At 43.4% G+C, this 72,089-nt stretch overlaps 2 protein-coding genes across 5 annotated transcripts; both read left to right on the plus strand.

The window, feature by feature from the left end:
* The first annotated feature begins 5,790 nt into the window (after positions 1-5,790).
* LOC142209460 (transcription factor HES-5-like) lies at positions 5,791-7,679 on the plus strand. Its single transcript, XM_075278450.1, has 3 exons — positions 5,791-5,863; positions 5,970-6,150; positions 6,618-7,679. Exons 1-3 carry the CDS (start codon positions 5,804-5,806, stop codon positions 6,860-6,862), a joined length of 486 nt encoding a protein of 161 aa, XP_075134551.1. The 5' UTR covers positions 5,791-5,803; the 3' UTR covers positions 6,863-7,679.
* Positions 7,680-20,054: 12,375 nt separating this feature from the next.
* Positions 20,055-53,986, plus strand: TNFRSF14 (TNF receptor superfamily member 14). 4 transcript variants are annotated; one of them, XM_075279643.1, is made up of 8 exons: positions 20,055-20,180; positions 25,337-25,421; positions 30,005-30,133; positions 30,814-30,960; positions 34,158-34,248; positions 38,162-38,319; positions 40,380-40,466; positions 53,820-53,986. In XM_075279643.1, exons 1-7 carry the CDS (start codon positions 20,148-20,150, stop codon positions 40,454-40,456), a joined length of 720 nt encoding a protein of 239 aa, XP_075135744.1. In that variant the 5' UTR covers positions 20,055-20,147; the 3' UTR covers positions 40,457-40,466; positions 53,820-53,986. The 4 variants fall into 4 exon arrangements, with proteins under 4 accessions (XP_075135744.1, XP_075135746.1, XP_075135743.1 ...); XM_075279645.1 differs by lacking the exon at positions 38,162-38,319; XM_075279642.1 differs by lacking the exon at positions 53,820-53,986 and having other exon boundaries at positions 40,380-42,298.
* Positions 53,987-72,089: the final 18,103 nt, after the last annotated feature.

Genomic DNA, 72,089 nt, shown 5'->3' on the forward strand with positions numbered 1-72,089 from the left:
CAGGGCCATCATCTTGAAAAGATCCTAAGAAAAATTGGTGAATGGTGACCCTTTATAAATTTCATGCTTGGAATCAACACTATTTTATAGCATTTTTTCCATCAATCTGGTATAATGGCGTAAGTACCACTGTCCTAAAAAACAGCGCCCTATGAATACTTTTCAGTCTCTTTTTAATGTATCAGGTTTATCCCCGCAGCTAGCGACAATGTGAATTTTAGGCCAATAATTACATATACATGACTGTAGTCAAACAAAGCAAACAAAGACTTAACAGACTGCTATGTGTGAATAGAGATTATCAATATAGATTTGGAAGGAGCTCTGTCTAGGCATTAAGAGAATCAATGACCACCATCCGAGGTGCACAAGACGCGCTCCTCAGAAGAGAAAGCGGGATGGTTGTTCTTTGGACCATATTGCCATCACACACAGAATGAGCTAATCTTCGGTTTCTAAGAGGCCGTCTGAGAAGTAGTGACAGACACTTTCCCACAAGTTTACAATGAGGACTGAAAGCCCCACAGCTGCTTCACCAGACAAAAGACCTGATCTTATAACAAATGTGAGGAGAGGAGAATAGGCTTGTGTGCTTAAGTCCTACCTGGCTTTGGTTACATGTAGGTAAAAGACAATAAGTGTGTGTAGTGTGCTGCGCGGCTACACAAAGGGGTTATGGTCATATGGTATTCTCTACAGTAACAATCCTGCAAATCCCAAAACCTGGATCCTAGGATTGAAAGGGGATCTGTCACCAGGTAGAACTCTTCACATGAGGACATTCCCTCATATCACTAAGATAGCAGAAGCAATGGCACCCAAAAAATTGTCCCTCAAGTTTCCAACAGTCCTGCAGATAGGACACTGATCCCAAATGTCAGACAGTATAGTGTTTTTGTTGATTCACAGACCTACATGTCTAGCTCAATATTGGTAACTAGTCTTGTGGATGGTCAATAGTGTCAGATTCATGTCTGAGTTAAATATGCAAAACACTGACTATTTTTCATATGAGTGATGAGTCTGTATGTCCATGGAGGAGACGGGCTTGGAGACCATTGTCCCCCACAGTTTTCCAGCCTGTCTACTACTCAGTGCGGACTGAAATAGTGCATGGTGCAATAGGTGCATGGACTGTAGCATGGACTACTGTGGGTCCATGTGCACCCTGACTAAAAATATGAAAAAGCTCTAAAATGGGAACAATTATTTTTCAATAGACTCAGTATTGACAGATCAGGGGGCCATTCACTGAGGAGCCATCTCTGAGTGTCTGATATCTGTCCTAATACTTTTCTATTTGTCTGGTAAATGTGAGGCCCCCACACACAGATCAATCTTAGTGCTAACTTTGAGATTTACATGAAAAGATAACAGTGTAGTATACAAAAGATATTAGTCTTGATCTACAGTCAGTATATTTTATCTGCATATAGCAATAACTGGTTTATCATATAGAAGGTGGTTTAGATTTTCTTTCTTTCTTTCTTTCTTTCTTTCTTTCTTTCTTTCTTTCTTTCTTTCTTTCTTTCTTTCTTTCTTTCTTTCTTTCTTTCCCCCTTCATCTAACTTATATCTATTATCTGTTATTTTCTTTATTCTATTTTATTTCTTCCTCCTTTTCATTCTTTCTCTTTGTACTTCTTCCTTTCTTTCCCTGTCCAGCCCCACCATCACCTAACGTATATCTATTCTTTCTTCACTTTATTTACTTATTTGTTCTTTCTTTCATCTTACCTTCTGTCATTTATTTACCTACTATCTTTTTCTTTGCTTTTACCTAATATCTTCCCATGTATAATCTATCTATCTATCTATCTATCTATCTATCTATCTATCTATCTATCTATCTATCTATCTATCTCCTATCTATCTATTTATCTATCTATCTCCTATTTATCTATCTATCTATCTATCTATCTATCATCTATATATCTATCTATTATCTATCTATCTATCTATCTCCTATCTATCTATCTATTTATCTATCTATCTATCTATCTATTTATCTATCTATCTCCTATCTATCTATCTATCTATCTATCATCTATATATCTATCTATCTATTATCTATCTATCTATCTATCTATCTTTCTAGCTATCTTCTTTATAATATTTTCTGTCTATCTTGCCTACTTATATCTATATTCTATTTATTGATCTATCGTTTTTTCTGATATTTTCTTCTCCTGTGTTGCCAACTGATATCTATCTTCTTGTTATCTATTCTCTATTATACTATCTATTTATCTATCTCTCTGCTCATCATGCTTTTATATTATCCTATCTATCTACTGTATCCAGGGTCGGACTGGCCCACTGGGGAACCGGTGAATCCCCGGTGGGCCCCGAGCCTTGACTATCAGTCTTCATTTCCCCAATGCAGAAGCATTGGCCAGGGGCCCGATCGGGATGTCAGGGGCCGGGTCGGGCCCCTGTCCAGTGCATATGCATTGACAAACTGAGCACTGATAGTGGCAGGGGCTGGATCGGTAAGCTCGGGGCGCTAGGCTGCTGGCAGCGCTGTAATGATTAAAGATGGCTGGCTGCCGGCAGTTTCCCAGGGCCCTGACACTTACACAGGGGCCTCCTGCCAGTCATATACTTTCCCTATACATCGGGAGGACAGCAGGGGCATCAGCTGCAGCACCTATCCCTGCCATCTTATGTATAAATTCAGTGGACTGTCGACTTTCTAGTGATGTATTAAACCGCATGGGCCCCAAATGGTGAAAGGTCCTCTTTAAGGATTAGGCACAACAACGAGACGCAGCTAAAAAACACTGTGGAAAAAAAATAGCAGTGAATCTCAATGTATTTTTTCCACAGTGTTTTTCATTAAATTTTTGTCCCCAGCACCCTGTTGTCCCCGCCTGTGTCTGTTTGGTCTCATAGCCTCATCTCTGGAGATTCTGTACCTAATTAGTCTCAGCGATCACATGAGGTGCAGGACTCCCAGCAAGGAGGCACCGGCACAAGACTAAATGGACACTGGTGGCAGACAATGGAGCAACGGGGACAGGTGAATGTGCTTTTTATTTATTTTTTATTTAACACCTCCCTCGCAGCACATGAATTGCTCCAATTCCTGGACAAATCTTTGAAGGGGCTCTATCAGCAAAATTATGCTGTATACATACAGAAGGTATGATCAAGGCAGGGAAGAGCCAGGACAGGAGGACGTTGCTGGAAGAAGAGGAAGGCGTGACAGCAAGATGACATCGGACCGTGCAGGACGATAAGTATAATTTACATATATGTTTTTATGGTTTTATTTTAAAACGGTGGTGGTGGGGGGGGGGGTTAAAATAACATTAGCGGAGCCTGAATAGCCTTTTTAAAGGCTATTCACGCATATGTGGGGCTCATACAGCAAAATTTTGCTGATAGAGCCCCTTTAAAGGATTTATCCATCTTTGTAATATTGATTGTCTGTCCTTAGGATAGGCCAGCAATATTACATCTGTGATGATACAACAGCCAGGACCTCTGCAGATCAGCTTTTCCAGGACAGCTGGGCTACAGGTAATAGTAACATTTCTAGGAGCTGCGCTGTTCACTTTCCATACACTGTGTAAGCAGTATGTTTAGGTAGTGCGTTGTTGCACATCGTATGGCAGGTGAACTGCATGGCTCCCGACATGTTATTACCTTTAGCCGCCCTGTCTCGGTATCGCTGGTCTGCAGGGGTCCTGATGGTGGGCCCCTAGAAACAATTCCACTGGTGGGCCCTAGACACCCCAGTCCGACCCTGACTGTATCTATCTATTTATCTATCTTTCTATCTATCTTCCTATGTGTTATCCATTTTCTATTATACTATCTATTTAACTATCTTTCTGCCCATCTGTCACATATTTTGTATTACTCTATCTATCTACTATCTATCTATCTATCTATCTATCTATCTATCTCCTATCTATCTATCTATCTATCTATCTATCTATCCATCCATCCATCTATCTATCTATCTATCTATCTATCTCCTATCTATCATTCTATCTATCTATCTCCTATCTATCTATCTATCTATCTATCTATCTATCTATCTCCTATCTATCTATCTATCTATCTATCTATCTAATCTATCTATCTATATATCTATCTCCTATCTATCTATCTATCTATCTATCTATCTATCTATCTATCTATCTATCTATCTATCCATCCATCCATCCATCTATCTATCTCCTGTCCTATCTATCTATCTATCTATCTATCTATCTATCTATCCATCCATCTATCTATCTATCTATCTATCTATCTATCTATCTATCTATCTCCTATCTATCATTCTATCTATCTATCTCCTATCTATCTATCTATCCATCCATCTATCTATCTATCTATCTATCTATCTATCTATCTATCTATCTCCTATCTATCATTCTATCTATCTATCTCCTATCTATCTATCTATCTATCTATCTATCTATCTATCTATCTACCATTATATCTATCTATTATGTCTATCTATTATTCTATCTATCTTCCTATGCATTACCTATCTTCTATTATACTATCTATCTCCTATCTATCTATCTTTCTATCTATCTATCTATCTATCTATCTATCTATCTATCTATCTATCTATCCATCCATCTATCTCCTGTCCTATCTATCTATCTATCTATCTATCTATCTATCTATCTATCTATTTATCTCCTATCTATCATTCTATCTATCTATCTATCTCCTATCTATCTATCTATCTATCTATCTATCTACCATTATATCTATCTATTATGTCTATCTATTATTCTATCTATCTTCCTATGCATTACCTATCTTCTATTATACTATCTATCTCCTATCTATCTATCTATCTATCTATCTATCTGTCTGTCTGTCTGTCTGTCTGTCTGTCTGTCTGTCTGTCTATCTATCTATCTATCTATCTATCTATCTATCTATCTATCTATCTATCTATCTATCCATCCATCCATCTATCTATCTCCTGTCCTATCTATCTATCTATTTATCTATCTATCTATCTCCTATCTATCTATCTATCTATCTATCTATCTATCTATCTATCTCCTATCTATCTATCTATCTATCTATCTATCTATCTACCATTATATCTATCTATTATGTCTATCTATTATTCTATCTATCTTCCTATGCATTACCTATCTTCTATTATACTATCTATCTATCTCCTATCTATCTATCTATCTATCTATCTATCTCCATCTGTTATATATTTTCCATTGATTTCTACATCTTTGTTTCCATCTAATATCTTCTTATTGGAGCATATCTTCCATGAGTCTATCTCTCCTACCTATCTATCACTTCTGCTTACACGGTAGGTCTGGATGAGTGTGTGTGCACGTGTGTCACCGCAGATTAGAGAATTACCGCACTCATTGCTGTCTGTTGTGATTAGCAACTTCCCGCCAAAAGCAAAATGCAGAGAAATTCATGAATTGCTGCGAATTGTTAAGTGTGTGTTGTCAGAATGCTATTGATCTGGTGCATTAGTCAGTAGGCCAGCACTGGTAAAGGAAGCTTTTTCCCAGCACAGGTCACGTCATTCCCAGCACACTATATCCCCTCTCACACACTCCCCACCTGCTCCTCTGAGACTAGCTTATTATGCCCAAGCCATTCACTGTCAATGCAGCATGACATAATGGATGCCTCCTCTATTGTCCCTCCAGCTCCTCGGATTGGCTGCCGAGTGTGGGAAACTATAACAAACCTCAGACTCACATATCTTTAGCCAGGCCGAGGAGTATAAATAGGAGGCAACGCCACTATCAGCCACAAGACTTCATCCAAGGATCAGTCAAGACAGATGGCACCTAGCACTGTATTCATGGAGCAGCCTAAGGTCTCCTCGAAGGAAAAAAATAAGGTAAGATCCATAATATTATTATAAGAATGTATGACGTGATCTCTCCATAAGTGTTCCATAATCATAAGTGACATATGTAATAATAAGATGTCGCCTTCTTCTACAGCTGAGAAAGCCCATTGTGGAGAAGATGCGCAGAGATAGGATTAATAGCAGCATCGAACAACTCAAGACTCTTCTGGAAAAAGAGTTTCACAAGCAACAGCCCAATGTCAAGCTGGAGAAGGCGGACATACTGGAGATGGCTGTCACCTACCTCAAGCAGCAGACTATGCCCACGACCAGCAGTAAGTAGCTCTTTTTGCATTGGGCTTCTATGTACAAATAGCTTGACCTCTCCAAAAAAGTGACCTGTCATTCCTGTGCGGGTGGAGAGATATATATTGCAACCTGATGGGATCATGTATATTGTTGAGATGTCAGCTGGCCATATACAGAAAACCCTACTGTTTAATGGGGCTTCCTGATATTCCCAGTAGATATTGGAGGTGATAACAAATGCATACCAAGTCCTTTTGGAGGAGTCTAGTAGAGGTTCTCTGTCCTCTCCCCACTTGGGAAACATGCACACTCTCTGAAGCCCATCATGTCCAGGGGAGTGGGTGAGATAGCTGATAGCTACTATATTTAATGTATATGGTCGGCCATGATGGCTACTTCTGTAGTATTATAGTTCAACATCTATGGGAATGTTAGAAATTGTGTGTGGCAGGTCTTAGCCAAGTATCTAAGTATGTTCTTCTTCCTTTCTCAGATATAATGCACCAAAATAATGGTCTACACATGGAGTTCAGCGACGGCTACAACCGATGCTTCAATGAAGTCCTCAGCTTCCTCTCCCTCCACCAAAATCAGAGGACAACCGAACTCAGGCTTCTGAATCATTTCAAGCCGAATGAAGACGCCACCATGTCTTCTTCTCCATCTCCTGCCAGATACTGTGACGTCAAGCCATCAGATCTGAGTACCAACAACAACACCCTCTGGAGACCTTGGTAGATGGACTCTTTACTTATGGACCCAGAGGACTTAGAAGCGTATTCAGTCATTGTCCTCTTGCTCTGTAGGAAACATTTTCCTCAACCTCAATGGCTAGGAGGTTGATAGATCTTCTCTCAAGGAATAGAGAGTGGCTGAAGACTCGAAAATTGGGTCTACAGTCTCATCCCTCTGTTCATCTGTATTGTATATTGCAACTTTTGTAGTGCATCATGTGTTAAGATGTCGGCCACAAAGCTGTGGTAGAGTATAAGGTCATGAAATCTCTGTATCGATTGGTTATTACAATCTTTAGTATAATGGCGCTTGTCACTCCAGCACTTGCCACGCCACATGCTCCAGTATTGGCGATAGCTGGAATGGCCATAGTTGCCCAATGGCGGCCTAGTATATGCAAATATATTTCTATGTAAAAGTTTAGTCCTATCTATTTTTTAGATTGTTTGTATGGGAAAATTCTCAAGGTAAATGTAAAAGCTTGTAGCTTTATCTGTAATACACATAACCCTAGGATACAAAGCCCTATGTGCAAGTGAACTGTATAATCCAATGGATGGAGACAGGAGTAGACACAGTCCGTTGTAGGACACGACAGTCGTTTGCTCCATTCACCAGGCCGTGTCCTGACATGGGTTATGGATTATGTATGTGGAATATTTCTACTACTTGTTATTTTGATAAAATAGTTTATGCTTTATGATAAAGGTGAAGGGATGACAATGTATTTCATAGTGAAAGTCTGAATTGTCTCTTGTAATTGCAAAGTGTTTTGCTTCTAAAGTGGACTTTGGAATTATGTTCTTGTATGCATATTGTATATGCGCTCGCTCTATGAGAATTAAAGATATTTTATATAGAAAAAACCTCTCTTTCATTTTTTATTTAACAACAAGTTGCTTGATGCACAATGTAATAAGTGCATTATACGTATCAGGGATCAGTAGCCTTCAGCACTCCAACTGCTGTAAAACTACAACTCCCAGCATGCTCCAGACACTAGAGACACCTTCAGGTCCCCCTCACAGTGACTACTGCTCCCATAAAATGTCATCCAAAAGGCTTTCATACACTGTACACCACTACCAGGTTCTAATATATACTGAAGGCCAAAGATGTCAAATGCAAGGATAGCAACAAGATTCCATAGGCATAATAGATTATCCACTATAACTCAATGAGTAGGGGGTAGCATCTACTATCTGATGTTGCCCCCTGCTGGATGCATTAGTTATATCTCTTCCAAGACAGATTAGTCAACGAATCAAGATTACTGCTAATTTCGGATGTTACTCTAAGGCTGAGTATATTTTGCAGCTGCAAAATTACGGGCGCAAAATTACGCAGTGTATAAGCACGTAACTCCCATTGAAATTAATGGGATCTTTTTGAGCGCGCAAACTCTGACATGCCATATACGTGCCAAATCACGCTCCACTTTACTACGTGTGAACTCAGCCTAAGGGCCCCTTCACACGGCGTAAGCGCGCCGCTCATTTAGACACGTGTACACGTGTCTGAGCGCGGCGCTTCAAAACAGAGCCCATTGATTTCAATGGGAAGCATGCGTATATGCCGATAAAGGGCCCTTACTCCTTCGTTCAGTACAAGATTAGTAGAAGAGGCCTAATACAGTGCCTTAAATACTATTATAAAAAGAGAAGAGGCACCGAGCCGACCAATGTGTAGTAATACGTTTAAGGACAAGGTCAGCTGACAAAAATTAGGCCGCTCACCTGACAGGGTTGTATAGGATACAACAGCCCTGATAGCATGAAGACAATAAATGGGAGCAGGTTTAGGTAGCAGCTGGTCACACGCCAGACGACGTCAGGAAATACCAATTAAAGACCATCCTCTACTGATATAGAGAAAGAAGACCGCGCTCACCCAGGGACCAACACAATCTTTATTAGCACAACGCGTTTCGAGCTGAAAAGCTCTTTGTCAAGTGCACAGAATAAACCACTCCTGGTTGTAGGTTCCTGTTTGTGCACTTGACAAAGAGCTTTTCAGCTCGAAACGCATTGTGCTAATAAAGATTGTGTTGGTCCCTGGGTGAGCGCGGTCTTCTTTCTCTATATCAGTGGAGGATGGTCTTTAATTTAAATACTATTATAAGTGGGGACATATTGCTAGGCTGTGCTATCACTTCTTCACTGCCATCAATGCCCTTTCAGGGGTCCATCACATGATAAAGTACATAAAAAAAAAAAAAAAAAAAACACGCCTACTCACCTAGTATTCCAGCAGAGTTGTTTCCAGTTTGATGCTCATTGTGTCTCCCTAACCCACAGACAGTATTAGTTGCAGCCGCAATGGTGGATCATGGCTCCACCATTATTTTCAACTCTATCAGGGGAGGCAGATAGAGTTGTAATAGGGAACCACTGCCCAGGAAAGTGGAACAGCACCAGAAGTGGCAAACTGTTCTTCTGGATCTGGGACAGTTGAGAGGGGCCCCCACTGCTATATGGCCCTTGAGCCAAACACAGTCCCATTCACTTGAAAAACAGCAAGTACACAATGTACAGTGCTATGCTTGGTATTTAGTGAATAAGTTCTGCAAACTGCTGACCTATAGCAGGGGCACCCCTGAGGCAAAATGAGGGGGCTGACATAGGTGGCACTATTGGGATGGGCGGCATGGAGAAGTGCTGGTCAGTGTGCGCCCCATCAGGTCACATCGCTCTGCAAGTAACTTTACTTTTTTATGTAGATTGTGAGCCCCATTTTTCCTATCAGTATGTCTTTGTAGAATGGGAGGAAATCCATGCGAACACGGGGAGAACATACAAACTCCTTGCAGATGTTGTTCCTGGAAGGATTCAAACCCAGGACTCCAGCACTGCAAGGCTACAGTGCTAACCACTGAGCCACTGTGTTGCCCGAAGTGACTTTACTTGTCAGGACGCACACAACCTAGGCTGCCCTCCTACTCCTAGATTGCCCTGAGCCCACTGCCTCTGTGGGGCCCACCCCAGGACCGCCATTTATATATACTTTACCATTAGCTAGATCGGCATCTGCAAGACATCGATTTAGTTAAAACTCAAGCTGTCTTGTAAACCACAAGCCACTTCAAGTCTGCAATTTACAAGACAGATTATTAATAAGAGATCAGTAGACACCACTCTAACCAGGTGTATAAAGGGGCTATGGCGCCTGTTTATATCACACGCTATCTGTTGCTAACGACCGTGTGATGTAATTCCAGTCTTGTCACATAGACATGTATAGGACCAGGCTGTAATTACATGACATGGCCACTATGAGATAAATGACACTTTGTAAACAGAGAAGCAGTCACAGCACTTACACAGGTACCACTGTTCTTTCACACAGCTGATCAGTGGGGGTCCAGGGTTTTTTATAACCTGGAAAAACTTTTAATTAGGAAACACCTGTGGAAATATTAATTAGAAGCACTATATATATAGGGTATGCATGGACATTATTAATAAAAAGACGCATTTGAGAGTATTATTATGGGGTGTTATATCATAAATTTTATAATTGGGGATGGAGGCTTAGTGTAGGTGAGGACAATGTGGATCAGGTGCCTGGAGAAGTGAGGAGCCAAAGATGTCTATGCTGCAAACTTTACAGAGACAAGTCACAGCTGGTAGAAGTGGTCACGGTTGTCCTAAATGATGCAGAATAAATACTTGACTGAAGGGGGTCTGTCTGGGGGCGCCTTTCCATAGTCCACCCCAGGCAGTAAAGAAGCTAGATTCATTCCGGTCTGTGAGGGTCCTGGGTGTTTGAACCCCACCAGTTACATTGTGATGACCTGTCCCAATATCATCAATGTGTAATTTCAGAGAACCTCTTTAACTGCAGTAACACCATAATTATTAGGTTTTGGGAAGAGTTAAAGTGGCCATACACCTTATGTAGTTGTCATCTGACAATATTACTGATGATACCCCCATACATGATCACACATGACTTGGATGAGCATGCATATGTTCACAATAGAGACAAAAAAATTAAAGGGGGTATACATGTGCAGTTTTGCTTGGTTTTATTTTAGTTACTGCTCCTTGTGTTATTTACATCCAGTGAATCTACAAACTACATTTCCCATTATTCATTTGCCTGCTCTCACTCTCCGTGCCCACCTACCTTCTCCACTCTTCCCTAAAATGAATTCACAGGTAATAAATCACCTCCACATCTAAGGTCATGTGCTGCTGAGATATTTTGCTTGCAAGCTCAGCCCCACTCCACTAGCAGAAAAACACAGAGTGAGAGCAGGCAGGTGAATTATGGGAAATGTAGTTTGTCCACATTTTCACTGCATGTAAATAACAGCGATACAAGGAGCAGCAAGTAAAAGTATATTCAAGAAAAAGCTGCACAAGGGAACAATGAGGATTTAGCACTGCCAGTAATGGGCCCTATGTACTTACCGATCCTGGCTGGGCTGGGATCGGTAAGTGACACCGCGGGCCCCACAAAGACTATCATTGTCTTTGCAGACCCCTGAGTATAATGATCGGAGGCCGGAGAGGTAAGAAACATAAAAAACACTGTTACTTACTTCTCTACCATCCGGGAAGGCTTCAGGCCTAGTCTCTGACGTCACATGAACCCGGCCTGCGTCCCAGGTCATGTGACGTCCGACATCATTGAAGAAGGACGACAGCGGAGGACTACAGCAGACAGAGGGGACAGGTAAGTAACAGTGTTTTTTATGTTTTTATTCCCCCGGGTCTCCGATTATTATACTCTGGGGTCTGAAAAGACCCCAGAGTATAATAATTGTTTATGGGTGTCCACAGTGGGACATAATACTGTGTGCAGGGGCCACTAAGGGACATAATACTGTGTGCAGGGGCCAATAAGGGACATAATACTGTGTGCAGGGGCCACTAAGGGACATAATACTGTGTGCAGGGGCCACTAAGGGACATTATACTGTGTGCAGGGGCCACTATGGGGGATAATACTGTGTGCAGGGGCCACTAAGGGACATAATACTGTGTGCAGGGGCCACTATAGGGCATAATACTGTGTGCAGGGGCCACTATGGGGGATAATACTGTGTGCAGGGGCCACTATGGGGGATAATACTGTGGTCAGGGGCCACTAAGGGACATAATACTGTGTGCAGGGGCCACTATAGGGCATAATACTGTGTGCAGGGGCCACTATGGGACATAATACTGTGTGCAGGGGCCACTATGGGGGATAATACTGTGTGCAGGGGCCACTAAGGGACATAATACTGTGTGCAGGGGCCACTATAGGGCATAATACTGTGTGCAGGGGCCACTATGGGGGATAATACTGTGTGCAGGGGCCACTATGGGGGATAATACTGTGTGCAGGGGCCACTATGGGGGATAATACTGTGTGCAGGGGCCACTAAGGGACAAAATACTGTGTACAGGGGCCACTATGGGACATAATAGAGCGCGCAGGAATGCGGAGGAGGGGGTTGGCCGAGGTCTTCGGCATCGGTCGGGAAGGGGGGGGGGGTCGCCACGGGGCCCCGCCATTCCCTAGTTACGCCACTGCGTCCATGTCTATAGTGTGTTTTGTCTTCTAACTCTTTAATCCCACTTACTTATTAGTAAGTATGGCACCCCCTTGTGGTCAATATTACATATTGCCTCCTATGACTACTCTCCCTTTTTGGCAGCTTTCTCTGAAAACAGTATTTTGTGAAAATTCATATTGCTGAAAATGTTGTGAATGAGCACATATTACATTGTGCCTTCATGTTACAATGTGCCAAAGCAGCTCCTACCATAGGTCAAAAGAGCTGAGATAATGTGACAGCAATCTTTATGTGTTGCGTGTACAGAGACCAAGGTGGAAGAAATGGTGGAAGGATAGTCTATGCCCAGATGCACTGAATAGTTCAGATCCATTTACGTGAATGTGGTTGAGTTACACACACAGGCCACTTTTATTACTGAGGTAATTATTTAAGTTTTGTCGTATTTTGCAGAGGATTTGGTAGATTTTGGCACATTTGTGGCACAAAATGTCACATCTAGGTTTGAACCAATCTTTTCTTCAATCTCCTTCACCATGCCTCAAAATCAGACCACAGCAATAGATACTAGCTGTTTCCAAGATATGACATACAACATCACTACCGGAACAACTACACAGCAACCAATCCTGACCACATAGGTCCCCAGCCGCACACACTATCATGCCCCATAGTGGCCCCTGCACACACAATTATTCCCCATAGTGGCCCCTGCACACACTATCATGTCCCATAGTGGCCCCTGCACACACTATCATGCCCCATAGTGGCCCCTGCACACACAATTATGCCCCATAGTGGCCCCTGCACACACTATCATTTCCCATAGTGGCCCCTGCAAACACTATCATGTCCCATAGTGGCCACTGCACACACTATCATGCCCCATAGTGGCCCCTGCACACACAATTATTCCCCATAGTGGCCCCTGCACACACTATCATGTCCCATAGTGGCCCCTGCACACACTATCATGCCCCATAGTGGCCCCTGCACACACAATTATGCCCCATAGTGGCCCCTGCACACACTATCATTTCCCATAGTGGCCCCTGCAAACACTATCATGTCCCATAGTGGCCCCTGCACACACTATCATGCCCCATAGTGGCCCCTGCACACACAATTATGCCCCATAGTGGCCCCTGCACACACTATCATGCCCCATAGTGGCCCCTGCACACAGAATTATGCCCCATAGTGGCCCCTGCACACACTATCATGCCCCATAGTGGCCCCTGCGTACAGTATTATGCCCTCATAGTGGCCCCTGCACACACAATTATGCCTCATAGTGGCCCCTGCACACACTATCATGACCCATAGTGGCCCCTGCGCACAGTATTATGCCCTCATAGTGGCCCCTGCACACAGTATTATGCCCTCATAGTGGCCCCTGCACACACTATTATGCCCTCATAGTGGCCCCTGCACACAGTATTATGCCCTCATAGTGGCCCCTCCACACAGTATTATGCCCTCATAGTGGCCCCTGCACACAGTATTATGCCCCATTGTAGACCACCTATGAACAATTATTATACGCTGTGGTCTTTTCAGACACCAGGGTATAATAATTGGAGACCCAGGGGAAGATACAAATATACAAAACACTGTTACTTACCTCTCTCTGGCTCGGGCACACTCCCTGCTGATGTCAGCCATCTTCAATGATGGAAGAGACATCACTTGAGGCGGGGCTTGCGTTGCGAAACATATGGATGCAAGCCTTGGTCCATCTGATGTATGTGACGTCACAAAGTAGGCCTGAAGCCTTCTGAAGTCAGGAGGGGTAACAGTGTTTTTTATGTTCCCTCACCTCTCCTGGCCCTCTGACATTATACTCAAGGGTCTAAAAAAAAACCTTAGTATAATGATAGTGGTGTTTGTGGGGTTCGTGGGCCCGTGGCCTTCCTTATCAATCCCAGCTGCTCATCACAGTCTCGACAGAAGGGAAATTGTCAGCGGCCGTAAGCCAGAGTGACGATCATGAAGAAAATAGGGCTTGTTACCTTCTGAAGTTACACCTACTGTCCCAGGCCCTGTGGCAGCCGTTACCCCGGTAGTTACACCCTTGTCAATGGCAGTCCCTGTGGTGGGGCTCCCATGGATCAGACATTTGTCCCATATTCTGAGGATGTGATATATATGTCATTTGGCGGTCAGTAAAGAATGAAAAAATATATCACAATATATATCAATTCTGCAAACGATATACTGTAGTGGAATACAGTGATACTTTCATTTTTGCTATGAGCAGTTTGAAGACAAAGTGCACAAGATATCAAAATGTTGCTTTGAACCTCAATAGTCTGCAGGTGCGCCGTACGACAGCTCAAGGTTTCCTGTTGTTCCGATCTGCAGTCAGTTCAAAGCTTGGAGCACCTGCGAGTTCGCTTTACATGTCTGTTTTAGTAGAGGTATTGTTCTTAGAACTCTCGTGTGTTGTTACTCTGTTATTCCTCCTGGAAATACATGAATAAACTGACTATGAGAAGCTTCTATTCACCTTGTCCTCATGTTCCTACAGACTCTGCCTCTGCCAGTCACTGCGGTTTTTCATGTACTTTGGAACCACTCAGATTTCAAGCTGCTTGAAATGTTATAAACTATAGAATTTCATAACAATTTTCTTAATGAAGCCTGAATTGTGTGCTTTCACTGTTTCGCTGCTTTGTGGATAGCCTCATGACTCTGACTTTTACTCTACTTCTACTCTGTATCTACATTCATGACTTTTGCTATTACAGTACATGACTTTGATCTGGATAATAAAAACTAGAGATGAGCGAGTACTATTCGAAACAGACGTTTCGAATAGTACGCACCCATAGGAATGAATGGAAGCGGCCAGCACGCAGACTTTGCCGGCGGCCGGCTGCTTAACCACGTCCATTCATTCCTATAGGTGCGTGCTATTCGATACTGGAGTTTCGAATAGTACTCGCTCATCTCTAATAACATATCTTAAAGGGATTCTACCATTAAAATCAAATTTTTTGTAGATGTCTTCTCCTCGCCACCGTTCCATAGAAATACCGTTTTTCGCCAGTATGCAAATGAGTTCTCTCGGCGGGCTGGCGGGCCCCAGCGCTCAAACAGTACTGGAGGCATCCCCAATGCTGCAAGAGAACTCTCCAGCGCCACCTCCATCTTCTTCAGGAACAGGTTTCCTTCACGTCTTCTTCCGGCAGTGGCTTCAAACTTCTAGGCCTCGGGCAGCCAAATGTGCATGCCTGCCGGCCACAAGAAAATGGCCACTTACAATACTGTGTAAGCGGCCATTTTAGTATAGCCGGCAGGCATGCACAGTCGGCTTTGCCGTAGGCCCAAGGCCTAGAAGTTTGAAGCCAACCCCCGTGCTGTTTGAGCGCTGGGGCCCACTCCCAGTACTGTGAAAGAACTCGTTTGCATACCGGCAAAAACCGGGATTTCTACAGAACGGCGGCGTGGAGTAGACATCTAACGGTAGGAGACGAATAGCCTTTCTTAAGGCTATTTCTACATGTTAGGGACAAAAAATTTGATTTTAGTGGTAGAATCCCTTTAACCACAAGTTTTCCACCTTCACGCTCAGTCTATTCATACAGTGAAGGAAATAAGTATTCGATCTCTTGCCTTGTCTATAATCACACTGTATAAATTTTATATGAATTATAAAATAAGTACCGTATTTGAACCATCTGGCAAACAAGACTTAATACTTGGTGGCTAAACCCTTGTTGGCGCCCACAGAAGTCAGACGTTTTTGTAGTTGAGGATGAGGTTCAATCCTCTTTGCAGATCATCTCTAAATCATTAAGATTTTAAGGGTGTCGCTTGGCAACTCGGAGCTTTAGCTCCCTTCATAAAATTTCTATGGGATTAAGGTCTGGAGACTTGCTAGGAGGATGTCGCTCAGGATTTTATGGTACATGACTCCATCGATTCTCCCATTGATGCAGTGAAGTAGTCCTGTGCCCTTAGCAGAGAAACACCCCAAAACCAAATGTTTCCACCTCCATGCTTGACAGTAGGGACGGTGATCTTTGGGGCATAGGCAGCATTTCTCTTCCTCCAAACATGGCGAGTTGAGATAATACCAAAGAGCTCAATTTTTGTCTCATCTGACCAATCTGGATCATTCTGAGAGTGATTGGGAGAAGGTGCTGTGGTCAGATGAGACAAACATCAGTATCTGATCTGATGGACGGGGAGTCCTGGGTTCGAATCCTGCCAAAGACAACATCTGCACGGAGTTTGTATGTTCTCCCCGTGTTTGCGTGGGTTTCCTCCCACACAGCAAAAACATACTAATAAGGAATGTAGATAAATATAATACTGATGCCAATAAGAGGGACTGACCAGTTAACTGATGTGAGTTTCACTGTAATGACATAAATTTAAGTGTCTGGTTCCTGGACATGTTTGATACATACAAAATGTATTGCATAGGACTTTAACCGTTTCATAACCAGGCCATTTTCCTTGGTTTATTACTAGACACATTTTTGGATTTTTTTTTTGAATATGCAGTTTTGAGGGCTAGAACATTTATTTTTCATTCAGGTTATTTATATCATTTTTGCATCTTTATTTGGTGACCCACAGGGCTTTATTTCTGCTATCTTGATTTTTGCTAATTTTTTTTAGCATTTTTTTAAAGGTTTTTCCTATTAATTACAGTAGTTTTTATGTACGCAACACAGTTTTGGGGCCCTGGAGTGGTCCTTAGAACCTGTGATTATTTTTTAAAATTTTACTTTCCTGGACATCTCATCCATTGATCACATGGCCATGCTGCAGCTCAGTCCCATTCAAATGAATCGGGCTGTGCTGCAACACCAAGCACAACCACTACACAATGTAAAGCGCTGTGTTTAGTAAATTAAGAAGTAAGGGGGCGTTCACCTGGTGGTCAGCTTTAAAACCCATTCACTTGAATGGTGTTGTAAAGGTGACCGCCCTGTCTGCCTGCGGCCTGTTCGCAAGGAAACAGGTTTTTTTTTTAGCTGGACACAAAGTTGGACATGCACAGCTTTGTGTCTAGCTATAAAAAATTATTTCCCCACGGACGGGCCGCAGGCAGACAGGGGCAGTCACTTTACAACCCCATTCAAGTGAATGGGTTTTAAAGCAGACCGTTGGGTTTCCGTCCCCTGTCCAGTTTCTCTGGTGCTGAAAACGGAAACCCGGCAGAATGGACACATGTGTGAACAAAGCATAATATTGGAAAACTCATTGATGTTGAAGCCTCAATGTTTCAGCAAAAAACGCTGTGCAAACTGAATGGAATCCCATCCACACATTGCAGAAAAAAATCTGCAGTGGAAAAGCTGCATTTTCAAAAACACCCATGTGTGAATTATACCTGTAGAAACGATGGGGCTATCCCTATAGGTATAATAAGGGCAGGCAGTCAGCAGAGGAAAATTCAGCAAAAACTCAATGAAAAGCGCTGCAGAAAAAAACACGATGTGTTTCCGCCACAGTTTTTTGCTGCATTTTGCTACGTGAAGTCTCTAAAGGGATTTCCCAGGCTAAATAATTGATGTGAAGCTGTATGAAGAGGCTGCAGTGTTTGATTCAGTGCTGTGGCCTCTTCAATACTTATTAACCCCTTCCCGACTAGTACGGCAGATGCCGGGTGTTAATACAGGAGACACACAGCACTAATGTTAGCGATCAGTGCCGTACTGATCGCGGGGATTAACTCCTCTGGCGCCTCAGTTAAAGCTGAACGAGGTGCCATTTTACCGGCGGCGAATGGGTGCTGCCAACTTCCCGGGAATCGTTGGCACCCGGGCAAGCTCCGAGGCCTGTGTCCCATTTCTATGGCAGCCGGGAGCCTTGTGAAGACTCTCCGTAGCGGGGAAAAAAGTCAAAAGTGTCAAACTATTGTTTTTTCAGTTTCGTCCCTGATAAAAATTTGAATAAAAAGTGATCAAAGCAATAGCATTTCACCAAAACAGTATAACTAAAAAGTACACCCGGCCCTGCAAAAAAGACGCCCTATACATCCCCATACACGGAAGTATAAAAAAAAGTTACGGCTGTCAGAATATAGCAACTTTTAGAAAAAAATAATTTTGGCACAGTTTTAGATTTTTGCTAAAGGGTTAAAATGTAAATAAAACCATATGAATTTGGTATCCCCGGAATTGCACCGAAACACAGAATACAGGGGACATGTCATTTTGGCTGCACTGTGAACGCCATAAAAACAAAGCTTATAAGAAATTTGCACAAATGCACTTTTTCTTCAATTCCCCCATTCTGAATTTTTTTTTCCAGCTTCCCAGTACATTATACAGAATAATAATTGGTAGCAACAGGAAGAACAGTTTGTCCCGCAAACATTAAAGGGGTATTCCCACCTCACATACTCTCACTTTACTGCTGTAAAATCTTTTCTTCCTGGTTTCTTGCATCATTTGGTGGGCGGGGTTTCACATGCAACCTCCCGTTTAGCTCTGCCCCCAAATTAGCGTGTAGCTCCGCCCACCCATATTGGACTATGAAGTACAGGCAGCAGCAACTCCATTCTGTGTTACATACAGACACTGCCTGTCTCTGCCATAATGAACACAACTGAATTAGCTAGCCTGATAACTGGGAGAACAGAAGACATGAAAGCAGCTCCTCTCCTCTATCTGAGTGCAGGACCTAGGTCACATGGTGTAGACACAGGAATAGCTAGAAACACAGGCTGGCTCCCTGCACTTAGCCCCTCCTCCCTCCCCCCTCAGAGCAGCAGATACATCACTTGACTTTTGAGCAGCTAGGTCAGGGCTGTGGCCACAAAGAAATGAATAAAGTAAGATAGTGGCCAAACAAAGCAGTTTTGCTGAAGCAATGTATTTAGGAAAAGTCTTACATCCACATTAACAAGCAGTATAGATAGGATCCTTGTGATGGGACAACCCCTTTAAGATTTCATATGGCTCTGAGAGCGGAAAAATAAAAAAAGTTATGGGGTTCGGAAGGTGTGGGGTTGTAAAAAAACTAAAATAAAAAAAATGCCTGCAGCGGGAAGGGGTTAAACAGTGCTGATCGTTTCTATAGTGGCTGTGCATGATATCACAACACTGTCCATTCACTTGAATGGGACTCAGCAGGAATCAAGTCATGTGAACTGATGTGAAGTGACGTCACATGGCCTGTGAAGCAGACGTTTCGCGCAGGGAGCCCCAGTGCCTCATCCAAAAACTTAACAACAGGCCCTATTGAATAGGGGGTCACAGATGTCAGACCCTCATGGATGTTTAAGAATAGGTTATCACTAAAAGTCTCATAAAGCCAGCATGCATTTGGTGGTCTGCTCTTTTTGTCCCCTGTGAAGATCAACCACACAGCGAGCAGTCTACCATTCTATTCTAGCATCTATACCCTGTGGGTCCAGTAGGTGGCGCTGCCTACTAGGACTTCTTAGCTAATTCTGGAACAGTTGGGACATTCGGCAAAGCGGTGCAACTAGGATTTTTGGGGTTGGCAGAGATGGCAGCCTTGCTCATCTTACAAAGCGGCCCCATGATCAGCCGATACGCTCGGATATTCCCTCTGCGGACCCTGTTCTCCAGTCTGGGTTCTAGCCCCCCCCCCCCTCGCGTCTCACATTGCTGTGTCATTAGGAGGGGCGTGGTGCTTCTAGCCACGTGATCAATGTGTTGCGTTCGGTGGTTTTCCTTTCTATGATGGGGCCCCTGTCCGTTCGGAGACGGTGGTACAGGCCGCAGATGGCAGGGGGCGTACAATGAAGGACATCTTACCACCTATCTGTCATACATATACGGCGGTGACATGGGCGGACACTTCCGGAAGGCTCTGCACCTGGTGAGCGGCAGGGGTGGGTGGAGACAGCTCGGAGTCTCCTGAGCAGCCCGGAGCTATAAGCAATCTGCTTTGAAGTCTTTCTATATATTCTGTATATGTGCTTTTTCCTTCGTACACCGTGCATTTTATAGTCACTGTGCTCAGCTCTCCCCTCATGTGCCTTTCAGTTGTGGCTTCTTCCTTATCGTGCATGATTTTGTTATCACTTCCTGGCCGAGCCAGTTTTTTATGTTTCTGTTTACATAGTACACCAAGGACTAAAAATGCTGTCAGCTTAGGCTATTTGCAATGTGTAGCTAAAATCCAGCAGGTTTATTGCAGTTGCTTTGAAATTTGTCTCTGATTTATGTGCAGCTAGCAATACCCGCGACTTCGTCTGCTGATCTTGTTCCTCACACTGTGCCTGTGATTGTTCTGGCATCTCAGCAGCTTGCTGGGACGCCATATAATGAGCGTGTTGTTGGCGTTGATGATCCACCTATTTCGGCAGCTGTCAAGCTGGCCTGCCACTAAAGATAAGATAATCCTTTAATAGTCCCACACTGGGGAAATTTCAGAAACTCATTCCTCGAGCTGTGCCCGTGATTGTTCCAGCATCTCAGCACCTTGTTGGAACGTCATATAATGAGCGTGTTGTTGGCATAGATGATCCACCTGCTCCGGCAGCTGTTATAGTGGCCTGCTGCTAAACTCATTCCTCGCGCTGTGCCCGAGATAGTTCCGGCATCTCAGCAGCTCGCTGCGACGCCATATAATGAGCGTTTTGTTGGCATCGATGATCCCCCCCCCTCAGCTCCACTTGAGGAGAACTCTGTGACTTCTGGCTTCCTTCATAGCTTTCCTTGTTTGTGACAAATTAGATTTTGTTTTTCCAGGCAAGTTGAAAATTGGCAAACTGCCCATTTGGATCAAAGGCGTTTGCCCATGTCAGTTTGTCAGCAGTGCCTGGAGCAGATCAGTTAACATGCAAATGCATGTTTACACAGAGAGATAAGATTAGTGTAATATAGTATGTGAACATTAATTCATAACAGTCGTGAAGCCATGTCATTTACCGGGATAAAAAGTAGCCGATGTGTTAACTGAGGTCACAATCTATGTGCCGAATTTCATTCAAATCCGTTCAGCGGTTTTTGCATGATTGAGGAACAAACATCCAAACACAAAGGAAGTAGGATAGGATGCTGTAGAAGTGCTGTACTATTTCTAACACTCCCATCAAGAATGACAAGGCTAGGGCTACACTGTGTCCTATGTCATGCAACAAAAACTCCTACCGTTATGTGGTAAATCAACGTACTGTAATACCCAGATGGCCTCTTACCTTTTGGGGTTGTGAATCAGTCACAACACCTATGATTCCAGGTGAGAGTGGCAGCGGATCAGCCTGCGGACACCGGTGACCTGGACAACCGAAAAAACCAGAGGTCTATGTGCAGGGATTCCTCACTCTCTGGAGTATATACACAACACAATCCAGAAGATCTTACTGAAACCTTTTATTGTAAATGAAATAGCAGACCAGCATGACATGTTTCGGGCTTCAACAGAGCCCTTTATCAAGTGCAATCAACTTTGATTTCTTTTTGTAAGAATGCATTTGCCTAATCCATTTTTATTATGAAAACAACTTTTCCAAAAAGAATCTCACAGTCCGTACGCCTCAGATATCGCTGGCAGTGTAAGGGCTCGTTCACATCTGCGTTGTAGGGTCCTTATTGCAGGTTTCCGTTTCCTGCATAAAACAGATGCAGGAGACGGAAACCTGCAGGAGACTTTCTCACCCATTCATTTGAATGGGTGAGAAAGCTGTCCGGCCGTGCGCGGCAGTGAGCGTTTTGCGCTCTCCGCCGCGAAACCGGGTTTTATAATCCGGACACAGAGTCGGACATGCACTACTCTGTGTCCGGATAAAAAAATCCGGTTTCGCGGCGGAGAGCCTAAAACGCTCACCGCCGCGCACGGCCGGACCCAGTCTATGGCTTCCGTCTTCTGCCATGCAGAAGACGGAAACCATAGTACGGAGACCCTGAACGCAGGTGTGAACCCAGCGTAAGACTATGGAAGAATACTGTCAAGGGGGCTTCCTCACAGCCCGCGGCTTTGCCAGGCACTGCCGTTCTGACGGTGTTGGGATATCAGCACTGATATCTCTGGCAATGGAATACATACTGTCAAAGTGCAGTGTCCGCTTTCTAGCCGTATATAATACCGTCAATGTCAAAGGACATGAAAAGTCCACCGTAACAAAAATATCTTAATCAAAAATTGTCCATAACATTGAAAAAAAAATTGAGATTTTATTTTTGCCAAAATTGTCCAGATTCATAGAACAGACTGTTCAGAAAGATCCTTCACCTATTTCAACTTTTCATAAGGACTCTGATCCCTTTTAATTATTAACCCTGTTCTGCCTGTAGCGTATACTTGTTGCTTGTTGTACAATTCATTTGGCACAAGAAGTGCATGACTGTATAGCTGCTTGTATTCCATGACAGGACATGTGTGGGTGACTGAATTGCCTGTGCATGTTGTAGGGATTTTTCTTTTGTACCACACCTGGCTTAAGTTATAATGTGGTTGTGCATTTTGACTCTGCATTTTACTAGGGCTGTGAGTTTTGTATATAAGCACAGTGTCCAGGTCAGCAGAGATCTGTGATGGCCAGAGTGGCACCCACTTGAAGAGAGTGCTAGAGAATACCTTCCTGCTCCACAGTGAGGCGCTTTCGGGCTCCTCAGCTGGAGTAATAGTAAATTTTATACATTAGTACTATTTAAGGGGATTGCCTGACTTCTGTTCTGAGTCCGACTCCTTCATAAATGGATGACAGCCATGGTCAGACAGAAAAAGAAAAGATCCTCTAATTCATTAAGAATGTAACAACTAAATTTCTTTGTAAGTAAATATGTAACAAACTATACGTCTAATTATACAGTATTGATAATTTATACTACAATGATTCATTATTTTCAATTATATTTTGAAGCCGGAGTCTGTATCTTTTTACTTACTCCATCTCCACTCAAAATTGGTCCCGACTCCACCCTGGTTGTCCTCTTTGGAAGGCCCCTTTTTGTTGGGCTGGAACTCTTGGCCTTGAAGGAAGTCTGAAGAACCACTCTAGTGGTTCCTATCCTTTTCAAGTGAAGTACCCCCCCCCCCCCTTCCCAGTCAGAAAAAGACCCAACCAAGTTTTCGCAAAGTAGAGATCACTTGTAAATATTAATAAAGTAATGCTGAGTTTGGATCCTTCGTGAAAACTTATGGAATCGGTGCCCCCCATGTAGTATAAGGATCCCCACATGTAATAAAATGTCCACCATGCTCAGTGATGTTTAAGTAATGAGTGTTAAGCTGCATTTGTTACTTACCACCAGCGCGTATTAAGGATATCATGTACCTCAGGCTATTAAGAAAGCGCCACGCCAACCATTCAAGCCAAAGATCCCTGTGGCAGAATTATGTCCCATATCATCCATCCACACAGTATGATGTCCCATAGTGGCCCCTCCACACAGTATAGTGGCCCCTCCACACAGTGTAAAGTCCCATAGTGGCCCCTCCACACAGTATAATGTCCCACTGTGGACACCCATACACACAGTATAATGTCCCTTAGTGGCCCCTCCACACAGTATAATGTCCCATAGTGGCCCCTCCACACAGTATAATGTCCCATAGTGGCCCCTCCACACAGTATAATGTCCCATAGTGGCCCCTCCACACAGTATAATGTCCCATACATTAATAACGTTAAAAAAAGCCCACATTTTGGGGGTTTGTCACCTACAAACTACTATTATACTCTGGGTCTCTTCAGATGCTCATAGTATAATTACCGGAGGCCTAGGGGAGGTGAATAAACATAACCGTGTTACTCGCTATCCCTGGGCTCCGGCGCTGTTGTACTGGCCACTATTGATCCCGTCGGGGCCTGCTGTGGCCCAGTCACAGATAGGTCACGTGGTGTAATCACAGACCTCAGTGGTCCCTGATGTCATCTGTGGAGGCCAGAAGAGCAAGAAAAACAGTGCCGGAGCCCAGTGAAAGTAGGTAACACTGTTTATTACATTTATTCACCTCCCCTGGGCTTCCGCTAATTATACCCTGGGGTCTAAAGAGACTCCAGAGTATAATACTGGTGTATGGTTGGCCTCAGGGGTACGTGTACCAAGCCTTGAAAACCCCTGATCTAGAATCCCAGCACTTAGAAACTTGTCCACAGTTATCTGTTTCTGACTTTCACAGCATCTTCTTTTCATAGAAAATCTACTTGTATCTATTATGCAAATTAGTTTGGAAGTGCCATGAGGTTGGTCCGATTACTTGGAAAGTGCTCTAGATCTTGCTTACAAGTCCTGTCTGTCACTGAAAGGTTGACACAGACCTGGGCAATGTGCGGCCCGTGGGCCACATACGGCCCTTTGACTGCTTCTATCCGGCCCGCATAGCTAGTGAAAGGTTTTTGAAGAACCTGTGATGATGTCATCACAGCCTATCACCTGGATAGGCTATGACTTATTACTGGGCGGAGCCACACGGGACTGTGTGCTTACTGCAAGCTGCCAGCAATTGGGGGCTGCTGGATGATAAAGAGAGAAGAGACAGCATGTGTGAGCAAGAGGGAGGACTAGGGGCAGATGTAGGGGGCAGTTAAACTTAATGCACATGTAGGGGGGACATTAAACTAGGGGGCAGATGGAGGAGGATATTAAACCATGTGGGGTAGCTGGACCAGTTTAATGTCCCCCTCCAACTGCCCCAGTTTAATGTCCCCTCTAGTTTCTGCTAGTTTATACTGGGGCACCAGGAAAGGGACTTAGTACTGTGGGACATTTGGAGGGAAACGTTATAATGTGGGTGTATATAATATTAGGGTGACTGTAGGAGGATTTTACTTTGTGGGGCACATGTAAAAATGATTGCGAATGGGTGGAGTCAGCAGAGAAGTGGGTGGAGCTAAATTTGCCACGACGCGCATGGCCCTCTACAACCGTAACAATTTCTCATGTGGCCTCATGGGAAAATTAATTGCCCACCCCTGGGTTGACAGCACCAGCATTTCCAGTCATCGCTGCCCTCTATGTAAGCATAGTTTACGCAATACTTCATGTGATGATACAGACTTTCACACACTCTGTTTTTTGGTTTAGGTTTTTACCTTGGTGCACCTTACATTGGCTTGTCTTCCAAGAGAGTATGAAAGCAACAACCTCTGTTGTCCGATGTGTGATAAAGGTGGGTGACAGTAGCTGTTCTGCAGTTATTTACTAGGAATTTCTTCTAATCCGCATTGTCATGTGATGTTCTATTTACAGAGTGAGAGTTTCTAAGAATTAAATGGGTTTTCAGAGGATATGAAATAAGTGTCTGATTGTAGGGACCCGAACAGATCACATGTACGGGACTCATCTTTATCAGCTGAATAGAGCGTGCACCGCTCCATTCAAGCAGAGGACACAGGACGGTTGGTGGGGGCTCCAAAAATGGGACACAGAGCAATCGGACATTTATCCCAGTTCCACAAGACTGTTTGTGGTACAAGCCCTTTAAAGGGATCCTATCATTTAGAATCAATTTTTTTTGTCCATAACACATCGGAATAGCCTTAAGAAAGGCTATTTGTCTCGTACCTTTAGATGTCTTCTCCGCACGGCTGTTCCATAGAAATCCTGGTTTTTGCCGGTATGCAAATGAGTTCTCTCGCAGCACTGGGGCGTCCCCAATGCTGCCAGATAACTATCCAGCGCCGCCTCCATCTTCTTCAGGAACATCCTCTTCCTGTGTCCTCTTCCGAAGCGGCCATTTTCTTGTGGCCTTTGGGCATGCACAGTCGGCTCTGCCCGAGGCCTACAAATTTCAAAGCCTGTGCTGAAAAAAGACACAGGAAGTGGACGTTCCTGAAGAAGATGGAGGCGGCGCTGGTCAGTTCTCTCGCAGCTTTGGGGACGCTTCCAGTGCTGTTTGAGCACTGGGGCCCGCCCCCAATGCTGCGAGAGAACTCATTTGCATACTGGCGAAAACTGGGATTTCTACGGAATGACGGCGCGGAGAAGGTATCTAAAGGTAGGTGACGAATAGCCTTTCTTAAGGCTATTCCTACTTGTTAGGGACAAAAAATTGCTTCTGAATGATAGGATCCCTTTAAAGTTTGTATTCTTCTGAAGAGACTTAACCAGCAGGCCTTCTCTGTCTTCAGAGTGATTTGGGATACTAAACTACCCGCAGGGTTGGTGGTTTAGTGTTTCCAAAAAGCCCTGTTGTAAAGCTGTCCATTCCTCTATTGAAAAATATATATATTATGCTTACCTAGAAATTAGTACAATGATTCTCATCTGACTCCTCTCTAGTGCTCCCAGCGCATGCGCAGCTCTTGTGTGAAGCTGGAGATGTATACCTCTGCTTCACTGCTCATGTGCCCAAGGTCTGACGCATGCGCAGCGAAGACAAGGTAAACTTTCCCAGGTTTCACTGAACTGCAAGGCTCTGAATGGGGTTCAGTTGCACGGGGAATAAAAACACTAGATAAGTATAAATGTTGTTTTTTTCCAGAAGGACCTGTGGGTGGTTTAGTGTACTGGCAGGGTTCCCTTTAAGGATTTAACATGTGTAATCCTATGCCTACATTTGGTTCACTGGAGAATAATCTGAACATGTAGGTCTCTGGTAAAGTCCATTGGTTTTGAAGCATATGATTCATGTCTCCTGAAGTTGTTCACACTGAACGTTACAATTTTTTTGTACTTTTTTTAACACTTAAAGGGGCTCTATCATTGGGAAAAGTCATTTTTAACTAAACGTATACTTGCATAGCCTTCAATGATAGAGCCCCTTTAAGATGTACTATTACTATATTTATGATAGGTCAATAAATATTAGTGGAGGTCCAACACCCACCACATTGATCAGCAGTAGCACTTGGACAAGCACTGCGACCTGTTTGCTGCTTATTAAGCACAGTATTGCAGTGCCATATATGTCAGTGAGCAGCAATAATGCCTAATGACTCATAAATGTGCAGTCCCAGGCCTGTGAAGGTGGGAATGCATAACAGGTGTTGTCCTTGGTTGGATTTGAACCTTGGACTCCAGCACTGCAAGGCTCCAGTGCTTACCTCTGAGTCAATGTGCCGCCCAGTGCTTGTCCAAGCATGACAGCTGATCATTAGAGAGCTGGGTGTCAGACTCCCATAAATTTGATATTAAGGATATATTATCAACAGAGTACTCCTGGAAAAACCCCATTAGAAGGTGTTTTCCATGTTCAGGAAAAGTTTCATGTGGTCTGTGGAGCTTGGCACCATCAAAATCTCTAAACCACTTATGTACATTGTATGTAGTGCTGGTTAGTAACATAGGGGGTTAAAAGCTGAACACCTATTTTTGCCTGTGGTCCCATTCTTTTAACCCATTATGGCACTGTGACATACATGTATAATATATCATGGAATGCTTTGCAGGAGCGCACCATGATATACAGCTACATCATGATGAGATGTACACTAAACAACTCAGTTGCATATTGATAAGAAATTGCTTTACTTGGCAGCAAGAATGCACTTTGACACAAAAAGGTCACTAACCAAGCTTACAGCAGCATATAAGTGGTTCAGAATAGATTTGGGTGGTGGTAGACTCTCTTCAAGCATGCTTGTATTATGCAAGAGTAATAAAACATTTTAAAAATGTACATGTTTGCTATCACCGTGTTTGTATTGACACATAGAATACAGAGAACATGTTTTATAAGTGCTCAAACGAATGCGGGGAAAAAGCTTATAAATAAATTTGATACACTCCATTGAAAAATTCTACTGCAAAAATCGAGCCCTCATACAGCTAAAGCAACAGAAACGTTACGGCTCCTGGAATTCTGCTGCGAAAAAAACAAAAAAAATATTCCTGGACTTCTGACACACAGTAGGCGAGACTTTTGAGTTTTCCAGAAACATCAACAGTAAGGAAATGGGTAATGTCATCCAGGACACATGGAATGCCTTTGGTCATGGGCACCTCCACCTTCACTATGCAAGAGACTTTTATCTCTTCTATACACTTTCCTGGACTTTACGCACTGGAAGGATTTGTGTAGTCAAATTGAGGACTGAGAACTGAATAGTTGGGCAATACAAGCTACAAGTAATTGAAATATAAGGTTAGTTCATTAGGATGCTGTACCTTGCCACTTTTGGATTTTTGCAGCCCATTTTTTAGATCCAGAAATATTCACCTATAGATTAAAGTGTAACTAAATTTTTCAACAACTTTTGATTTTATGCCATTAATACCTTTTGGAGTATACTTTTATTAATCAGTTTTATCTCCTTTGTGTGAGATCCTGTGTTTTGTTTTTTTGTTTTTGGTTTTTTTTCCCACAGATTATATTGCTTCTATTAGGAATACTGGTCTCCAGACACTTATATAAGGTGGGGAAGCTAAGGATTGTGCGGGGGTCACTTCAAACAGATACGTCTTGAGCATTTTTAAAACCTGTCTTATGAAAGGAGAGAAGATTCTCTTCTTTCACATGATGCCAACGTTACAATTCTACTTGTGTTATTTCCAGAGATATGTTACCAGTTGAAACATGCTCTCAATTCCAGCCGTGGTTTCAACTGTTGGTAGCCCTGGAAATAATAAATTACATCATATAAAAGTTGGTATGATATTGAGTGTCATGTGATAACTGAGAATCTCTTCTTTTCATATGACACCAGAAGCGATGTTCTAGATTTTACAATACCTGAGATATAACTGATATGACACCCCCCCCCCTCCAGTCTCAGCTCTCCTGCCTTATACAAGAGCTCATCCCTCAATACGTTAGGCATCATACACATGACCATGTGCTGTCAGTGTGCCAGCCGTGTAACACATTCATTACTATGGCCCCATGTACACAATCTTGTATATCACAGGAACAAAACTCAGGACAGGTCCATTCCTGTTCGTTCGCGCCTTGTTTTCACTGACGTCACGGAGGCACAGGTGGCACACCGATGTTATCCATGTGCCAACTGTGCGTTCAATCACAGCCTGGCAACACATACACGGTCATGTGCATGTTGCCTTATTGAAAGCAACGGACAAACAACAAGAACCGAAAGTCCATCGCAGGAGATCCGCACTCGCTGGTGATGGAGGTGAGGCGCAAGCCAAAATTTCCCAGAAAAAAACTCTATTGAGGTGAATAAAACAAGTCTTCACAACGCGTTTCAGGACGAAGCCAGGCCCTTTTTCAAGTGCAAATAGACAGGTCAAATCGGGCAAGATGTGTGATTCGTTATTGAAAGCAACATACGGATTGGGACTCTCGATAGATGTGCAGGATTTCACATAAAGGAGACAAAATCTATTAATAAAATATTTATTTAGTATGCTAATGCATTGATATTAATTGGATATATATTTACATCACATCTGGTATTCATGAATTGCAACCTGTATTATCACCTAGAGCTGTATTCACAATTCTGTAGGTATTCTAACTAAAAACCTTCCAGCATTGGGTCTGGGAAGCTTAGCATTTACAATCAACAATGTAGGGAAAGCGGTCTCCTTGCATTATATTGCATTATATTATATGAGCTCAGCAAAGTGCAGATGGGGTGGCGACATTGGGTAATTACCTTGTTGACTGTTTCCAGTACCAACCAGCAATGTGATGGCAGCTCTGGATTATAATGCAACTGAAAATCGTGCGAAATAAGTAACAGAAGACTATTACACAGTCACCAAACTGTTTATGTAGTACACAGATCATATTATGTATACACCGGACTGTGGTGGTGAAAGATTTAACTTTTGTTTCTGTTCATTTAGGATCCTTTGTGAAGGCTCATTGCACCCCACAGATTGGGAGCAGCGTTTGTGTGCTTTGTGCAGAAAACACATATACGGATCAACCAAATGGTCTCACTGAATGTTTCAGGTGCAAAGAGTGTGATCTTGGTAGGTGCATGGCTGTGCAGTATAATCTTCATTGTTAACGGGGTTGTTTGGGACACTCAAAGGGAACTGATTCTGTTGATGTATCAATACGATTGACCATCGGTGAGGGCAACACGGTGGCTCAGTGGTTAGCACTGCAGCACTGGAGTCCTGGGTTAAAACCCCACCAGGAACAACACCTGCAAGGAGTTTATATGTTCTCCCTGTGTTTGCATGGATTTCCTCCTATACTACAAAAACATGCCGATAGGGGAAAAAAAAGCACATTTTGAGCCCTATATGGGGGCTCACAATCCACATTTAAAAGGAGGAGAGACCTAATACAGTGCCTTAGGATTGACCATCGGTAGCGGATCGGTGGGGACGAGATACATGCACCAATTAACTTATTCAGCTGCCAGAAGCTGTATACAAGGCGGAAGCAGCTCTATTCCTATTGAAGTGAATGGGAGCAGTGTTCCCAGGCCCCACCACTACAGTATACAGAGCTGCAAGTTGAGTAGGCTGTATGGAGATCTACACTATAGTGCTGGAATGGGGAAAATGCAGCTGCATTTACTTCAAATCTGATGATTTGGGAATAAAGGCCAGCACTATACGCCGTACAGTTACAGCAAGCAGGGTTAAATAGATTTATTGTAACTGTTGTAGTAAGCATCCATTGTTGTCTTATTCTTCAGGAGCCGGCCTGATAGTAAAGGAGAAGTGCACGACTATTTCAAATACAGTTTGTGAATGCAAAGCCGGTCACTTTTGCCTGTCACCAGACTGCGATTTATGCCAAGAACACACACAGTGCCATCCTGGTCAATATGTAAAGAAGAATGGTAAGAGCGTTTGTATATGTGAGAGCTGCAGCTGTATGGGCATTTATTCCAATACCCTGCTCATCACTGCATGGGCTAAAGGCATGTGACATGGCGACACATTATATAGAAAGCAACTTTGCAATAGTTTAAGAGTCATCTGCTCACACCACTTGGAAATCCCCAAATTTCACTTTCATTTCAGAAGTTTCATTATTACTTTGATTTGATCTCCTCTTTAGGGCTTTCATCAAATATTACCCTTATTTGGATAGTGAGGAAGAAATAATGTATCCCTTTATACTTTTACATAATTTCAAAACAAATTTCTGCGACCCACATCATTCATTAGTTTTATCATTCAGATTTTTCTAGACTTCCTGCCCTCAATTCAGGTGCAGAACAGTAGTCCGCTTCTATTTAGTCTGAATGTCCTAATGCACAGTATCCCAATTCTGCTTTTGTTCCTGTTTCGATCCCGTATATTGTCACAGTGATGAGTGGGACTTGAGGGCACAGTTGAAACTTATTCAAATGGGAGAGAAACTCTGTAAATTCAAGTCTTTGTGCCACACCTGGATCATCTCTCACAGATTATGCTTCGGAGTTGCCCTTTAGATACATTACTGAGATTTATTCTACTGAACCAAACTTGTTGGATCATGATGGCATCCTCTAGTAATCAGCATTCAGTTTGATACCTATTTTCGATGAAAATAAGACTGGGTCTATGGAAGATTTACTATGTTACTATTGAGGCTGGTCATCGACCTATGACAGGTCTGGGAAGCTTCATAAAGCTCCCAACTGTAAAAGGAACAGGTCAGCTCCCGTGATCTTGCCATGTGGAAGCCGGCCTGCAACGAAAGGTACCATATCCGGCAGCAGTTGTAATACTTTGGGGGAGTCACACTCAAAAATGCTGGAGAGGACTCTGGTCACGAGCATTAGCTCCAGGTCTGCACTGTACATTACATAGCTACATTATGGTAGCTACGGTGGCTGCTTTGCATCAGAGCGGCCCCCATCTTAAAGGAATCAGCATCTGCCATACTGGTTAAACCTAACTGTAACTAGGGCTTATTTTTAGAATAGCGTGTGTGTGTGTATATATATATATATATATGTATATGTATATAAACAGAAAAATAGGTAGGGCTTATTTTTGCAGATACACAGTAGAATCGCAGTAGTTTTGGAAGGTGTGACCTTACTTTAAGTTCATACAGTTTTTTTTGCAAAACTGAAAAAAAAAATTCTTCAGGAATTAGGAAGTGGCTTTTTGACACCATTTTTGGCTTTTAAAGCATTTTTTTAATCTGTCTGAAGATAGGTCACCAAAAAAATAAATAAATAATGGAAGATGTTTTTTGAGTTTGATTCCACCTCAAAATCTGCCTGAATGTAAACTCTATGTGAATTTATCCTTACAGCTATCTGAAACCTACTCCCATCTCTTTACAGTTTTGTATACAGAAGGGAAACGTGTAGTAATAGTAGTCATTCCCCCCCCCCCCAAATTGAAATAGAAACCTAATGTATGAAGAAATAACTACTAATACTTCTTTATGTTTTTTAGTTACAGTTCTCCTTTTAAAGAAGACCTTTCACCACCTCCAGTCCACTTTAACATCATTTAAGAGCTGCTTTTCAGCTGATTTTGGCACAGTTGGAATTTTTTCTCTAGCCCCCACCATTCCTGAGCAATAAGTGCAGTTAGCTTTAGTACCTCACACGTTACTTAGTCTCTGCATTGTCAGGCAGGATCAGACCAGGGTTGTGATTCTGAGCTCTGACACTGGCTGCCTCTGATTGGAGCTCTGAATCACATCCCCTGTTTGACTCCACCCTTCTGACATTACAGAGGTTACATAGCACATCAGTCACCAAAGCTACCTACACTTGATACTCGGGAATGTTGGGGGCTAGAAAGAAAATGAATTCAGTGGAGCAGCGACTATTAATGGATGCTAAGATCTTGAATTGGTGGAGTTGGTGAAAGGTCCTCTTTAAAGAGATTGTCCAGAATAGTTTTTTGGGGGGTTTTATATTAGACCAGGAAAATGAAGAAAAAAAACAAAACATACCTGTCCTTGTTGCTTCAATGTCTCTCAGCGGTGGGCCAGTTCTGCTGCTCCGGTATTTTCTTGCGGCGGAAGTCCCCGGCAGCACTGTGATGTGTCAAATCCCTTTCCATAGGCCGCTGATTGGTCTCAGCAGTCACGTGCGTTGGGAACTTCCACGGGAAGATAACGCCAGAGCAGCAAGACTGAACTGCACTGGGAGGGATCGGGTAAACGTGATTATGTGGTTTTGTTTTGGTTTTTTTGCCACCTTTCCCGGTTTAATATGTATAGTATATAACAATTTTTATTTATTTAAAAAAAGCAATTCATGTGTACCACAGCAAAAAAAAAAAAAAAAAAAAAGTCAATTTGGATCTTTTTTTGCTACGTGTGTGGACTGTAAGGGCTAGTTCACATGGGGCACGGAATGAATATATATATATATATATATATATATATATATATATATATATATATATTAGTGCCATTAATGCCATGGTGTTGTACATTTGTGAAGGGGTTTACATCCTATCCTATTCCTACTAATATTATCCTACTAATATTATAAATGTGAAAATTTGTGTGTTTGGATGTTTGTTCCTCAATCACGCAAAAACGGCTAAACGGATTTGAATGAAATTTGGCACATAGACAGATTGTAAGCTCGATTAAAACATAAGTTGCTGAGATGCTGGAACAATCACAGGCACAGCGCGAGGAATGAGTTCAGCGGCAGACCGGATTGACAGCTGCCAGAGCAGGCGGATTATCAATGCCAACAACACGCTCATTATATGGTGTCCCAGCGAGCTGCTGAGATGCCAGAACAATCACAGGCACGGTGTGATGAACAAGTTTAGCAGCAGAACAGCTTAAGAGCTGCTGAAATGCCGAAGCAGGCAAACCATTGACAGCAGTAATTTGCTGAATATAAGCGGGTCATCAACACCAACAAAGTCGCGGGCAGAGGCTAGTACATAATAAGTATAACTAGTAGGAAAACGAACCCTGCCCGCAGACTTACAATTTATAAGCCTGTAATATCGCCATGTTTATGATGATCAAAAAATGAATATGTAGATTTTCTGTGTTGAAATGAGAACAGAACCGACAGTCTTTAAATGGTGCAAATGTTTGTGGTTTTTCCAACAGGAACTTGGAAAACAGATACTGTGTGTGAGAACTGTTCACCCGGTCATTACAGCGATAAAGACAACTCTCTTCATTGCCTTCCATGGACGAAGTATGTAGCTTCTTGTGTTAGAAAATCAAAGGGAATGTATTACTATAAAGTGACATAGAAGTCACCCACACACACACGTGCAATAGCGTAAAAAAGTCAAACAACTTCAAAAGAACTGTAAATCTAAAGACTGCCTAATAAGCACCCCAGAAGTTCCCTCCTGTTTCTATGTCCCAAGATCTTAGTGTCCTTCTTAAGGGGTGTTCACACATTAGAATTTGAAGCTGAATTAGATTTTACTCAGCTAGTAGAAAAAAATAAGTGCCCTGCTCGTTCTTAAGGCAGATTTTTGCTTGAGAACGTCAAATGAAATGAATGGGAGGAGAAAAATACGCCTTTTCCATCGGTACGGAATTCGTCAAAATCCACTTTGCCCAATACAGGCAAAATACAATGGCACTCTCCTTTTACCGTTTCCTAGCTGAAAATGTAGCTGATCAGCAGGAGACTTCAGCAAACTTCTGACTCTTCTGTCTTTCCACCTCCAACTCCTTCATAAATGGCTGACAATTGGCTCCATGTATTTCGACTTCCATAAAATGAAAACTTCCTGCTGTACTGTCTACAAAGATCACCACTATGGCTGCCCAATGGAAGAGTGTATAAATCAAAAATGTCCTCAACATGACCAACACGTAAGCTAACATCTGTATGCCTAAACCTAATTAAAGGGAACTTCCAGGATTTTCCAGAGTTCCTTAACATAGTTCATCCATATCATAGACCTGGAAAACCCCTTTAAAGTGGACCTTTTGCCACCTCTACCAATTCAAGTTCTTAGCAACTATTACTAGGAATTTTCTCTCTACCATTCCCGAGCAACAAGTGCAGTTAGTTTTGGTATCTGATATGCAATTTCAGCTCTGTAATGTCAGGTGTCGTGATTTAGAGCTGCAATCAGAGACAGCCAGTGTCGGCTTACAATCACACCCCTTGTTTGCTCCTGCCTGACACCGCCCTCCTGACAGCATAGAATCTAAATAGTATATTCAACACCAAAACTGACATTGCATTCCAAAGCATTGATTGCTCGGGAATGGTGGGAGCAAGAGAAAAATTCCCAACTGTACTGGAATCAGTGGAACAGCAACTATTAAATAGTGGAATGAGTTGGATTTTTTGGAAGTGATCAAAGGTCTTCTTTAAAAGGAGAACTGTAACCACAAACATACAGAAGTATTTATAGTTAGGTTTTTGTTTCAATTTGAAGGGAAGAAATGACTACTATTCCCACTGAACATTTCTGTACATAAAATTGTACAGAGATGTGATTAGGTAGACAGAAGCTGTATGGTGGTGTTGATATATTTCCTGCCATGTAGGATGTTTGGATCTGTTAGGTAGTGCTGGGAGCAGAAAGGGCACGCACGTCATCGCTACATTCACACATATCCATTTCACTTCAAGAACTCCACCGGATGTGTTATTTTATTTTTTGTTAATGATTGTATATTATCAAAATGTTTAACTTTTAAATCAAAACTCGGTTTTTTCCTTTGACTCATTGTCTGATAGACCATGCCCTCAATAGTAATAGTCTCCTCACAAGGTCTTTCCTTAGCTTGCTTTCTCCTTCTTCAAGTAGTCACATGATTAGTGTGACCACTTCTTTTTGTTTTCTTTTTCTTGCACGGATTGCTTTCTCTGCTGCTTGCAGATACTATTGAGAGCTACTATGTAACCTCACCCCATGTTTGTCTACCTCAGCTCTTCTATTTACAATGCTTCTCACATACTGTGTTCCCTAAGCCCCCCTCGGTCACCTACTGCCCATAGCCCTCTTCTTCTCTTACAGTCAGGTCGCCATGACCTCATTACCTTCCCCAGTGTCAGCATCATTCTCCATGGTTCGATGCAGAACCAGCATTGATTGGTCGAATGCTATACAGTCGGCCAATCAACGCTGGTTCTTCTCCTAACTTTAGAAGTCTTCTCCGTGCAGCTTCCCCGCGGCGTCTTCTGGCTCTGAATTCACTCTGCCAGGCATCGGGCCTGGGCAGAGCCAACTGCGCATGTCCGCTTGTAGTGCCTGGCAGAGTGAATTCAGAGCCAGAAGACGCCGCGGGGACGCTGCACGGAGAAGACTTCTCGGAGGATCCAGCCCGACCCTCACTCGTGGACTTGGTAAGTATAATTTGATTGAACGTTGCCTACCCCTGAAACGAGCATTATCCCCCCCATAGACTATAATAGGGTTCGATATTCGATTCGAGTAGTCGAATATTGAGAGGCTACTCGAAACGAATATCGAACCTCGGACATTTTACTGTTCGCTCATCTCTAGTGACAGCATCAGCAACAGCAGATTTTGAATCTACTTCATTGAATATCTCGCGTAACAAAAAGAAAAGCTAGAGTGTTACTTTAATTGCCTACAATTACAATTTTAACATGGTTATGTTCATATGAAAACCCCCTTAAGAGAGGCTTGTTGTCAGTTTTTTTAATATGAAATTCTAGGTAATTATTTTTCGGCCAATTCCCTAAATATTTCACGTTTCTCTTTTTAAAGAGAACCTGCCTAAATGACAGTTTTAGAAAATAATTGTATTCCTGTATTACAGCAATGCTGAAGCTTTTCTTAGAACTCTGTGTTGTGCTGTTCCTCTGTTACTCTTCCTAGAAATGTATGAACATGGGAAGAATATGCAAATCTGACTTCCATGATGTAATTAGGAAGACAGAGTCTCAGTCAAACACACCTATAGAGCGCTCATGGCTTAATAAGACTCCACACACCTATATGGTGGTCTCTCCCTATGGAGTGACGATATCCCCTCAACCCTGTCTAAGCCTCTCACCTCTGCCAGATCAGTCGTCTCTGCGCCAAGCTGATGAGATGCAAATACATCGAAACGGCTGTCTTTGGCTGAGAAGACTGTATCTGGTATAATCCCGACATCATTGCAAACAAAGGTCTCTGAGAAGGTCAGCATGATGTTAAAGGGAGCGCCCTCTATAGGTGTGTTTGAGACTCTGTTTTCCTAATTACATCATGGAAGCTAGACTTGCACATTCTCAGTCAGCGCCCTCTATTGGTGTGCATACTTGAGGCACTGGCATCCTAATTACATCATGGAAGTCAGATTTGCATATTCTTCCCATGTTCCTTTGCACAGTGGAGCGCTCATGGCTTAATAAGACTCCACACACCTTAAAGGTGGTTCTCTCCTTATGGAGTGACGATATCCCCTAGAAATGTAAGAGTAAATTAACAAGATGTATATACTTCGGTTGACCTTGCACTGCACAACTCATGCGGCAGCGGTGTTTTCCTCTGAAAGGTGCCAAAGCAGAAAACACCTGAAATTGGGTAATTTTTGCTGTGGTGACCTGTTAGTTCTGCGTTCTTTTGAACTTTGCGTTGATCGAAAACCGTGGGTGAAATTTGCAGTAATAATTGACACCCCCCACATGTATAATGGCCCCTTATTCTCCTCATGATAATCAATATGAATCAGGAGTTTGGGATGGAAAATCTGACCATTGCACAGACCGGATTTTCTGGTCTGGATTCCTGATTCTGGATTGGTCTGTGAGTCCGCCTGGATCCACTAGAAAGCAGTAACTTCCACTTTGATGGACTACATCTCAATAGCCTCTAGTAGACAGACAGGGCTGTAATGCGTAAGACTAGGATCAACGTGACCGCTTTCTACACTGTCAACCAGCCTTCCTGCAATCTTCCTTCAGCTTTTACATGCAGCTTTCCTTTCTCATTCCCATATGAGAAGTTCCCAAATGAAATTCCTTTATGGCCCCCCACATATGTGCTGCTGTCTTTCTTCTACCTTCTCGGTGTGCATGTTGTGGTATCAGGGTTTGGTTCAGATCTTTTTGCTGATGCAAATAAAACAGAACGTAAGACTATTTTACAATAACATTGATGTCATGTACATTTTGTTTCTTGTAGCTGCGCTGAGATGAATCTTTATCTATATAAAGAAGGAAATATGACAAGTGATTCAATATGTAAAGAGAAAAGGAGTCATCGATTTATTGCATTGACACTGGCTACACTCACTGCAGTTGCAATACTTGTAATAATAATTTGCAATGTTTTAAAACCGAGTAAGTGAAAAATCTCGATTTCAAATATACATTAAAGGGGTTATTGTTAGGATAATCCATTAATGTAAGATCAATGTGGGAACATAAAGCGGCCCCTGCACCGATCAACCGGACAGGACCGTTTCAGATACCCATACTATGCACAGCCTAGTTCTTGTGTAGTGGCCGGGTGGCAGTATTGCAGCTCAGCTCCTTACCAATCAGATATTTGCCTATCCTAAGGATAGGCCATAATATTCTGTAGCCGAGACAACCCCTTTAAGGCCATGTCTACACAAGGCAGAATAATCTTGAGACTACCACAAAAAATCCAGGCTAAGGCTAGGTTCACATCTGCGTTGGAGTCTCCATACAAGACTCCGCCGCAGATTCCGCTTAAAATCAGTGGAGAGAAGTCCTGCAAGGAGGACTTTTCTCTCTGCCAGTTTCAGTATAAAATCGGTGGAAACCTGGTGAACCCATTATAATCTATAGCAGGGGTAGGGAACGTACGGCTCTCCAGCTGTTGCAAAACTACAACTCCCAGCATGCATACTGGCTCTGCTGTTCTGGGAACTCCCATGGAAGTGAATGGAGCATGATGGGAGTTGTAGTTTCACAGCAGCTGGAGAGCCAAAGGTTCCCTACCCCTGGTCTATAGGGTCCGCGGGCTTCCAAGTGTAACTGCCTTTTAAGCAGACACTGCTTCTGTCTTTGTTTCTCATTTCCAATCTTTGTTTAAAGAAGATCTTTCATGTCCTCAGGCACATGCGGTTTTATACTTTTCCTGTTATATGCCCCGGGTAAAGAGCAGTAGGTGCCATTACTGATAGCTCTTCAGCGTCATAAGGGTGTTTCTGCCATTCTGTGAGGAACACCCCTCCAGACAGTAGAGTCCATAGCGCTGTACTGTGAGAGAGGGCATTCCTTACTGCCCAGCGATGACGCTGAACAGTGAGGAACGCCCCCTCCTCCTCCTGACATTAGCTGAGTACTGGGGGTGGGGGCCTTCCTCACTGATCCATTATCGTGAGTCGCTGGGGGTTCCGACCACTGACTCACCCAGCAATCCAGAGGGCAGACGAAATTCTCCATAAAGCCTCCTTATGAATGGAGTACCAGTGTAGTTATGTGACAAGGAGGAATGGGGAACTTTCTGTCCCCTGTTCTCCTGATAGTTGGGGGCCCACTAGTTGGACCCCCCAGGATATGGAATAAGTGTCCTATTGGCACAACCCCTTTAAAGCTGATCAAGCTCAGCCCTATTAGTATGGCTTGTTCAATCCCAATATGTAGGACAACCAGGAAAGCTGAAATTTGCTTACCGAAATTTTTATTTCCTAGACTCCACAAAATTTGCATGGACAACCCCTTTATTGAACCTTGCTGCTGTTCCCGCAGCGCTTTAGAGCTGTTTAAAGTTTGGGCAATCTTTTTGTATCCAAATCCAGCTTTAAATGTCTCCACAACAGTATCTTGGACCTGCCTGGTGTGTTCCTTGGTCTTCATGATGCTGTCTGCGCTTTAAACAGAGCCCTGAGCCTATCACAGAGCAGGAGCATTTATACGGAGACTTGGTTACACACAGGCGGATTCTATTTATCATCATCAGTCATTTAGGACAACATTGGATCATTCAGAGATCCTCACTGAACGGAGGGAGTTTGCTGCACTGAAAGTAAAGGGGCCGAATCATTTTGCATGCCCCACTTTTCAGTTTTTTATCTGTTTAAAATATCCAATACATTTCGTTCCACTTCACAATTGTGTCCCATTTGTTGTTGATTCTTCCCCAAAACATTAAAATTTGATATCTTTATGTTTGAAGACTGACATGTGGCAAAAGGTTGAAAAGTTCAAGGGGACCGAATACTGTCACAAGGCGCTGTACATGCATTTTCTATTTTGTATTATTTTCATCATTCGCTTGCTCATGGGAAAGATGCAAAGTAAACTTTTAGCATGCGCCTACATGTAATATCATAAAACCTTATTGTTATGTCTGTATTGTAAGCAAACTTATATTTTAATGATTTACTTTCTTCCTGTACTGCAAGTAACAAATTTTTCTATTTTCACAGAAATCTGCTATTGTTTTTCAAAACAGAAATATGGAGAACAAGAGGCCAATGAAAATTGTCCCATGGAAACAACGTGACCATTTTCTTGTATGAAGATAAAAAAAAAATTAACACCTGCTTATTATAGCTTTTCTAACACCTTTAAGGTGGAGACCTTACAATATGTCCTTGTTGCTGCAGATTCTGCTGGCCGTTGTGTTTCAGCAAAGTCTGCAAGAAAAACAGGCCATGGCCCCCACGATGCGAAAATGCAGCATTTTAAATGACCTGCAAAGTGGATAGGATTCTGGCTAATCCTATCCTCACAATGCAGAAAAATATTCACAGCGGACACTTCAATTTCAAAAGCACTTGCTGTTTTGAATATCGCTGCATGTCCCTTATACCTGCGGAAATGCTGGCGTTTTCCATATACATATAATAGGGCAGAAAGTCCACAGAAGAAAACTTTACAGATTCAGAAACTTCCTGAAGCGTTGACAAAAACTGCCTAAAAAAAAAGCCACCTCCCATTGACTTGCCTTGATTTTGGAATACGCCTGAACAATGGACATGTTGATTCTTTTTTCCGCTAGTGGGAAACCATTACAAGCAGATTACATAGGACTGTATGGTGAGGCGTTTTTTTGGAAAATTTTAAGGCGGATTCCTAACCAAATTCCTGACCTAAAAACTCCATGTGAACGCAGCCTAAGGGGATGTTCACATACTGTTTTCTGCAGGCTGAGAAAATCTGCTTCAGGAATTAGGAAACTTTTTTTGACACTTTTTTTTTTTTTTTTTTTTTTTTTTTTTTTTTTGCATGATGCATTTTTTATTGCAGTTTTGGTATGTTTGTTTTTTTTTAATGTAGATTCTGAGCCCCATATAGGGATCACAATGTAAATTTTTCCTATCATTATGTCTTTGAGGTATGGGATGGAAATCCACACAAATACGGGGAGAACATACAAACTCCTTGCAGATGGTTTTTTTGCCCTTGGCAGGATTCCTACCAAGGACTCCAGCGCTGCAAGGCTGCCGTACTAACCATTGAGCCACCGTGTGCAGTTTTTGTCACGGTTCTTGCAGCAGTTTTTTGCTACAGCTGAATGTATGGGGAACTTCCCTTTAAAAAAAAAATTGCATAAAAAAACCATCAAAAACCAGGGCAAAAAAAAGCACATTTTTTCCCGCCCCCTATTGATTTCAAAGGGTTTTTCAAGGCGGAATCCGCTTGAAGACAGGTCAGGTTGCGCTTTTTTTTTTTTTCCTGCCATTGACCCCCACTGAAATGAATGGAAGGTGGTTTTTGAGGCGGATTCCGCCTAAAAATCAGCCTGCAAAAAACTCTGTATGAAAATGTCCTAAATGTTTTCATTTTTAGATCACACAATGTTGGATTTTTTTTTTTTTTATAAGCACCATGTCTTACCGTATATACTCGAGTATAAGCCGACCCGAATATAAGCCGACCCCCCTAATTTTACCACAAAAAACTGGGAAAACTTATTGACTCGAGTATAAGCCTAGGGGGGAAATGCAGCAGCTACTGGAAAATTTCAAAAATTAAAATGGTCGGAGTTTTTGGGTGCAGTAGATGCTGGGGAAGGGGAGGGAGTGTTTTGGTTGTCTGTCTGCCCCTTCCCTGAGCCTGAGGACTGTTTTTTTTTTTTTTCCCCCCACTGGGAATTCAGTCTGGCTGAATATAGGGTATCTGCAGTGCTCCTATTAACCCCTTCCTGATGGAACAGGAGCACTGCAGATCCCCTATATTCAGTAGACAGGGCACTGTCAGACACAGGGATACCTAATGTGTTTGTGTTTCACAGTCATTTTCTACTTTTGTATGTATTCTAGGGAAAGGAGGGATTAAGAATATTTATTTAAAAAATAAAAAATTTTGCACTATTTTATGGGAGATTCTATACATTGACATTGTGGCTGGTCATAAACCCCCCTCACCCTCCAAAAAAAAAAAAATAATAATAATTTTTTTTTTTTTTTTTTTTTTTTTTGCTGACTCGAGTATAAGCTGAGGGGGGCTTTTTCAGCACAAAAACTGGGCTGAAAAATTCGGCTTATACTCGAGTATATATGGTAAATATTCCATAATGTATTGGTAGACTTCTCTGGCACTTTTATGTTTTGGTTTTGTATGATGTTCACCGTGTGATAGTTGACATGTTAGCTTTGTATTCTTCAGGTCTGTATGTTTATGCCAAAAAAACCGAAAAGGCATACATCAGGCTATGATTAACCCCTTAAGGACCAGGCCATTTTTTGGTTTCGCATTTTCGTTTTTCCCTCCTCACATTTCAAGAGCCATAACTTTTTCATTTTTCAGTTCACAGAGTCACATGATGGCTTATTGTTTGCGGGACAAATTGTACTTTGTAATGGCATCATTCAATATGCTGTGCAATGTACTGGGAAGCTGGAAAAAAATTCAGAATGAGGCGCAATTGGAGAAAAAATGCATTTGCGCCATTTTCTTATGGGTTTAATTTTTACAGCGTTCACTGTTTGGTACAAATGACATGTTACCTGTGTTCTACGTGTCAGTACAAACGCGGTGATACCAAATTTATATAGTATTTGAAATTTTTTGATACTTTTAAAAAAAATGATAAACTTTGCAAAATAGAAAAAAAAAATTGTGTCATCATGTTCTAACACCTGTAACTTTTTCATATTTCCATGTATGGAGCTGGTTGTGGTGTCTTTTTATGCGGGACAAGATGACGTTTCTATTGATACCATTTGGGGAAAGATCCGATGGTTTGATCACTTTTTATTCAATTTTTTATAGGAGGCAAAGTGTTGAAAAAAACGCTTTTTGGCTGTTTTTATTTTTTTTGCCGCTACGCCGTTCGCAGTACGGGATAAATGTTTTAATATTCTAATAGTTCAGGCATTTTGGAGCGCAGGGATACCTAATATGTTTATGTTTAATGTTCTTTAATTACTTTTATAGCTGATCTAGGGAAAGGGGGGTGATTTGAACTTTTATATTTTTTTTTATTTTTTTAATACTTTTAAAAACTTTTTTTTTTCTTCTGTTACATTTATGATCAGACCCCTTAGGTACCTTGAAACCTAGGGAGTCTGATCGCTCATACTATTCACTGCAATACTACAGTATTGCAGTGAATAGGAAAATCCCAGCACTTCTATTAGACGCTGCCTCTGGCCTCTGGCATCGTCTAATAGATCTTGTGCAGAGACAAGCCTGGAAGCCTTCAATAGGCTTCCGGCTGTCATAGCAACCGATCACCGCCCTCTTGTGACGTTCAGGAGGGCGGCGATCGGCGAAACATGGCGGCGCCCATGCCGCCGGCGCCGTTTACACACTGCGGTCACGTTTGACCGCAGTGTGTAAAGGGTTAACAGCAGCGATCGGCTCGGGCACCGACCGCTGCTGTTAGTGGCAGGTCCTGGCTGTATTATACAGCCGGCATCTGCCGTGTATGGAGCGAGCTCAGCGTTTTGTTTTTTCCCTGTTATGTGGTTTCCATGTTCTTCCCGCAGCACTTTGGACAGAACGTTTGCAGAGGTTTATACTGCTTCAATTATATCTATAGGGAAACTGCCAGCATTTCTGTCACTGTAATTGACATGCTGCGATTACCAAAACTACAATGGTTTTGGAAATCGCCTTGTGTCAACATCACGTATTTTCCCACAAAGTGGGGATGGGATTTGCTAGAATCTAATCAACTTTGCTGTGACTGTAAAACGCTGCGCTTCTTTTTGCTGCGTTTCAGTGGCGCTGTGATCAGCCTGCTCCAGTACCCTTAAGTGCAGTACCTGTGTATATGTTATGTGTGGTTTTGTCCTGGGACAAAGATATAGATAACTAGCTGGTACCCGCGACTTTGTCTGCGGTGATTGTAGAAGTGGGTAGATACAGGCGCGGGTAAGGTTTTCGTACTGTGTATAAGGTATGGGATATGAAATGTAACTTTTGTATCTTGTTTTTGCTGTAATTGCGAGAATACGTGAGACTTTTGTGTTGAAGTTAATTTGTATTTCAGCTGCTATACGGTGTTGTGAGAAACTGTACATAGTGTCTTTGGGACAGAGGGATTTCAGGTTAATATACCTCGATATACGACATTGTATGCTTTGTTATTTTCTGCCAGTAGTGTGTTGACCTTTTTTTGTTTTTAAAAGTTGCCATATTGTGACAGCAGTCACTTTTTTATTCGTCTGTGTCGGGGGATGTGTTTTTTGCGGGGCCGGGTGTAGTTTGTAGTTGTTGCATTTTCGGGAAATGCTATTGGTTTGATCACTTTTGATTGATATTTGTATGATAATGAAAATAGTGAAAAAACAGTGGTTTTGGACTTTTCAGTATGTTTGCCGCTACGGCGTTAAGCGTCCAGGCAAAATATTTGTATAGCTTTGTAGAGCGGGCGATTTCAGACGTGGGGATACCTAACATGTATGTGTGTCACAGTATCTACCGTATATACTCGAGTATAAGCCGACCCGAATATAAGCCGACCCCCCTAATTTTACCACAAAAAACTGGGAAAACTTATTGACTCGAGTATAAGCCTAGGGGGGAAATGCAGCAGCTGCTGGAAAATTTTAAAAATTAAAATGGCCGAGTTCTTGGGTGCAGTAGTTGCTGGGGAAGGGGAGGGGGTGTTTTGGTTGTCTGTCTGCCCCTTCCCTGAGCTTGAGGACTGGGTTTTTTTTACCCCCAGTTGGAATTCAGCCTGGCTGAATATAGGGGCTCTGCAGTGCTCCTATTAACCCCTTCCCGACGGAATAGGAGCACTGCAGACCCCTTTATTCAGTAGACCGGGCACTTTCAGACACAGGGATATCTAATGTGTATGTGTTTCACAGTCATTTTCTACTTTGAGGGCAGGTTCACACTAGCGCCCAATCTCCGTTATGCATAACGGTTTCGCCATGGGCAGCAGAAGATGCTCACCCACAGACACTGAATGTCGGTTTCTGTCCTCTCCCGACAGAAAACGGAAACCTGCATAACTGAGATCAGGTGTTGGTGTGAACCCGCCTTTATATGAATTATAGGGAAAGGAGTGATTTAGAACTTTTATTTATTTAATTTTTTATTATATATTTTTTTTTTAAACTTTTTTTTTTTTTTTCTGCTAGGAGCGCGGCGATGCTGTACATTAAGTGCTGCAGAAGTACTTACGGTACTTCTGCTAGCAGACCAGGAACAGATACACGCCGGGTACGGGCCTGAGCTTACGTGGCTACGTCACCCGGCGTGTGATGGAGTGGTGGGGGGGGCGGAGTCTGCTATCCTGGCCTGCTAGCAGAAAATTACCGTAATGACCCGAATATAAGCCGAGGAGCACTTTTTCAGCACAAAAACTGTGCTGAAAAACTCGGCTTATACTCGAGTATATACGGTAACTACTTTTATATGTGTTCTAGGGAAATGGGGGGGGATTTGAATTTGTAATACTTTTTTTTTTTTTTGCATTTATTAGACTGCCTAGGGGTATTGACATGGGTGGGCGGTGTCGCGGATTGTCAGAGCGATGGGGGGGTCGGCAAACATGGCTGCTCTGGAGCGTTAAAGAGCGCCTCCTGGAGTATCGGTAAGGTGAGGGGCAAAGTGGTAAAGTATATGTATATGTGATTGTGTGGGGTTAGGGGTTAGAATTTTAGGGCTTGCTATGGTCCAAAGTGTGTGAGATTGCAGAGATGGTGGTGTGAGTTTGGGTTTTGTGGGGGTCCTGGCACAAACGTATGTGAGCTATTGTGACGAAAAGTAGCCTATTGTGCAATCGAGTGTATTAACTATGTTTGTGGAAACTTTCAGCCAAATCGGTCGAGTGGGTTTTGCGTGATTGACTAACAAACATCCAAACACACAAACCCACAAACTTATAATATTAATAGGATACTTAAGATTATTAAAATTCTGAGTTATTCAGCAATTGTAAAAAAAAAATTGTAATTATTTTACCATGATTTTTATCTCTGTTGTATTTTTACATTTATACTAGTTCCAACAGAAACTTTTCAAATAAAAAAAAATAAATGTTCACCTATTGTACCTATTCCAGTAGTGGGAGTTGTGTGGATGGCGGTGCGTGCTTGTGGCCACGACTTAGGCCAGAAGGGGATTATATTAACGGAAGGACAGTACAGTACAACAGGGTGGTACCAGCCATCATAGGCATGAATATTTTGAAGGAGCTGGATCAGCTGTTTTTCAACAAAGAAGGACCTGATTACTGGAAGCAGACCGCTAATGACAGACCCACGCAGAAAGTTTTCCAGCACCTTATCCGCACCAGCGGTTTGAGGAGGAATGGCGGGAATCGATGTCCAGTAGGAAAGATTCGCATACCAAGGTGGACCAAAATAACTTTACCACCAAATCGAGAGACTGTCCTCACATTACCTGTTGGGGCGCACCGGAAGCTAGATGGTATAGAAGTTTTGGTGGAGCCCATATTCCTCGAAGAGGATAGAGTTGATCCATTGGTGGCACGAACTTTAGCCACGGTGAGAGATGGAAGAGTCCCCTTGCGGTGTGTGAATACAAATGATCAAGCCCTCACGCTCACACCCGGCGTCGTCTTGGGGCACGTTTATTTGGCACCTGAAGAAGTAGCAAGTACTGAAACAATTGAGCTGAAACCAATAGAGGGAGAAGCCTGGGCCTTGTCCGTATCCCTTCAAGAAAGAGAGGATCCCACTGAACAGTGGAACAGCCGCATTATCCTAGAACAGATGGGAGCAGACCTCACACCCTTTACTCCCGTAGAGGCCTAAACTATAGAAAATTTTATCTGGGAAAATCAGGTCACGTTCTCTCGGCACGAGGAAGACTTTGCTTGTACCGACAAAATTCAACATGAGATACCCACCGGGGAGGCTCCCCCCAGCAGAGAGAGATCGGCAGATACCCCCAAAGTACTATCAAGAAGTAAAGGAATTGCTTGCGCAGATGCTGAAGAGCGAGGTGATACGAGAAAGTCAAAGCCCTTGGGCTGTCCCGATTGTGCTGGTTAAGAAAAAGAATGGGTCCACTCGGTTTTGTGTCGATTACCGCAAACGGAACAGTTGTACAAGATTCTTACCCGCTGCCCCGTATAGAGGAGTCACTGACCGCCTTGGGAAAAGCCCGTTACTTCTCCTCTCTGGACTTGGCCAGTGGGTATTGGCAGGTCCCTGTGGCAGAGAAAGACAAAGCCAAGACTGCATTCATTGTGCCCATGGGGCTCTTTGAATTCAACCGAATGCTGTTTGGACTGAGTAATGCCCCGGGGACCTTTCAGCGCCTTATGGAAAGCTGTCTAGGAGATATGAACTTTGAAGCTACCCTGATATACCTGGATGATATTGTGGTATATTCTGCAAGCTTTACACAACATCTAGACCAGTTAGGCCAAGTGTTCTGACGCCTGCGGGGACATGGGCTTAAACTCAAGCCAAAGAAGTGTTGAATCTTTCAGAGAGAAATCGAATATCTGGGGCACAAAGTGTCCGAAGCTGGAATACAACCTTCAGATGACAAAGTGAGAGCAGTGCAACAGTGGTCCACGCCGACCACATTGAGGGAAGTTCGTGCATTCCTTGGGCTAGCGGGTCATTACCGCCGCTTTATCAAGCACTTTGCGAAGTTGGCAGAACCCTTGCACGAATTACTCAGAGGGACTGCAAGAGGGCCGAAAACACAAAGGATCAACTGGGGAGCTCGACAAGCGGAAGCTATCGACAGAATAAAAGAAGCCTTGACCAGCGCCCCTATCCTCGCATATGCAGACTACAATCTTCCCTTCGGGTTATATACCGACGCAAGCCTTTACGGACTAGGTGCAGTACTGTCACAAGTACAAGAGGGCGTTGAACGTGTAATTGCTTACGGCAGCCGTACGTTACGAGAAACAGAACGTAATCCTGTGAATTACAGCTTTTTTTGCTTGGAACTGCTGGCATTAGTGTGGGCAATCACTGAAAGGAACTTGGCAGATGAATTTGTGTACACTGTTAATAGGGTTGATTACAAAGTATTGACCGCCAGGTTGGGAGGCTGAGCAGAGGGTGCTTTCTCATGACCCTATGTAGGGCATCCGAGGAAAGTATCAACCGGGATGGCCGATGTCAAAGAGGGGGGGCATGTAAGGGGCTTATGGAATAACTGTGTTATTTATCTGATCTTCTGCTGCCATCTACTGCTGAAAGACTAAATTGCAGGGCAAAGCTATTCACAAAAGAACCCCCCTACAGCTCAGAGAAAAATGGTATGTTCCAGGGAGGAAAAGCGTGTGCATACAGGAAGCTGCAGGCAGAAGGAGACACATGTCATGCTAGGAGGACCTGCGGAAGGCTGCTGTGCCCATTAAGGACTTTCCTTTGATAAACAAGGGCCCTGAGAGACTTCACTATTCCTACCTTGTGTCAGCTTGTAAACAGAGGTATGTGTGAGTAGAGTGAGGGGCCATACAGCTCGGTCAAGCATTAAAGCGGTTCTGTGTGCTGGAAGACAAAGAAGGCCCCTGCCTGGAAGATTAATAAGGTGCACCGTGTTACTGACTTTAAGAGAGGCCTCTCCTAGTCAATGCATACAGGTTCTAACTAAGGACACTAGAGGGGTAACTACCACAATCTGTTGTGTGCACTCATATTGAAGTTATACATTTTGCTTAGCTACTGTATACTTATTTCTTACCTGCTCTCCCGTTCTCATTCCCTTCCCCTCCTTTCTTTATTAAACTGTTTTATATTGTTGTTCCATGGCTCCGTGCAGTTACTGAGTATATCATCACCTGCTCCCCATTACACGTGCACAGTAGTACATAGGTATCCCCCTCTATCTGTGTGCATTACTGCCTTTCCTATGTAAAACCTAAGTCAGGGACTCACTAATGGGGAACTCAAGGACCAAACATTGGTTGACAGAGACTAAGGCCCAATATTACAGTAACACATCAGCATTTTGCAGTACGCTTTAAGATTTTCTTTGCAGATTTTCTTCTCTGATTAAACCTATGGGGAAACTGTCAGTGTTTCCAGAAGAATAAATTACACGTATTTTGAAATCGCAGCTTTATTTTTTTCTGCAATCTGTGGATGGAGTTATTATTTCTCCGTCACTTTGCTAGTTCAGTAAAACACTGTACTTTTTTCAGTGGCATTTCCACAGCGGGAAAAATTCAGCTTTTCTGTAAAACGGGGCTTTAGCCTGAAGATGCCACAGTCAGTAATGACCACAGACCCTAAGAGGTTAATTGTATGGGATCGTAGCTAAAACGATGAGTGGTACGAATACTAAAACCTGTCTACCCCTGGGCTCTCAAGTCTCTCACTGTCTGTTCCATGTTCTCACACTCGGAAAGATACATGCTGTACATTATGTGTCATGGTTTTTGACATTTCCAAACGAGTGTGTTTGTCTACTGAAACCACTAGAGGGCAGTGTTGCTCTAACAGTAATCTAAGCCTGTAAAAACTCAAAAATAAGCATAACAAGGAAGAACAGGAGAAAAAAACAAAACAAGTATAGTTTAACCCCTTAAAGACACAGCCCAAAAGTATGTTAAAGACCAGGCCTCTTTTTTTCAAAACTGACGTGTCACTTTATATGGCAATAACTTTGAGACGCTTTAACTTACACAAGTGATTTTGAGATTGTTTTTTCGTAACACATTACACTTCATGTTAGTGGTAAACACTATTCAATATTTTTATATTTATTTATAAAAAAAAATTGAAACTTTGATGGAAATTTGGAAAAAATTGCAATTTTCAAAATCTGAAATTCTCTGCTTTTCAGGCAGATAGTCATACCACCCAAATACATGAATAAATATTATCTACCATATCTCTGCTTTATATCGGCGTCATCTTTTGATTGTCTTTTAATTTATTTAGGACGTTACAAGGCTCACAAGTGTAACAGCGATTTTCCAGATGTACAAGAAAATTCCCCAAACTAATTTTTTAGGGACCGCTTCAGTTCTGAAAGGAATTATAAAGGCCTGTATAATAGAACTCCCCCCCCCCCACCCCATTTTCAAAATTGCACCCCTCAAATTAGTCAAAACAGCATTTGGGATGTTTGTTAATCCTTCAAGCATTTCATAAGAATAAAAATATGAAGGTCAAATTTAGAAAAAAATGTTTTCATTAATACATTCATTTAGACTTAAAATTAACACATTCCCAAAGGGTTACAGTTTATCATACGATTTTTTTCCAAGCACAGAAGTACCCCACATGGGGTTGTAAACTGATTTTTGGGCAGACGGCAGCGCATGGAAGGGAAGGAGCGACACTGGGTGTTTGAACAGCAGATTTTGCTGGAATAATTTTAATGTGCCATGTCTCATTTGCAGAGCCCCTAGAGTGCCAAAACAATGGAAACCCCATAAAAGTGGGCATCGGTATCCAGTCACGCACTCCGCTCCAGATTAGGCCCAAATGAATGAGCCTAGTTGGGAGGGAGTGTCTTCAGGCGGATGCCGCGAGGTGAAACGGCTTGAAGAATGAACATCTCGCTTCTTCTTCCAGGAGCCGGAACAAAATGGGAGCTGTCTTTTTGGTCAGGATTTTGAGGCAGATACAAAAAAAAACGTGTGTGAACTTACCCTTGGGCCGGAGCTCGAAGGACCGGAAATGTTGCGATTTGCCCGCGGCGGAAACACCGCGGAACAATCGTGGCGTTTTACAGTACTTGCAATGTGGATGGGATTCATGCGAATCCCATCCCCAATTCGCAGAAAAAAAAGTTGCGGTTTTGAAAATCACAGCATGTTAATTATATCTACGGACACGCCGGCGGCTTCCCCGTAGATGTAATTGTAACAGAAAGTCCGCGGAGGAAAACGCTGTGAACTTTCTGTTCTAAGCACTGCGGGAAAAACTGCGATGCATTCACGCTGAAGCTGTTCCTGCAGCGCTTTAGTGCTGCGTTTCCAGCCCGTGCTTTATAGTTATAGCAAATGCAAGACAGATTGGGAACTGCAGACGCCTAAAATTGAAGGGCCTGTCACTTGGTAGCAACACCTGACACTGATAAGAGATATAATCGGAGGAATAGTAAATACAGAGCAGCCCTCACACAGTATTAGGGTCCATTCACATGGAGGAAAATGACGCTGTATTTGGTGCTGAATTTTCAGAGCTGAAAAAAGCCTCCCATTGATTTCAATCGGTTTGGCTAGCTTTTTTTTACCACTCGTGTAATTTACCGCTAGCTGAAAATTCAACGCCAAATACAGCGCCATTTTCCTTCTTTGACGCTAAATCTGCATCAGAATCCACGTGGAAAAAAACGCCTCCCCATAAAGCTCTATGGGTTCCACTCGCTTTATTTCAAGTCAATGGGTGGTGCAAAATCTACGTCAGGGATTTGGGCGCAGAATTGGCAAAAACTGCACGGAAAAAAACGCTAGCGTTTTTTTTCAGGGTCCATGCATTGTGCTAAAGGAAAACAAAAAAAAGACTCAAAAAATGCTCCAAAAACTGCTTCAAAAAACCTGAAGCAGATTTTTTCCTTGACAAAATCCTCACCAAAAAACTCCATTCAATAAAGTTTGTGAAGTGAATGGGAGGCTTTTTTTTCAGCGTTGAAATTCCTCACCATTTTCCTCGGTGTGAGTGGACCCATACTATGACCTGAAGGAGCTGACATCTCAGTAATGAAAACCGCCTTCACAGGCAGACTTGTGTAGTTGCCCATAGCATCCAATCAGAGCTCAGCTTTCACTTTACCTCAGCAGCTTCAGTGAAGAAAGCTCCTGTATAATCAGCAATACTGACAATCTTACTATCAGGCAGTTTTCGCCTCACCAATATTGCTGCTCAGTAAGGCTGCTTGTACACTACAGGATTTTTCACGGGTCTCTGGGCCGTGGATTCTGCAGATCCATAGACTTCTATGGAGCCGCAAAATTCATAGCTTTGTGCACAAAGAAGTCTATGGAACTGCAAAATCCATGGCCTGCAGGCCCATGAAAAATACTATAGTGTGCAAACAGCCACTAAGGAGACCAAACGTGTTTTGTCAGTGCGTGCGTGTGTATGTGTGTGTGTGTGCATGCATGTGATCCATGGGTATATATGCGTGTGTGCAGGCACATGTGTGGTCCATGTATATGTATGCATGTATGTGTTCGTGTGATCCATGTGTTTGTGCGTGCGCAGTGCAAGTGTCTATGCGTGCAGCAGTTGTGTGTGCTCTGTTTGTCCGTGTCTATAGTGTGCATCCATCCGAGTGTGTTTGCGTGCATCCGTGCGTGTGTGTGCATGTGGTATTTATGGTCTGGTGTTTGTGTGGTGTGTTGTGGCATGTGTGTGGTGTTGTACTTGTTGGTTGGTGTATGTGTGCTGTCTGTGTGATCATGTTTATATGGTGTCTGTGAAATGTTTGTGTGTTGTGTGTGGTGGTGCGGCCCCTTCAGCAGCGACTCTTTGGCGCCATCGCTATATTCCGTCCCTGTCAGTCACAACTGTTGTTTTCCCCTCAGCGCTTTCACATTTCCCCATTATATGTATAGGGCCTAATGTAGGGGGCCCCAATCTCATGATGGGGGGACGCTAGCGAGATGTAATGTGCGTAGTATTCTGCTCCTGTGGGTGGAGAAGGTGTGCCAAATTTCACCCAAATCGGGCGAGAAATGTGGATTTGTATAGAGCAGACTACTACAGGATTTGAGTTTTATATATATATAGATAGATATATACAGTGTGTGTGTATATATATATATATATATATATATATGTATATGAAGAGCTCAACGGAAAAATGGCCTAAGTTCAAAAATCAATATTGTGAGAAAAACGAAATTTAAAGTTTTAGCCTAAAGCAAACGGGCATTATTGTGGAATATATCTATCCAATGTAATCAGCTAATGAACACCGTTAATCCTAATCATAAATTGTATTATTTATTAAAAAAATTGCAGCTTCATGTATAAATATTATTTATTTAATATTATTAATTAATTACTACTATTATTAAACGATGAAGAATAATAATTACCTGCCTCCCTTTTCGGCGCTAAATATGTGCAAAAGTCAATTTAGAGCCTTTTAAACAATAAGACAAAGTTTTTACACTAATATAAACAACAGACCGGAAGTCACGATTTCAATGAAAAAATGACCAACGAGAGTGAAGTAAGTAAGTTTGTATTGGACTTAGGCCATTATTCCATTGAATGTAAATTCTTCTGCATTGAAATATATGGACTTAGGTCATTAATCCTAGGTACCTTGTAAACCCAATGCATAGAACGAGGTACAAAGAAGCTTTCTAGGTAATAATTTGAAATATGACAAAATGTGGACTTAGGCCATTTTTCCGTTGAGCTCTTCATATATATATATATATATATATATATATATATATATATGTATATATATATATATATATATATATATATATATATATATAATCTATAGGGGTTGGATGTGAGGAGTCAAAAATGTCTGTGTTTCAAACTTTACAGAGTCAAGTCACAGCTGAAAGAAGTGGTCATGGCGGTCCAAAGGGAAGAGACTGGAAATGTGGGGAGGACTCCCCGAACGCAGGTGTGAACTTGGCCTGACTCTGACTGGTCGTTTACCCTGTATGGTGATACTCCGTGGTATCTAACCACTATATATACTGTATTCAGTTTAAGTGGGGTCTAATATTCACTTTGAATATAGAGGCAATCTTAGTATTAATGTAGTTATTTTTGTCAGCAATAGTCACAGTATTTGCTACTTTTTAGCTATGGTAAGGTGCTGTTTAGTTAAGGTATAGTGGTTTTATTCAGTCACGTACAGTATGGCAGTAGTATTGTCACAGTGACGATACTACTGCCATACTGTGCATGACTGAATAAAACCACTATACCTTAACTAAACAGCACCTTACCATTTGGGTAGAAATATATACAAATTCTAGATTTTGATGTAGCATAGTGTTCCCCATTATTGAAGGGCATTTAATTAAAGGGGTTCTCCCATCTCAGTGTTTCAGCAGTCTGCCTGCAGGCATGCTAATAATTATAGATTGTAAATTAGTCTTATCCATGTCATAGCATTTAATAAAAAAATAAAAGTGGCTATGCTCACCCTCCTCGCTCCATTGCAAAACAGAAGTTCCGATTCTTCTGGCTGGCCCCTGTTGCCAACCAACACAGGATGATGTCACCAACTACACCTTCAGCCAGTCAGTGACATAGTTCTCCTGAGCTGACCAGGAGACCTGATGGTGCCACAAGCGGTGAGAATAGCGGTAATTTTTATGGTTGTTGTTTTGACTGCCCATGCCACAAGGTAACTTTTATTTTCCCTAGATAATCACTTTAAGGTCGGGGCCCCACGTGATATAAACGCTGCCGTTTGGCTGATTTTTTGAGCCGGACACAAAGTCCGGCATGTCCGATTTTGTGTCCGGTTAATAAAAAAAAACGTTTTGCCACATACAGGCAGAAGACGCTCACGGGCGGTCACTTTGCAAACCCATTCAAGTGAATGAGTTTGAAAACTGACCGCCGGGTTTCCGTCTCCTGTCCAGTTTCTCTCGGCAGAAGACTGAAACCTGCAAAGCGGAGACCGGGCGCAGGTGTGAACCCGCCCTAAGACTCCATTATTGTGCTCTGCATAAAATGAAACAATACCCACCGATCCCCATAAAGGCCAAATCAGTCCTTATAGGATTGCTATCTTCCAATAGGTGGCGCTAGAGGGATAGCTTTTCTTTTCTTAATTTTTTTTTTTTAATTTTTATATCCTTTTCCCAAACTCCTTACACTTTACCTGGAGAACGGCCGCAAGAATAAATTGCAATAGTATTGTAAGCAGGAAACTTGTCTCCACTTCTTCCTCTCCTGGGCTGATATCATACATTGTTCCAATTGGTCGCATGCATGTCGCATACCGGCAGCTTACACTATGAGGATGCACAGCATGGATGTGCTGTTTGCAATAAAGCCGTATAACATATGGGGCTGTTTCATGCCTGGAATTGTGTGGCTAATCTGGTATCCGTTTCAGCCCTGACATAGCTGCGGATTATATCAATATCCAGTCACTTTCACAGGTTATCCATATCATAGCCCTGTGGATCCTTTCCAGGCCCCTGCGCACAAGATTGCTATCGCTACCTATAATGAGGACTGTGCGGTGCTTTGTGGAGATGTTTGATAAGCCTGGCGGTTCGGTGCGCATTAAATATCTGCCAGAGATGCCAGGAATTCCTTCTCCACTAAGCACTCCATAGATCCCACTCCATGAGCCCTCTGTGGAGGAGCATTAACCACAGAAAAGCTGTCAGATAGACTTTGTCTGGGAATTCTCTGGGGTAAGATCACATATCTGGAGAAGTATCTTTGGAATTTCCCTCACAGCTGATACCTTCGCCTCCATTAAATCCTCCTTGTAAAAATGACAAAAGACAATTAGTCTTTTTATCCCGGGCTCAGATGTGTTTCTGTCCTATGGCCGTGGCCGGTCTGTGGAATACACAATGGTCACAGAATCTTACAGGCTTATGGTTTCATGACTGGTCGGCGCATTCAATGCACAAATCCTTTCCAGTCAATGCGCTATAAATCTGCCGGATCCCAAAACCTTCTGCATGAATAGGGCTGAGATTTTCCCAGGCGAAGACTTGCAAACATAATAAGCGGAAAGAAAATGTGAAAAACTGCTGCTTGTATAAAAACTGAGCGTACAAGAGAAGTCCCATGTCAAGAATATGATAGTGGTGTAATAATAGAACTAATGCTAGATCTTCAGTCCAGATCATCAACTTGGGTTATATTCACACTGTATTTAGTCCGTTGTTCTGATCTGTCATAGGATGAGAACTATGGACTGAAAAGCTAATATAATGACTGATCTTTCTATCACCATTCACTCCAATGTAAAACCAAGACAGAAGCTTCCATCTAGTTCAAAAGAGACAGATGCAAACAGAGGGAGCTCTGCATCCATCACTGTATTAGTCCATTGTTCTGATCCAAAACATGTTGGCAAAGGTTCTTAGCCTGCACAGTGTTGTGCTTGTTAGAGCAGACTCTCCAAAGCTCTTACTATTGTCCGTGTCTATTAATTTTGCTCTTTTACGTCTATAGTCTCACCTCTACATGGATTAGTAGATATTGGGAAGTCTCCTCCTAGGTTAAGGAACACCCACATAAGCACCCCTGTGTACCCGAGGAGTTAGAAACATCTATGACATCCTTAGGGAGATGCCAACACTGCAAGTCATCTTACAGAGTGGAATTCTGCAAAAGGAATATTCAAGTAAGTCCAGCTTAATGGAACAAAGGAAAACTTGCTCTAGCGCCACCTTTTGAAAGGTATCTTTCTATAGATCAATGCTTGGTTTTCTAAGAAACCTAGTGACATTGACTGGGATTGAAGCCAAACCAGAACTTCTCCAAAAGAAAAAAAAAGACCCATTCGCAGACAGATGTTTCGGGTACTTTTAGGGTGACTGTACACATTAGGAAAATGTTATTTTGACTGGGGCTTCCCCTGGTTGGCAGACATTGGAGGATCCGGGCTGTTAGATATCTATACGCCCAATCCTTTTGTTTTTAGGGGAGATAACACCACTCCGGAGGTGTCTGGGAATGGATTCTTCCCATCTCCCTGTATGGAGATTAGAAGGTTTAGCGATTCTCCAAACAGGAGTTTGTCCAACAACGAGCTAATGTGTATTGAGCCTTAGCATGTCCATGCATGTGACATGAGGAATTGTCCAGTAATGGCTGAGCAGACTAAGCAGGTTGGCGTGCATGCTACACGTCCAGAGGTGCCAGTTTTTCCTGCTTGGCATGATGACACCCATCTATGGTGCCAGTTTTGCCTCCCTTGTGGACATCATGGGATCTATAGTATATAGGTTCAAACTTGTCACCATATAGTCAGGTAAACATGATATAAATAGCCTGCGAGGCCTCCAAGCAGTGTGTACAAGTGATCACAAAGAAAGCAATCCCTACAGAGTACGGGACTAAAATAGGACGACCTTTCACCTCCTCCACCAACTGCAACTTTCCCCATGTTTCAATAGGTGCTACTTGCAGGACATTTCTCTCCGCATGATTCATGCAGACACCGCGCGGAAAACACACAGACCCCATTATAGTCTATAGCAGTGATGGCGAACCTTTTAGAGACCGAGTGCCCAAACTGCAACCCAAAACCCACAAAATTTTCGCGGAGTGCCAACACGACAATATAGACTTAATACTATGCGGATCCACAATTGCGGACAGTTACTGACCAAAAATTACAGTCATGTGGGGCTTTACAGAGCTTTCAATAATACAAACAACGTTGTACTGAAATGTAAAGGTCTCGGCATTTGGTACTTTGAACAATTAATTTTCACTATTTACATCGCACAGGATCTGTTTTATAGTTACCGTGTAATATTCTTACATCCTGTACTAATATCACGTCTGCTATAAAACAGATACTGTGTGATATAAATAGTGAGGGGACCCCACACAGTATTATATGCTCTGCAGTGGGCCCACCACACAATATTATATTCTCCACAGTACCACAGTAGCCCCCCAGTGTTATATGCTCCGCAGTAGGTGTCCCCCCCCCCCCCACAGGATTATATGCTCCACAGTGGCATCCACACACAGTATTGTGTGCTTATAAATAGGCCCCCCCCCCAGTATTATATGCTCTTTAGTACACCCCCCAGTATTATAAGCCACCCCAGTATTATAAGCCCCCCCAGTATTATACACTCCCCCCAGTATTATAAGCCCCCTCAGTATTATACACTCCCCCCAGTATTATGCACTCCCCCCAGTATTATACACCCCACCCAGTATTATAAGCCCCCCCAGTATTATACACTCCCCCCAGTATTATACACCCCACCCAGTATTATACACTCCCCCCCAGTATCATACACCCCACCAAGTATTATAAGCGCTCCCCCCAACATCATATACACAGTGAGCCACTCTCATACTCACCCCAGAAGAGCCGCCGGCATCCACCTTCTTGTCACCGGCGGCGCTGATGACGTCATCGCGCCCACGTCGGGGCAGAGGTCAAACTCTGCAGCCAGTGTAGGCCGCGGTCGCGCGATCCGCGGCCTACCCTGACAGCTTTCAGCTGTATGTGCATTTGCACATACAACTGAAGGCAGTGATCACTCATCAACGGGGAATCCTGTACCGGATTCCCTGTTGGTGAGCGATCCGGACGACCGCACGCGTGCCAGCATGGAGGGCTCTGCGTGCCCTCTCTGGCACGCGTGCCATAGGTTCGCCATCACTGGTCTATAGCATACCTCACAACTTTTGAAGAACCGAAAGAGGGACAAAATGTGCGGCGCGCATAGCGCATCGCTGCAAATTTAGCCCCGCCCACCTTTATGATGACTCCACCCACTCATTAATTTTTCATGTGCCCGCACACAGTATAATCCTCTTACAGTCACCCGTAAATTATATGTCCCCCCTCTATCTCTCCCCCAGTTTCATATACACCCTTCATCTGTCCCCAGATTCATGTCCCCCCTCCATCTCTGCCCCCAGTTTCATGTCCCCTCCATCTCTGCCCCCAGATTCATGTCCCCTCCATCTCTGCCCCCAGATTCATGTTCCCTCCATCTCTGTCCCCAGATTCATGTCCCCCCTCCATCTCTGCCCCCAGATTCATGTTCCCTCCATCTCTGTCCCCAGATTCATGTCCCCCCTCCATCTCTGCCCCCAGATTCATGTCCCCCCATCTCTGCCCCCAGATTCATGTCCCCTCCATCTCTGCCCCAGATTCATGTTCCCTCCATCTCTGCCCCAGATTCATGTTCCCTCCATCTCTGTCCCCAGATTCATGTCCCCCCTCCATCTCTGCCCCCAGATTCATGTCCCCCATCTCTGCCCCCAGATTCATGTTCCCTCCATCTCTGCCCCCAGATTCATGTTCCCTCCATCTCTGTCCCCAGATTCATGTCCCCCCTCCATCTCTGCCCCCAGATTCATGTCCCCCCATCTCTGCCCCCAGATTCATGTCCCCTCCATCTCTGCCCCCAGATTCATGTCCCCTCCATCTCTGCCCCCAGATTCATGTCCCTCCATCTCTGCCCCCAGATTCATGTCCCTCCATCTCTGTCCCCAGATTCATGTCCCCTCCATGTCTGCCCCCAGATTCATGTCCCTCCATCTCTGCCCCAAGATTCATGTCCCTCCATCTCTGCCCCCAGATTCATGTCTCCACATCTCTGCCCCCAGTGTCATGCCGTCCTCTCCTTCATCTGCCCCCAGTTTTACGTTCCACCTCAGTGTACACATTACACTTACCTTCTCCTCGTTCCCCCGCCGCTCTCTGCGTGCCTCTCTCTCTCTCTCGCACACAGTTGTAGACACGATGTGACGTCATCACATCGCGTCTACACAGCCACTAGCCACAGTGCAGCGGCAAAGCAAGGAGCTGAACTGTGACAGCTCCTTGCTTCAGCCGCGTATGTGTTCAACTCAGATCTGCATCCTCTGGACGCATAGCTGAGTTGAAATCGGGACATACCTCCCTCCAACCGGGACCGCGGGACACGTCACCGGAATCGTGAATGTCCCGCGGAAATCGGGAAGGTTGGGAGGTATGCTATATGGTCCATGTGCTTTCTTAGCTAACCGCTTTTTAACGCGTTTGGTATTCTGTTTGGGGGGTTCCCAAGTGGACTCCCTAAACGGAATACCGAATGCAGATGTGAACCAGGCCTTAGGAGTCACACCTCATTCAGGATAAGGCCCAATGTTGCAGAAATTTGCAGAAGTTTTTGGCTGTTGCGCAAAAGCAGCAGAAAAATATATGTAATTGTAAAATTGGGGGGGTGGGGGTGGCGGGGGGGCCAAGTTAGTCGAGATTTTTTAATGGCTTGCACTCAGGTGTCTCTTGGATGACATCCAAGTGCATTCCGTCCCCTATAGTGGGAGATTCGGTTCCAATTTTGGATTCCCCCCTTGAAGAGCCTCAGCCTGCTCACTCCGTCATGTACATGAGTCCTGGGCTTCACATGGGAATGGTAACACCATGTTGTCAATGTGTTCATAAATTTCTAGGAGGAATAACAGAGGAACATCAGGGAGTTCTAAGAAAAGATGGCCAGAATTGTTATTACAATGGCGGTATATACTAACACATTCCCCGGGTTCACTGTACACGCAAGAGGGACTTTGCTTTCTCTGTGATCACTTCTTCTATACACTGCTTGTATACAATGTTTACGTTATATGTTTTCTGGAGACATGTCTGAGCCGATATAGATCCCAAGATGTATCAATAATGAAGTCCCCGGGGCAGATTGTGAGATCTCTGCACATAAATATTTACTACAGCAGACATGCCAGGAGACAAGACAAGCCTTCTAGAAAGGATTGGAAAAAAGGCTGCGACAGCGCCACACCTGTCCATGGGCTGCGCCTGCTCTTACCGCTCAGCTCCATTGAAGTGAATAAGACTAAGCTATAATAGCACATATATATATATATATATATATACAGTCCTATGAAAAAGTTTGGGCACCCCTATTAATCTTAATCATTTTTTGTTCTAAATATTTTGGTGTTTGCAACAGCCATTTCAGTTTGATATATCTAATAACTGATGGACACAGTAATATTTCAGGATTGAAATGAGGTTTATTGTACTAACAGAAAATGTGCAATATGCATTAAACCAAAATTTGACCGGTGCAAAAGTATGGGCACCCTTATCATTTTATTGATTTGAATTCCCCTAACTACTTTTTACTGACTTACTGAAGCACAAAATTGGTTTTGTAACCTCAGTGAGCTTTGAACTTCATAGCCAGATGTATCCAATCATAAGAAAAGGTATTTAAGGTGGCCAATTGCAAGTTGATCTCCTATTTGAATCTCCTCTGAAGAGTGGCATCATGGGCTACTCAAAACAACTCTCAAATGATCTGAAAACAAAGATTGTTCAACATAGTTGTTCAGGGGAAGGATACAAAAAGTTGTCTCAGAGATTTAACCTGTCAGTTTCCACTGTGAGGAACATAGTAAGGAAATGGAAGACCACAGGGACAGTTCTTGTTAAGCCCAGAAGTGGCAGGCCAAGAAAAATATCAGAAAGGCAGAGAAGAAGAATGGTGAGAACAGTCAAGGACAATCCACAGACCACCTCCAAAGAGCTGCAGCATCATCTTGCTGCAGATGGTGTCACTGTGCATCGGTCAACTATACAGCGCACTTTGCACAAATAGAAGCTGTATGGGAGAGTGATGAGAAAGAAGCCGTTTCTGCACGTACGCCACAAATAGAGTTGCCTGAGGTATGAAAAAGCACATTTGGACAAGGCAGCTTCATTTTGGAAACAAAAATTGAGTTGTTTGGTTATAAAAAAGGCGTTATGCATGGCGTCCAAAAAGAAACAGCATTCCAAGAAAAACACATGCTACCCACTGTAAAATTTGGTGGAGGTTCCATCATGCTTTGGGGCTGTGTGGCCAATGCCGGCATCGGGAATCTTGTTAAAGTTGAGGGTCGCATGGATTCCACTCAGTATCAGCAGATTCTTGAGAATAATGTTCAAGAATCAGTGACGAAGTTGAAGTTACGCCGGGGATGGATATTTCAGCAAGACAATGATCCAAAACACTGCTCCAAATCCTCAGGCATTCATGCAGAGGAACAATTACAATGTTCTGGAATGGCCATCCCAGTCCCCAGACCTGAATATCATTGAACATCTGTGGGATGATTGGAAGCGGGCTGTCCATGCTCGGCGACCATCTAACTTAACTGAACTTGAATTGTTTGTCCAAAATACCTTTATCCAGGATCCAGGAACTGATTAAAAGCTACAGGAAGCGACTAGAGGCTGTTATCTTTGCAAAAGGAGGATCTACTAAATATTAATGTCACTTTTCTGTTGAGGTGCCCATACTTTTGCACCGGTCAAATTTTGGTTTAATGCATATTGCGCATTTTCTGTTAGTACAATAAACCTCATTTCAATCCTGAAATATTACTGTGTCCATCAGTTATTAGATATATCAAACTGAAATGGCTGTTATAAACACCAAAATATTTAGAACTAAAAATGATTGAGATTAATAGGGGTGCCCAAACTTTTTCATAGGACTGTATATATATATATATCTCCGTGTATTTCTAATCCTGGACATCCCCTCCAGTATCTTTCCTCTTCTGTGAAATTCCCTTCTAAATGTCATCTATCCTTGTTAATCCTTACAATGCACCCTAAAAGCAACCCGGCCATGTCCTAATGCTGCACTCCCTGACGTGACCATAACTCGCATGCTTTTAGTAAACTGTAAGCCTGAGCTATGTGGAAGCTTTTAGTAACACAACTAATATTGCCTGAGATCAGACCCTTTATCTGGCAGACATTACTACACGGCTACTCCACTGTGGATTGTACCCATCGCCAAGGCTCTGCCGTCAACCTGTTCATGCAAAGTGCCCCCTAGTGCAAAAGTGTAAACGGAGAACCCCCAAAGTAGCCATCAGATGTGAATGTTAACAAGATAATGTTTTGTCTGGAACCTGTCAGCAATTATGTCAGGTTTGATGGGAAGAATTATAGCACAGCATGCAGCATTATTATCATCAAAGTGACACCACAACGTAACCTGAGGACCCCATTATAAGGCAATAGGGTCTATGGAGGAAGGTGGTGTTGGATGGCATCATGGGACTCAGGACATGATGTACATGTCCCCAGTTAGTGATGCCACACACAGTATAATGGGCCCCTCAGTGCCCCTATACACTGTGTTAGCCCCTCAGTGTACTCATACTGCATTAAGCTCCACTCAGTGCCCCCTCACACTTTGGTGCACTCATACTATATTATGCTCCCCTCAGTGCACCCATACTATATCACTCTCCCCTCAGTGCCCCTGCATACTGTATTATAGTCCCCTCAGTGCATTCATACTGAATCATGCTCCCTTTGGTGCCCCCACACACTGTATAATGGTCCCCCAGGACAGCCATACTGCATTAAGTTCCCCTCATTGCCCCCATACACAATATGATAGCCCCTCAGTGCATCCATACTGTATTATGGTCTCCCTCAGTGCCCCCACACACAGTATTATGGCCCCTCAGTGCATCCATACTGCATTATGCTCCCCTCAGTGCCCCCACACACAGTATTATGGCCCCTCAGTGCACCCATACTATATTATGCTCCCCTCAGTGTCCACACACACCATAATGGCTCTCTCAGTGGTAGAATTACAGTAAGGTCTAGGGCGTAAGCAGTATTCATTACTCACCTCTCTAATCCCTTCTTCTCTTTGGTGTCCTATATGATGTCAGCCATTGGTACCCAGAGCAGAGAGGAGCAGAGCGGTGAGTAATGAATCAGGGTACCTGTAAAGCCAATGAGAGTCCCAATCAATGCATGATAGAAGCGGTTATTGCTCTTCTATACTGCGGGGATTGCCTGCTAAGGTAAGGATGGCACCCATGGCGATGTGGGCATTCATCTGCACTGAGCAGGAGACGGGCCGTGTTCTTAGTTGTGGGGTGTATCTCCTGGGGACACATACAGCAAGCTGTGAACCATGTCCTAGAGTAAAGTCGTCCATGCACTTAAATAACTGAATGCTAAATATTTGACACATAAATGCAGACTCCCTCACACACATGGACACTCGGCTCGGGCAGGTTCTGAATAGGGAAGGGGGAATAAGCCGCTGTCAGACACTTCTGCCTCTGTGAGAACAAAAGGATGAGGTAGGTTGATCTTCCAAGGTCCTTTCTTTCCCAGACATTTTCTATCAATATCAGGTATCCCCATAAACATGATACGGTCGCTGGACTCAGTGCTACATTGTGAGATGGATTACAGGCAATCCCCCTCCCCATTTTCATGACAGTTTGCAGATATATATATATACACTGTTCAAGGGCCGGCGGCCTATACAGGCAATGTTAGCCGATCTCTAGGGGCTTCAGTAACCGGGCCTAACCCCCCAGCCAATTCCTTACTAGGGCTGATATAGACATCACATAGCAGTTCCCCTTTCTGTTTGTGATGGAGATGATTGGCGGACCATCCAAACCCGATGACGCTATAAAACACGGGGGATAACCCTTACTGGGCAGAGCTGGACTTAAAGAAATCCCAGTACATAAAGGGAACTCTCAGCACAGGAAAGGGAACCTGCCTGAAAACCGCTTCTACTTTGTACTGGAGAAGCTTCTTGGCAGCCGTACGCCCAGTAACATATTATTTATGATATCGCCTTAGTGTGTCCAGAGCTGGAATGGGCCCCGTCTGTTGTGCGCTCGCTTGTTATAGCAACTGCCTGGATACAGCGAGACTCACCGCCTGGCCGCTGTTCTCTGCTTTCTCATGCCTATGTTATGTTCTGCCTAATTTATATATTGCACATGCCAGGCGATCCAGCCCAGGCCAGATGTATGTATGACATAGATTATTCCACACTTCACAGACTTGGAAGCGGCCTGTAACTTCAAGGCAAACACCTCTTGTCTGCAAGTTTTAGATGCTGAACCTTAAAGAAACGTACACGATATACATTGTGCAGACGCTGTATGGGGTTGTGTGGTCTGTGTAGCGTCGGGTCTATGGTTAAAAGGGTTAGGATTAGAAAAACATGGCAGAGTTCTTGCTAAATCAGTGCTATACCTATCTATAGTGGTGTGGGATATTGCATCTTGGCTCAGTGGAAGGCTTTGCTGCAATACCACAAACAACCTGTGTATGGGTGTGGCGCTGTTTTTGGAAAAGACATTTCTTAAAATCTAAACAATCTCTCTCTATCCATATACATAGGTGAACCGTTCATTTAGGCAGACCATGCAACTGCTATGGGGTCCGTAGGATATGGGGGCCCATCGCAAATCTTCTCTTTCCCAACACTAATTCACTGTGTTTTACTGCAGCCACCTCTAGGGGGAGCAGAGTGCAAGGAGATTTTTATACATCTTATTGAGCTAAATGGAATCTGTATTCGTTCCACGCACATAGCTCCCCCTAGTGGTGGCTATAGGCAGCCATTTTATAACTCAGATCCGTATAGAGGAGATTTTTCATTGTATTTATTATAGCTATCTGGTGTGAATACTTTGTAAAATATGAAGACTAATTCTTACAAGACACGTCAAAAGTACAAATTTTTGGCACATAGCATAAACTTGCGACTTTTCCCTGCTTGCACTACATTTAACACTTTTGTTAAAAGTAGACAGGGAGGAGGTGAGGCTTTGCACCCCAAAAAATTTACAGGTGCAAATAATGGCTGAAGTCTACAGAAATCAATTTCTGGTGCACAGATCACCTGAGATGCACCAAAATTATATGAACGGCTCTTAAAGAGAACGTTTCACCATCTCCTCCAAGTCCAGCTATTTGATTAATGTAATAGCTGCTGCTTCATGGTTTCCACCACAGCTGGAATTTTTTCTCTAGCCCCCACCATGCCTGAGCAATTAACGCTGTTAGTTTTGGTGTCTGATATGGTAATTAGACTCTATACTGGCAGGTGGGTGGTGTCAGGCAGGATCAGGCAAGGGGTGTGATTCTGTGACACTAGCTGCTTCTGATTGGACGTCTGAATCACACGCCCCTTTTCCTGCTCCTGCTTGACCCCACTCTGTTGACAGTACAAAGACTAAATAGCATATCAGACACCAAAACTAACTGCGCTGATTGCTCAGGAATGGTGGGGGCTACAGAAAAATTCCAAATGTGCTAGAATCAGTGGAGCAGCAGCTATTATGGATGATAAGAACTGGAGCTGGTTGAAATGGTAATAATTTTGGTGTATTTCACTCCAACATGGCTGTTCAATAAGATTGACTATACGCAAGTCTGAATATGTCAGCCCCATGTTGATGAGTTTTTTCCTTTATTAAAATCTTCTTAACTTTATGAAAGGCCATTACTACATTTCCCTGTGGGACCCTCACCCTATCATACCTGTGTATACCTGTGGCCGATCCCACTCAATATCTATGTCCATGAGTGCCTTTGAGTCTTACCCGACAGATGATGCCAGCAAAACCAAGGACATATTGGATTCCAATTCCTGATGCTTTTTTTCAGGGGAGACAAGCTACTTCCAGGGGTGTCAGACAGTGACTTACTTCTCTAACCACACATGCATGCTTGGCCAAGCTGTACATAGAAGTTGGGAGAAACAGCTGTCGGTTTGGGACTTGAAAACGTTGCCCATTTTGTCATCATGCTGTTGGTGGTTGATCGGTAGGGGCCAACCTCACTAGAATAGAGGCGGGTATAGACGTTGAGCTCTGTTCATTTGTGATCATGGGGCACAGATACATATGTAACGGTATATAGTGATATCCCACATTGTTACATTGTATTAGTCATGGAATAAATCCTCAGCATAGACAAACTCACGTGTATAGACCGTGTCAATGATCTCATATATAGTGACAGATATGAGACCACACCTCTGATATACTGATCTGCCAGGGGATTATTATATCACCACCAAACTATTGTCTTGTAAGTGTCTCTTAGATCTCTGGTCCATTGTACTGTGCAGGGATTATATCAGTGAGCTATTGTACTTCTGGGGACTATATAACCCAAATAGTGAACTGGATGGGATTATATCATCAGAATTGTGGATTGTAAAGGGATTACATCATCCAGATAAGGGACTAGGAAGGAGTTCTATCACCTAGGTATCGTACGCTGATGGGATTATAATAATGGTTGTCCACTAAAGTGCATAGACATAAATATTCGTTGGCCAAATGCTTGTCCATACACAGGCTTATCGCAACCAAGAATGCATGTGTTCTCAATGGGGAGAGGATAAGAAACTGCTGGCAGACACCTTTGTATATCAGGCTATTTCTAAACTCAAATGGGACACACAACCCCCATTCTCATAATCATGGGGAATGCAGTGATGGGACCCCCCAACCCCCTGCCTTATGAGTAAGGCTTCATGATAATGTCCAAGTGTGCCATCCAAGGGGATGTCCGAGGGTCCTTTCCATTACAGGTTGCAGTTGTGGAATGCAGTTGGATGTCACATTTCGTGATACACTCACCTCTATGGGGGGCTTCTGAGCAGGCTCAGTTTCATTGGGACAGAACAGATCAGAAGCCCCCCCATAGAGGTGAGTGCAGTTTCATTGGGACAGATCAGATCAGAATCCCCCCATAGAGGTGAGTGCATCACGAAACGTGACATCCAACTGCATTCCGCTGCAAAACCAGCCCCAATTTACATGCACCCTCGGCCATGTGCATGTGGCCTAAAGCAAAGGACTAATCAAGTGTGAGTCAGTGGGGGACTTGGGTCAGTCTGAGGTGAGGAGCAGCAGATGTTCATTTTCTAGAATGTTCTGATGTTCCTTGTTCTATAATTTTAGCAGTTCCAGAGATTGTTGCACAAAGCAAAATTCACCAGAAACCTCAACAGAGTCCATTCATCCACTGCCCCCATGGATGCCCCCTCTGATCCCTGGGAGTCACTGGGTTCAAGCTCATCTTGTGACCATTAAACTACAGCCCTGAGGTCACAAAGTCAGTTTGTCAATAGGCAGAGTCAGCAAAAGTTCATGAAGCGGAAAATCAATATCAGCTCCTCTGTAGTAGAAGTCACTCCATCATCATAACACAATTCATTTATTTCAGGTCCTTTCACACAATGAGATTCGCGGCCTTTATCGAGCACCGATCAACACTATACAAAAGTTTTAGGCAGGTGTGGAGAAAGTGCTGTAAGGTAAAAATGCTTTCAGGAATAGAAGGGTTAATAGTTTATGGCAATTAACAAAATGACTTGAATGAAGAAAAGAGAAATCTAAATCCCATCAATATTTCATGTGACCTTTGCCCTTTGCCCTCCATCAGTTCTTCTCGGTACTTGCAGACAGTTTTTGAAGGAACTCGGCAGGGAGGTTGTTCTGTTCCCGCCATCTTGGAGAACTACGTACTGATCTTCTGTGGATGTAGACTTGCTCCAATCCTTCTGTGCCTTCATGTCATCCCAGACAGACTGCGGGATCTGTGGGGGTCATATCATCACTTCCAGTACACTTCGCTTCCAGAAACTAAAAATTGGCCCAAAAATCTGCAAAGATTTACCAAGGTATTCCACCACAACTGAAGATAATCGCCTTGTCTAATCCTAATATAGAGTCAGGCTACATTCACATGTGCGCCGGGTGTCTGGCAGAAATCCCAGACAATAAAGTTTTGCAAACACGATTTTTTAATCCAGTGATGTCAAAACAACAACCATCTTGGATTCAGCGGGACAGTCTTGGATTTCAGGTACGGTTCCACTGTCACAGAGAGGATGCACATGAGTTGAAACTGGGAATGGTGAATAGTTCATACAAGAATGGTGAAGCAGGAGGAGTCCGCTACCTGCTTCACCATTCTGCTACTGTCTATGCTCCAGGTGCTGTAGGCATGATGGTGGGATGACATCACTTCCATCACGCCTACAGAAGCAGAGACAGCAGAAGAGAACAACAGGGGGAGAGGAGAGGTGAGTATAAGGTTTTATGCAACTTTAGGAGGACATTAAACTTTGGGGGCATCTGGAACATTAAATGGGGGGGGGGCAGCTGGAGGGGTACATTAAACTTGGGGCAACTGGAGGTGGACAATAAAGTAAGATGGAAGCTGATGGGGGACAAAGCTGTGGGAGTAGTTGGATGGAGACTGGAGGGGGACATTAAACTGTGGGTACACAAGGAAAGGAACTTTATTCTGTGGGGGGCAATTGGAGGGGGATATAACGTGGGGCATATCATGTTAGGGTGACTGTAGGGGATTTATACTGTGTGGGAAATTTTTGTTCTTTGAAAGTTGGAGACATGCAAAGATGGAGTCAATTGAGTCCCTTGGGATCCATTGGATGAACCTTTTTTCCGTTCTGGTTGTCTGGCCCTTCGGTGGAGATAAGGGTGCAGATAAGAAGTAAGTGCCCGGATATAGCGAAAACCTGAAAGCCATAGATTACAGATGTCCATAGTATTTGTCAGACAGACAGTAAGTACCTTTGGGGCCCAGACACTGCGCCAAGCGTGGCCATCTTAAACCGAATGCACATTTCAATGGACGTACAAGTGCTGAGGTGGCTGCAAAAGGCCAGTGAAGGGTTAAGGGCTTTCTTGTGACTGGACGGCTGCCACGAGAAGACATTGCTGCCTGTTTGCGGTTTTACATGAAGTCTGAGTATGCATAAACCTGTGGAACAAATCAAAAGCTCAGGACAGAAAAACAAATGTGATATGAAGGTAATGTTGTAGTCTCAGGCTGCCAGACTGGGGGGGGGGGGGGGGGGACGTATTCACAGCTCACTGCGACTCCCGCTTGGATGTGGTAAGAGTTGAGAAATGCCTTGGTGCAAAGTGTGAGTGCAGAGTAATATTGGGGAGGATGCAGCTGTATCCGTCTATGCAGGTTGTGCAGATGAGAGTAAACACCCAGACTGACCTCATGATCTCGGCCTATGAGTCTTCCCGGCTGATCACATTGGAGACTGCAGTGCTGAGGAGGAAGGGTGTCTAGACTATAGCATGCAGCTCCCTATGAAGTCATTAGCCAGGCAAGCCACTTGAGGTTACAGAGTAAAGAAACCACTTCTGTTTTCCTTAAATCATGTGCTTTTCTCCTATACTGGATTTCACAAAGCGCTGCATAATGCCCTACAAAGCCAACGGTGCCAAGTGGTGCGGTAATGACGTTTTACGGACAGCGTGGCAATTCTTCTCTGTCTAGACCATATCTCTGTACAAAGTCAGGAAAAAAGATTCCCATATATATTAGATGAATATCAGACAAATCTGCCAACTTCAGCAGGACTGGTGGACCATTATATGAATACAGTGGTCAGAACAAATGTGCAAGAGTCCAGGCAGCCCTCTGCCAAGGGTCTCGGGGAATAGGGCGCATGTTCACAAATGGGACCATTCACATTACCATAATCTTTTGGTGTATAAATGCAACATTTCGGGTAAACACCCTTCATCGGGCATTATGAGTCCATGCCGCGTGGCAACTTCCAGAGGGTTACGTGGCCCGTGGACAGAGGTGCGGCAGATGATTCTAGTCCCTGGTGTGGTGGTAGTACCTGCTGCACCTCTGACTCCATGGTATGTACCCCACACTAATCCTATTGGAAGTCACAATGCAGCCTGGACTCAAGAAGGATAACTAAATGCCTGGCAAAGGGTCGCAGTTGTACACCCGAAAATTTTCACATATGCACAATACAATATTAGGGTGCATTCACACTGAGTAAACGCTAGCTTATTCTGAACGTAAAACACGTTCAGAATAAGCGGCGTCTAAAGCAGCTCCATTCATCTCTATGGGAGCGGGGATACGAGCGCTCCCCATAGAAATGAATGGGCTGCTTCTTTCACTCCGTGCAGTCCCATTGAAGTGAATGGGGAGTGCCGGCGTGTACGCTCCGGCATGAGCAGAGCTTGCCGTATACGCCGGCACTCCCCATTCACTTCAATGGGACTGCACGGAGTGAAAGAAGCAGCCCATTCATTTCTATGGGGAGCGCTCGTATCCCCGCTCCCATAGAAATGAATGGAGCTGCTTTAGACGCCGCTTAGGGTGCATGCAGACTACGTAACGCCGGGCGTGTATGAGAGCCGTACGCGCCGGCATTACGGCAGACTGCCGAACACTTCCCATTCACTTCAATGGGAGCGCTCGTAAACGCCGCTGTTACGAGCGCTCCCATTGAAGTGAATGGGAAGTGTTTGGCAGTCTGCCGTAATGCCGGCGTGTACGGCTCTCATACACGCCCGGCGTTACGTAGTCTGCATGCACCCTTATTCTGAACGTGTTTTACGTTCAGAATAAGCTAGCGTTTACTCAGTGTGAATTCACCCTTAAGAAGCAGAATTATTAGTAGAGCGCCTTTCTACTTTTTCTGCTCCATGTTTAAGGTGTTGTCCTAACTCTTTTGGTGGCGGATGTCAGGGGAAGGAAGGATCAGGCATGTTGAATTTCCATATGCCTAATTTTTGTTCACCAAAGAAAGGTGTCTAGCAGCTTATCCGCTCTCCGTGTTCAGAACACGTGTGCTCAGTTGGGCTGTAGGGGGTCAGGAGGAATGGTTATCAGCTGAATGAGTATTTGGCCAAAAGCTAAAGATACAGAATATCTAGTGTATGACCAAGTTTGGACTTGGCCCACTAAAGAACCAGGGGATCAACCAGGGGTCACAGACTGTAACACAAACATAAACATAAAGCCTCGAAAATTCCGCTAGTGGAGAAAAAAGCTCGCAGAACCCATTGAAATCAATGGGAGGCGCTTCTTTTCAGCGTGGAAAATTCCACACCAAATTCCATTTTCCTAACAATCCACCAGCCATTCTTAGCTATGAAGTTCATTCTCTTCTTAGGCATGTATCTACAATCTAATAGACAACATACAGCAGCTTTGAAGTTCTTCTGGCCCCTGACCTTTTGGCCCCTTGTGCAGCTATTTAGATTGCACCAATGGTATGTCGGCTCCTGCCCAGGGTTCCTGGGAACCCTTGTTGGGGAAGACTGCTATAGAGTGTGCAGTAATTGTGGTTACATCAGGACCCTGCAGGGCCCCCCCAGTACTATAAATGAAGTGCGATAGCTAGGGGTTCTGTTACAGAGCTTGCATTGAGGCCCAGGCGCAGCGCCCCTCCTTGGGCAGTATGCCCCCACTAGCTTATCTTTATTAGAAGTTACAGACAGTTGTCTGGTGACAGATCCCTTTTAAGTGAT

Source organism: Leptodactylus fuscus, chromosome 6, assembly GCF_031893055.1.
Source record: "Leptodactylus fuscus isolate aLepFus1 chromosome 6, aLepFus1.hap2, whole genome shotgun sequence".
In the NCBI taxonomy this organism is placed as follows: Eukaryota; Metazoa; Chordata; class Amphibia; order Anura; family Leptodactylidae; genus Leptodactylus; species Leptodactylus fuscus.

Excerpts from the sequence above, each read along its gene's own strand:
- LOC142209460 (XM_075278450.1), top strand. The coding sequence starts at position 5,804 with ATGGCACCTAGCACTGTATTCATGGAGCAGCCTAAGGTCTCCTCGAAG. Across the intron at positions 5,864-5,969 it reads CCTCGAAGGAAAAAAATAAG|CTGAGAAAGCCCATTGTGGA; the intron begins GTAAGATCCATA and ends CTTCTTCTACAG. Across the intron at positions 6,151-6,617 it reads GACTATGCCCACGACCAGCA|ATATAATGCACCAAAATAAT; the intron begins GTAAGTAGCTCT and ends TTCCTTTCTCAG.
- TNFRSF14 (XM_075279643.1), top strand. The coding sequence starts at position 20,148 with ATGGGCGGACACTTCCGGAAGGCTCTGCACCTG. Across the intron at positions 34,249-38,161 it reads CATTGCCTTCCATGGACGAA|CTGCGCTGAGATGAATCTTT; the intron begins GTATGTAGCTTC and ends TGTTTCTTGTAG. Across the intron at positions 38,320-40,379 it reads TTGCAATGTTTTAAAACCGA|AAATCTGCTATTGTTTTTCA; the intron begins GTAAGTGAAAAA and ends CTATTTTCACAG.